At 50.9% G+C, this 72089-nt stretch overlaps 2 protein-coding genes across 8 annotated transcripts; one reads left to right on the top strand and one right to left on the bottom strand.

Moving 5' to 3' along the window:
- Positions 1-22283: 22283 nt before the first annotated feature.
- On the bottom strand, positions 22284-30662 carry LOC142925715 (uncharacterized). Of its 2 annotated transcripts, none has more exons than XM_076069112.1 (11): positions 30467-30662; positions 29987-30314; positions 29060-29177; positions 27641-27710; positions 27257-27345; positions 25845-25952; positions 24517-24626; positions 24179-24215; positions 23266-23343; positions 22669-22719; positions 22284-22425 (listed from the first exon to the last, which is right to left on the bottom strand). In XM_076069112.1, the coding sequence occupies exons 1-11, from the start codon at positions 30525-30527 to the stop codon at positions 22423-22425; spliced, it is 1053 nt and encodes a 350-aa protein (XP_075925227.1). In that variant the 5' UTR covers positions 30528-30662; the 3' UTR covers positions 22284-22422. The 2 variants fall into 2 exon arrangements, with proteins under 2 accessions (XP_075925227.1, XP_075925228.1); XM_076069113.1 differs by having other exon boundaries at positions 29987-30284.
- Positions 30663-30769: 107 nt separating this feature from the next.
- Positions 30770-42354, top strand: LOC142925716 (uncharacterized). Of its 6 annotated transcripts, none has more exons than XM_076069117.1 (5): positions 30770-30856; positions 32360-35651; positions 36454-38435; positions 38758-38885; positions 39139-41039. In XM_076069117.1, exons 3-5 carry the CDS (start codon positions 38261-38263, stop codon positions 39496-39498), a joined length of 663 nt encoding a protein of 220 aa, XP_075925232.1. In that variant the 5' UTR covers positions 30770-30856; positions 32360-35651; positions 36454-38260; the 3' UTR covers positions 39499-41039. The 6 variants fall into 6 exon arrangements, with proteins under 6 accessions (XP_075925232.1, XP_075925233.1, XP_075925230.1 ...); XM_076069118.1 differs by having other exon boundaries at positions 30791-35651; positions 39139-39297; positions 40950-42354; XM_076069115.1 differs by having other exon boundaries at positions 30791-32533; positions 35521-35651.
- The last annotated feature ends 29735 nt before the right edge of the window (positions 42355-72089 follow it).

Genomic DNA, 72089 nt, shown 5'->3' with positions numbered 1-72089 from the left:
AAAGCATTCAACCTCATAATACATGTTGTTTTATTGGTCGCTCGTCCATTTCATATCCCATAGCTTAACCACTCATATCTTTGGATTCCGCTCGATGAGTCGAGCAGTACGAGTACCACCTTGATGGGTCTCCGACGTTTCCTTCCAGAGTTATTACAAAAAAACCACAAACATCCCAGAATCCTCTCGGTTTGGGGTCAAAATGTTGTCGCTCATTAAATCCCATAAGAAACGTCGCATCGAATAAATGTGATTGAATTCTCCCCGTCTGGACGAGCGGGATTGAATGGTGCAACTGATTTTGCTGTGCTGTGTTAAATACGATATTTGCTTTACTGCTTTTGTTTTATTTTGTGAATAGCAAAAAGCATTCAACCCCATAATACATGTTGTTTAATTGGTCGAGCGTCCATTTTATATCCCATAGCTTAACCCCTCATATCTTTGCATTCCGCTCGATGAGGCGAGCAGTACGAGTACCACCTTGATGGGTCTGCGACGTTTCCTTCCAGAGTTATTACAAAAAAACCACAAACATCCCAGAATCCTCTCGATTTGGGGTCAAAATGTTTTCGCTCAATAAACCCCATAAGAAACGTCGCATTGAATAAATGTGATTGACTTCTCCCCGTCTGGACGAGCGGGATTGAATGGTGCAACTGATTTTGCTGTGCTGTGTTAAATAAGATATTTGCATGACTGCTTTTGTTTTATTTTGTGAATAGCAAAAAGCATTCAACCCCATAATACATGTTGTTTTATTGGTCGCTCGTCCATTTCATATCCCATAGTTTAACCACTCATATCTTTTGATTCCTCTCGATGAGGCGAGCAGTACGAGTACCACCTTGATGGGTCTGCGACGTTTCCTTCCAGAGTTATCACAAAAAAACCACAAACATCCCAGAATCCTCTCGATTTGGGGTCAAAATGTTTTCGCTCAATAAACCCCATAAGAAACGTCGCATTGAATAAATGTGATTGACTTCTCCCCGTCTGGACGAGCGGGATTGAATGGTGCAACTGATTTTGCTGTGCTGTGTTAAATAAGATATTTGCATGACTGCTTTTGTTTTATTTTGTGAATAGCAAAAAGCATTCAACCCCATAATACATGTTGTTTTATTGGTCGCTCGTCCATTTCATATCCCATAGCTTAACCACTCATATCTTTGGATTCCTCTCGATGAGGGGAGCAGTAGGAGTACCACCTTGATTGGTCTGCGACGTCACCTTCCAGAGTTATTACAAAAAAACCACAAACATCCCAGAATCCTCTCGGTTTGGGGTCAAAATGTTGTCGCTCATTAAATCCCATAAGAAACGTCGCATCGAATAAATGTGATTGAATTCTCCCCGTCTGGACGAGCGGGATTGAATGGTGCAACTGATTTTGCTGTGCTGTGTTAAATAAGATATTTGCATGACTGCTTTTGTTTTATTTTGTGAATAGCAAAAAGCATTCAACCCAATAATACATGTTGATTTATTGGTCGCTCATCCATTTCATATCCCATAGCTTAACCACTCATAATATTGGATTCCTCTCGATGAGGCGAGCAGTACGATTACTACCTTGATGGGTCTGCGACGTTTCCTTCCAGAGTTATTACAAAAAAACCACAAACATCCCAGAATCCTCTCGATTTGGGGTCAAAATGTTGTCGCTCAATAAATCCCATATGAAACGTCGCAAAGAATAAATGTGATTGAATTCTCCCCGTCTGGACGAGCGGGATTGAATGGTGCAACTGATTTTGCTGTGCTGTGTTAAATAAGATATTTGCATGACTGCTTTTGTTTTATTTTGTGAATAGCAAAAAGCATTCAACCCCATAATACATGTTGTTTTATTGGTCGCTCGTCCATTTCATATCCCATAGCTTAACCACTCATATCTTTGGATTCCTCTCGATGAGGGGAGCAGCAGGAGTACCACCTTGATTGGTCTGCGACGTTACCTTCCAGAGTTATTACAAAAAAACCACAAACATCCCAGAATCCTCTCGGTTTGGGGTCAAAATGTTGTCGCTCATTAAATCCCATAAGAAACGTCGCATCGAATAAATGTGATTGAATTCTCCCCGTCTGGACGAGCGGGATTGAATGGTGCAACTGATTTTGCTGTGCTGTGTTAAATACGATATTTGCTTTACTGCTTTTGTTTTATTTTGTGAATAGCAAAAAGCATTCAACCCCATAATACATGTTGTTTTATTGGTCGCTCGTCCATTTCATATCCCATAGCTTAACCACTCATATCTTTGGATTCCTCTCGATGAGGGGAGCAGCAGGAGTACCACCTTGATTGGTCTGCGACGTTACCTTCCAGAGTTATTACAAAAAAACCACAAACATCCCAGAATCCTCTCGGTTTGGGGTCAAAATGTTGTCGCTCATTAAATCCCATAAGAAACGTCGCATCGAATAAATGTGATTGAATTCTCCCCGTCTGGACGAGCGGGATTGAATGGTGCAACTGATTTTGCTGTGCTGTGTTAAATACGATATTTGCTTTACTGCTTTTGTTTTATTTTGTGAATAGCAAAAAGCATTCAACCCCATAATACATGTTGTTTTATTGGTCGAGCGTCCATTTTATATCCCATAGCTTAACCCCTCATATCTTTGGATTTCTCTCGATGAGGCGAGCAGTACGAGTACCACCTTGATGGGTCTGGGACGTTTCCTTCCAGAGTTATTACAAAAAAACCACAAACATCCCAGAATCCTCTCGGTTTGGGGTCAAAATGTTGTCGCTCATTAAATCCCATAAGAAACGCCTCATCTAATAAATGTGATTGAATTCTCCCCGTCTGGACGAGCGGGATTGAATGGTGCAACTGATTTTGCAGTGCTGTATTAAATAAGATATTTGCATGACTGCTTTTGTTTTATTTTGTGAATAGCAGAAAGCATTCAACCCAATAATACATGTTGTTTTATTGGTCGCTCGTCCATATCATATCCCATAGCTTAACCACTCATATCTTTTGATTCCTCTCGATGAGGCGAGCAGTACGAGTACCACCTTGATGGGTCTGCGACGTTTCCTTCCAGAGTTATCACAAAAAAACCACAAACATCCCAGAATCCTCTCGATTTGGGGTCAAAATGTTTTCGCTCAATAAACCCCATAAGAAACGTCGCATTGAATAAATGTGATTGACTTCTCCCCGTCTGGACGAGCGGGATTGAATGGTGCAACTGATTTTGCTGTGCTGTGTTAAATAAGATATTTGCATGACTGCTTTTGTTTTATTTTGTGAATAGCAAAAAGCATTCAACCTCATAATACATGTTGTTTTATTGGTCGCTCGTCCATTTCATATCCCATAGCTTAACCACTCATATCTTTGGATTCCGCTCGATGAGTCGAGCAGTACGAGTACCACCTTGATGGGTCTCCGACGTTTCCTTCCAGAGTTATTACAAAAAAACCACAAACATCCCAGAATCCTCTCGGTTTGGGGTCAAAATGTTGTCGCTCATTAAATCCCATAAGAAACGTCGCATCGAATAAATGTGATTGAATTCTCCCCGTCTGGACGAGCGGGATTGAATGGTGCAACTGATTTTGCTGTGCTGTGTTAAATACGATATTTGCTTTACTGCTTTTGTTTTATTTTGTGAATAGCAAAAAGCATTCAACCCCATAATACATGTTGTTTAATTGGTCGAGCGTCCATTTTATATCCCATAGCTTAACCCCTCATATCTTTGCATTCCGCTCGATGAGGCGAGCAGTACGAGTACCACCTTGATGGGTCTGCGACGTTTCCTTCCAGAGTTATTACAAAAAAACCACAAACATCCCAGAATCCTCTCGATTTGGGGTCAAAATGTTTTCGCTCAATAAACCCCATAAGAAACGTCGCATTGAATAAATGTGATTGACTTCTCCCCGTCTGGACGAGCGGGATTGAATGGTGCAACTGATTTTGCTGTGCTGTGTTAAATAAGATATTTGCATGACTGCTTTTGTTTTATTTTGTGAATAGCAAAAAGCATTCAACCCCATAATACATGTTGTTTTATTGGTCGCTCGTCCATTTCATATCCCATAGTTTAACCACTCATATCTTTTGATTCCTCTCGATGAGGCGAGCAGTACGAGTACCACCTTGATGGGTCTGCGACGTTTCCTTCCAGAGTTATCACAAAAAAACCACAAACATCCCAGAATCCTCTCGATTTGGGGTCAAAATGTTTTCGCTCAATAAACCCCATAAGAAACGTCGCATTGAATAAATGTGATTGACTTCTCCCCGTCTGGACGAGCGGGATTGAATGGTGCAACTGATTTTGCTGTGCTGTGTTAAATAAGATATTTGCATGACTGCTTTTGTTTTATTTTGTGAATAGCAAAAAGCATTCAACCCCATAATACATGTTGTTTTATTGGTCGCTCGTCCATTTCATATCCCATAGCTTAACCACTCATATCTTTGGATTCCTCTCGATGAGGGGAGCAGTAGGAGTACCACCTTGATTGGTCTGCGACGTCACCTTCCAGAGTTATTACAAAAAAACCACAAACATCCCAGAATCCTCTCGGTTTGGGGTCAAAATGTTGTCGCTCATTAAATCCCATAAGAAACGTCGCATCGAATAAATGTGATTGAATTCTCCCCGTCTGGACGAGCGGGATTGAATGGTGCAACTGATTTTGCTGTGCTGTGTTAAATAAGATATTTGCATGACTGCTTTTGTTTTATTTTGTGAATAGCAAAAAGCATTCAACCCAATAATACATGTTGATTTATTGGTCGCTCATCCATTTCATATCCCATAGCTTAACCACTCATAATATTGGATTCCTCTCGATGAGGCGAGCAGTACGATTACTACCTTGATGGGTCTGCGACGTTTCCTTCCAGAGTTATTACAAAAAAACCACAAACATCCCAGAATCCTCTCGATTTGGGGTCAAAATGTTGTCGCTCAATAAATCCCATATGAAACGTCGCAAAGAATAAATGTGATTGAATTCTCCCCGTCTGGACGAGCGGGATTGAATGGTGCAACTGATTTTGCTGTGCTGTGTTAAATAAGATATTTGCATGACTGCTTTTGTTTTATTTTGTGAATAGCAAAAAGCATTCAACCCCATAATACATGTTGTTTTATTGGTCGCTCGTCCATTTCATATCCCATAGCTTAACCACTCATATCTTTGGATTCCTCTCGATGAGGGGAGCAGCAGGAGTACCACCTTGATTGGTCTGCGACGTTACCTTCCAGAGTTATTACAAAAAAACCACAAACATCCCAGAATCCTCTCGGTTTGGGGTCAAAATGTTGTCGCTCATTAAATCCCATAAGAAACGTCGCATCGAATAAATGTGATTGAATTCTCCCCGTCTGGACGAGCGGGATTGAATGGTGCAACTGATTTTGCTGTGCTGTGTTAAATACGATATTTGCTTTACTGCTTTTGTTTTATTTTGTGAATAGCAAAAAGCATTCAACCCCATAATACATGTTTTTTTATTGGTCCAGCGTCCATTTTATATCCCATAGCTTAACCCCTCATATCTTTGCATTCCTCTCGATGAGGCGAGCAGTACGAGTACCACCTTGATGGGTCTGGGACGTTTCCTTCCAGAGTTATTACAAAAAAACCACAAACATCCCAGAATCCTCTCGATTTGGGGTCAAAATGTTTTCGCTCAATAAACCCCATAAGAAACGTCGCATTGAATAAATGTGATTGACTTCTCCCCGTCTGGACGAGCGGGATTGAATGGTGCAACTGATTTTGCTGTGCTGTGTTAAATAAGATATTTGCATGACTGCTTTTGTTTTATTTTGTGAATAGCAAAAAGCATTCAACCCCATAATACATGTTGTTTTATTGGTCGCTCGTCCATTTCATATCCCATAGTTTAACCACTCATATCTTTTGATTCCTCTCGATGAGGCGAGCAGTACGAGTACCACCTTGATGGGTCTGCGACGTTTCCTTCCAGAGTTATCACAAAAAAACCACAAACATCCCAGAATCCTCTCGATTTGGGGTCAAAATGTTTTCGCTCAATAAACCCCATAAGAAACGTCGCATTGAATAAATGTGATTGACTTCTCCCCGTCTGGACGAGCGGGATTGAATGGTGCAACTGATTTTGCTGTGCTGTGTTAAATAAGATATTTGCATGACTGCTTTTGTTTTATTTTGTGAATAGCAAAAAGCATTCAACCCCATAATACATGTTGTTTTATTGGTCGCTCGTCCATTTCATATCCCATAGCTTAACCACTCATATCTTTGGATTCCTCTCGATGAGGGGAGCAGTAGGAGTACCACCTTGATTGGTCTGCGACGTCACCTTCCAGAGTTATTACAAAAAAACCACAAACATCCCAGAATCCTCTCGGTTTGGGGTCAAAATGTTGTCGCTCATTAAATCCCATAAGAAACGTCGCATCGAATAAATGTGATTGAATTCTCCCCGTCTGGACGAGCGGGATTGAATGGTGCAACTGATTTTGCTGTGCTGTGTTAAATAAGATATTTGCATGACTGCTTTTGTTTTATTTTGTGAATAGCAAAAAGCATTCAACCCAATAATACATGTTGATTTATTGGTCGCTCATCCATTTCATATCCCATAGCTTAACCACTCATAATATTGGATTCCTCTCGATGAGGCGAGCAGTACGATTACTACCTTGATGGGTCTGCGACGTTTCCTTCCAGAGTTATTACAAAAAAACCACAAACATCCCAGAATCCTCTCGATTTGGGGTCAAAATGTTGTCGCTCAATAAATCCCATATGAAACGTCGCAAAGAATAAATGTGATTGAATTCTCCCCGTCTGGACGAGCGGGATTGAATGGTGCAACTGATTTTGCTGTGCTGTGTTAAATAAGATATTTGCATGACTGCTTTTGTTTTATTTTGTGAATAGCAAAAAGCATTCAACCCCATAATACATGTTGTTTTATTGGTCGCTCGTCCATTTCATATCCCATAGCTTAACCACTCATATCTTTGGATTCCTCTCGATGAGGGGAGCAGCAGGAGTACCACCTTGATTGGTCTGCGACGTTACCTTCCAGAGTTATTACAAAAAAACCACAAACATCCCAGAATCCTCTCGGTTTGGGGTCAAAATGTTGTCGCTCATTAAATCCCATAAGAAACGTCGCATCGAATAAATGTGATTGAATTCTCCCCGTCTGGACGAGCGGGATTGAATGGTGCAACTGATTTTGCTGTGCTGTGTTAAATACGATATTTGCTTTACTGCTTTTGTTTTATTTTGTGAATAGCAAAAAGCATTCAACCCCATAATACATGTTTTTTTATTGGTCCAGCGTCCATTTTATATCCCATAGCTTAACCCCTCATATCTTTGCATTCCTCTCGATGAGGCGAGCAGTACGAGTACCACCTTGATGGGTCTGGGACGTTTCCTTCCAGAGTTATTACAAAAAAACCACAAACATCCCAGAATCCTCTCGATTTGGGGTCAAAATGTTGTCGCTCAATAAATCCCATAAGAAACGTCGCATCGAATAAATGTGATTGAATTCTCCCCGTCTGGACGAGCGGGATTGAATGGTGCAACTGATTTTGCTGTGCTGTGTTAAATAAGATATTTGCATGACTGCTTTTGTTTTATTTTGTGAATAGCAAAAAGCATTCAACCCCATAATACATGTTGTTTTATTGGTCGCTCGTCCATTTCATATCCCATAGCTTAACCACTCATATCTTTCGATTCCTCTCGTTGAGGCGAGCAGTAGGAGTACCACCTTGATGGGTCTGCGAGGTTTCCTTCCAGAGTTATTACAAAAAAAACACAAACATCCCAGAATCCTCTCGGTTTGGGGTCAAAATGTTGTCGCTCATTAAATCCCATAAGAAACGCCTCATCTAATAAATGTGATTGAATTCTCCCCGTCTGGACGAGCGGGATTGAATATTGCAACTGATTTTGCTGTGCTGTGTTAAAACAGATATTTGCATGACTGCTTTTGTTTTATTTTGTGAATAGCAAAAAGCATTCAACCCAATAATACATGTTGTTTTATTGGTCGCTCGTCCATTTCATATCCCATAGCTTAACCACTCATATCTTTGGATTCCGCTCGATGAGTCGAGCAGTACGAGTACCACCTTGATGGGTCTCCGACGTTTCCTTCCAGAGTTATTACAAAAAAACCACAAACATCCCAGAATCTTCTCGGTTTGGGGTCAAAATGTTGTCGCTCATTAAATCCCATAAGAAACGTCGCATCGAATAAATGTGATTGAATTCTCCCCGTCTGGACGAGCGGGATTGAATGGTGCAACTGATTTTGCTGTGCTGTGTTAAATACGATATTTGCTTTCCTGCTTTTGTTTTATTTTGTGAATAGCAAAAAGCATTCAACCCCATAATACATGTTGTTTAATTGGTCGAGCGTCCATTTTATATCCCATAGCTTAACCACTCATATCTTTCGATTCCTCTCGATGAGGCGAGCAGTACGAGTACCACTTTGATGGGTCTGCGACGTTTCCTTCCAGAGTTATTACAAAAAAACCACAAACATCCCAGAATCCTCTCGATTTGGGGTCAAAATGTTGTCGCTCATTAAATCCCATAAGAAACGCCTCATCTAATAAATGTGATTGACTTCTCCCCGTCTGGACGAGCGGGATTGAATGGTGCAACTGATTTTGCTGTGCTGTGTTAAATAAGATATTTGCATGACTGCTTTTGTTTTATTTTGTGAATAGCAAAAAGCATTCAACCCAATAATACATGTTGTTTTATTGGTCGCTCGTCCATTTCATATTCCATAGCTTAACCACTCATATCATTGGATTCCTCTCGATGAGGGGAGCAGTAGGAGTACCACCTTGATGGGACTGCGACGTTTCCTTCCAGAGTTATTACAAAAAAACCACAAACATCCCAGAATCCTCTCGATTTGGGGTCAAAATGTTGTCGCTCAATAAATCCCATAAGAAACGTCGCATCGAATAAATGTGATTGAATTCTCCCCGTCTGGACGAGCGGGATTGAATGGTGCAACTGATTTTGCTGTGCTGTGTTAAATCAGATATTTGCATGACTGCTTTTGTTTTATTTTGTGAATAGCAAAAAGCATTCAACCTCATAATACATGTTGTTTTATTGGTCGCTCGTCCATTTCATATCCCATAGCTTAATCACTCATATCTTTGGATTCCTCTCGATGAGGCGAGCAGTACGAGTACCACCTTGATGGGTCTGCGACGTTTCCTTCCAGAGTTATTACAAAAAAACCACAAACATTCCAGAATCCTCTCGGTTTGGGGTCAAAATGTTGTCGCTCATTAAATCCCATAAGAAACGCCTCATCTAATAAATGTGATTGAATTCTCCCCATCTGGACGAGCGGGATTGAATGGTGCAACTGATTTTGCTGTGCTGTGTTAAATACGATATTTGCATGACTGCTTTTGTTTTATTTTGTGAATAGCAAAAAGCATTCAACCCAATAATACATGTTGTTTAATTGGTCGAGCGTCCATTTCATATCCCATAGCTTAACCACTCATATCTTTGCATTCCTCTCGTTGAGGCGAGCAGTAGGAGTACCAATTTGATGGGTCTGCGACGTTTCCTTCCAGAGTTATTACAAAAAAACCACAAACATCCCAGAATCCTCTCGATTTGGGGTCAAAATGTTGTCGCTCAATAAACCCCATAAGAAACGTCGCATTGAATAAATGTGATTGAATTCTCCCCGTATGGACGAGCGGGATTGAATGGTGCAACTGATTTTGCTGTGCTGTGTTAAATAAGATATTTGCATGACTGCTTTTGTTTTATTTTGTGAATAGCAAAAAGCATTCAACCCCATAATACATGTTGTTTTATTGGTCGCTCGTCCATTTCATATCCCATAGCTTAACCACTCATATCTTTGGATTCCTCTCGATGAGGGGAGCAGTATGAGTACCACCTTGATGGGTCTTCGACGTTACCTTCCAGAGTTATTACAAAAAAACCACAAACATCCCAGAATCCTCTCGGTTTGGGGTCAAAATGTTGTCGCTCATTAAATCCCATAAGAAACGCCTCATCTAATAAATGTGATTGAATTCTCCCCGTCTGGACGAGCGGGATTGAATGGTGCAACTGATTTTGCTGTGCTGTGTTAAATAAGATATTTGCATGACTGCTTTTGTTTTATTTTGTGAATAGCAAAAAGCATTCAACCCAATAATACATGTTGTTTTATTGGTCGCTCATCCATTTCATATCCCATAGCTTAACCACTCATATCTTTGGATTCCTCTCGATGAGGCGAGCAGTACGATTACTACCTTGATGGGTCTGCGACGTTTCCTTCCAGAGTTATTACAAAAAAAACCACAAACATCCCAGAATCCTCTCGATTTGGGGTCAAAATGTTGTCGCTCAATAAATCCCATATGAAACGTCGCAAAGAATAAATGTGATTGAATTCTCCCCGTCTGGACGAGCGGGATTGAATGGTGCAACTGATTTTGCTGTGCTGTGTTAAATAAGATATTTGCATGACTGCTTTTGTTTTATTTTGTGAATAGCAAAAAGCATTCAACCCCATAATACATGTTGTTTTATTGGTCGCTCGTCCATTTCATATCCCATAGCTTAATCACTCATATCTTTGGATTCCTCTCGATGAGGGGAGCAGCAGGAGTACCACCTTGATTGGTCTGCGACGTTACCTTCCAGAGTTATTACAAAAAAACCACAAACATCCCAGAATCCTCTCGGTTTGGGGTCAAAATGTTGTCGCTCATTAAATCCCATTAGAAACGTCGCATCGAATAAATGTGATTGAATTCTCCCCGTCTGGACGAGCGGGATTGAATGGTGCAACTGATTTTGCTGTGCTGTGTTAAATACGATATTTGCTTTACTGCTTTTGTTTTATTTTGTGAATAGCAAAAAGCATTCAACCCCATAATACATGTTTTTTTATTGGTCGAGCGTCCATTTTATATCCCATAGCTTAACCCCTCATATCTTTGCATTCCTCTCGATGAGGCGAGCAGTACGAGTACCACCTTGATGGGTCTGGGACGTTTCCTTCCAGAGTTATTACAAAAAAACCACAAACATCCCAGAATCCTCTCGATTTGGGGTCAAAATGTTGTCGCTCAATAAATCCCATAAGAAACGTCGCATCGAATAAATGTGATTGAATTCTCCCCGTCTGGACGAGCGGGATTGAATGGTGCAACTGATTTTGCTGTGCTGTGTTAAATAAGATATTTGCATGACTGCTTTTGTTTTATTTTGTGAATAGCAAAAAGCATTCAACCCCATAATACATGTTGTTTTATTGGTCGCTCGTCCATTTCATATCTCATAGCTTAACCACTCATATCTTTCGATTCCTCTCGTTGAGGCGAGCAGTAGGAGTACCACTTTGATGGGTCTGCGACGTTTCCTTCCAGAGTTATTACAAAAAAAACCACAAACATCCCAGAATCCTCTCGGTTTGGGGTCAAAATGTTGTCGCTCATTAAATCCCATATGAAACGTCGCAAAGAATAAATGTGATTGAATTCTCCCCGTCTGGACGAGCGGGATTGAATGGTGCAACTGATTTTGCTGTGCTTTGTTAAATAAGATATTTGCATGACTGCTTTTGTTTTATTTTGTGAATAGCAAAAAGCATTCAACCCCATAATACATGTTGTTTTATTGGTCGCTCGTCCATTTCATATCCCATAGCTTAACCACTCATATCTTTGGATTCCTCTCGATGAGGGGAGCAGCAGGAGTACCACCTTGATTGGTCTGCGACGTTACCTTCCAGAGTTATTACAAAAAAACCACAAACATCCCAGAATCCTCTCGGTTTGGGGTCAAAATGTTGTCGCTCATTAAATCCCATAAGAAACGTCGCATCGAATAAATGTGATTGAATTCTCCCCATCTGGACGAGCGGGATTGAATGGTGCAACTGATTTTGCTGTGCTGTGTTAAATACGATATTTGCTTTACTGCTTTTGTTTTATTTTGTGAATAGCAAAAAGCATTCAACCCCTTAATACATGTTTTTTATTGGTCGAGCGTCCATTTTATATCCCATAGCTTAACCCCTCATATCTTTGCATTCCTCTCGATGAGGCGAGCAGTACGAGTACCACCTTGATGGGTCTGGGACGTTTCCTTCCAGAGTTATTACAAAAAAACCACAAACATCCCAGAATCCTCTCGATTTGGGGTCAAAATGTTGTCGCTCAATAAATCTCATAAGAAACGTCGCATCGAATAAATGTGATTGAATTCTCCCCGTCTGGACGAGCGGGATTGAATGGTGCAACTGATTTTGCTGTGCTGTGTTAAATAAGATATTTGCATGACTGCTTTTGTTTTATTTTGTGAATAGCAAAAAGCATTCAACCCCATAATACATGTTGTTTTATTGGTCGCTCGTCCATTTCATATCCCATAGCTTAACCACTCATATCTTTCGATTCCTCTCGTTGAGGCGAGCAGTAGGAGTACCACTTTGATGGGTCTGCGACGTTTCCTTCCAGAGTTATTACAAAAAAAACCACAAACATCCCAGAATCCTCTCGGTTTGGGGTCAAAATGTTGTCGCTCATTAAATCCCATAAGAAACGCCTCATCTAATAAATGTGATTGAATTCTCCCCGTCTGGAAGAGCGGGATTGAATGGTGCAACTGATTTTGCTGTGCTGTGTTAAATAAGATATTTGCATGACTGCTTTTGTTTTATTTTGTGAATAGCAAAAAGCATTCAACCCAATAATACATGTTGTTTTATTGGTTGCTCGTCCATTTCATATCCCATAGCTTAACCACTCATATCTTTGGATTCCTCTCGATGAGGCGAGCAGTACGAGTACCACCTTGATGGGTCTGCGACGTTTCCTTCCAGAGTTATCACAAAAAAACCACAAACATCCCAGAATCCTCTCGATTTGGGGTCAAAATGTTGTCGCTCAATACATCCCATAAGAAACGTCGCATAGAATAAATGTGATTGAATTCTCCCCGTCTTGACGAGAGGAATTGAATGGTGCAACTGATTTTGCTGTGCTGTGTTAAATCAGATATTTGCATGACTGCTTTTGTTCTAGTTTGTGAATAGCAAAACGCATTCAACCTCATAATACATGTTGATTTATTGGTCGCTCGTCCATTTCATATCCCATAGCTTAACCACTCATATCTTTGGATTCCGCTCGATGAGTCGAGCAGTACGAGTACCACCTTGATGGGTCTCCAACGTTTCCTTCCAGAGTTATTACAAAAAAACCACAAACATCCCAGAATCCTCTCGGTTTGGGGTCAAAATGTTGTCGCTCATTAAATCCCATAAGAAACGTCGCATCGAATAAATGTGATTGAATTCTCCCCGTCTGGACGAGCGGGATTGAATGGTGCAACTGATTTTGCTGTGCTGTGTTAAATACGATATTTGCTTTCCTGCTTTTGTTTTATTTTGTGAATAGCAAAAAGCATTCAACCCCATAATACATGTTGTTTAATTGGTCGAGCGTCCATTTTATATCCCATAGCTTAACCCCTCATATCTTTGCATTCCTCTCGATGAGGCGAGCAGTACGAGTACCACCTTGATGGGTCTGCGACGTTTCCTTCCAGAGTTATTACAAAAAAAACCACAAACATCCCAGAATCCTCTCGATTTGGGGTCAAAATGTTTTCGCTCAATAAACCCCATAAGAAACGTCGCATTGAATAAATGTGATTGACTTCTCCCCGTCTGGACGAGCGGGATTGAATGGTGCAACTGATTTTGCTGTGCTGTGTTAAATAAGATATTTGCATGACTGCTTTTGTTTTATTTTGTGAATAGCAAAAAGCATTCAACCCCATAATACATGTTGTTTTATTGGTCGCTCGTCCATTTCATATCCCATAGCTTAACCACTCATATCTTTGGATTCCTCTCGATGAGGGGAGCAGTAGGAGTACCACCTTGATTGGTCTGCGACGTTACCTTCCAGAGTTATTACAAAAAAACCACAAACATCCCAGAATCCTCTCGGTTTGGGGTCAAAATGTTGTCGCTCATTAAATCCCATAAGAAACGTCGCATCGAATAAATGTGATTGAATTCTCCCCGTCTGGACGAGCGGGATTGAATGGTGCAACTGATTTTGCTGTGCTGTGTTAAATAAGATATTTGCATGACTGCTTTTGTTTTATTTTGTGAATAGCAAAAAGCATTCAACCCAATAATACATGTTGATTTATTGGTCGCTCATCCATTTCATATCCCATAGCTTAACCACTCATATCTTTGGATTCCTCTCGATGAGGCGAGCAGTACGATTACTACTTTGATTGGTCTGCGACGTTTCCTTCCAGAGTTATTACAAAAAAACCACAAACATCCCAGAATCCTCTCGATTTGGGGTCAAAATGTTGTCGCTCAATAAATCCCATATGAAACGTCGCAAAGAATAAATGTGATTGAATTCTCCCCGTCTGGACGAGCGGGATTGAATGGTGCAACTGATTTTGCTGTGCTGTGTTAAATAAGATATTTGCATGACTGCTTTTGTTTTATTTTGTGAATAGCAAAAAGCATTCAACCCCATAATACATGTTGTTTTATTGGTCGCTCGTCCATTTCATATCCCATAGCTGAACTACTCATATCTTTGGATTCCTCTCGATGAGGCGAGCAGTAGGAGTTCCACCTTGATGGGTCTGCGACGTCTCCTTCCAGAGTTATTACCAATAAACCACAAACATCCCAGAATCCTCTCGGATTGGGGTCAAAATGTTGTCGCTTATTAAATCCCATGTGAAACGTCGCATCGAATAAATGTGATTGAATTCTCCCCGTCTGGACGAGCGGAATTGAATGGTGCAACTGGTTTTGCTGTGCGGTGTTAAATCAGATATTTGCATGACTGCTTTTGTTCTAGTTTGTGAATAGCAAAAAGCATTCAACCCCATAATACATGTTGTTTTATTGGTCGATCGTCCATTTCATATCCCATAGCTTAACGACTCATATATTTGGATTCCTCTCGACGAGGCGAGCAGTAGGAGTACCACCTTGATGGGTCAGCGACGTTTCCTTCCAGAGTTATTACCAATAAACCACAAACATCCCAGAATCCTCTCGGTTTGGGGTCAAAATGTTGTCGCTTATTAAATCCCATAAGAAACGTCGCATCGAATAAATGTGATTGAATTCTCCCCGTCTGGACGAGCGGAATTGAATGGTGCAACTGCTAGGCACGCTCACCAGCACGGAGGCCGCGAGGCTCGCCAGCCCCGCGTCGTCCCCGGCGCGCAGCAGAGGCCCCGAGCAGCTGCCTCGGGGCCTCCGTCCGCCTCGCCACCTCCTCGCCCTCCTCCTCCTCGTAGTGACACGAGCGCGACGAGGTGGAGGCCATGCTTCCCTCGCCGGGCGCGCTCGACTCCTCAGGGGCGAGAGACGCCGACCAGACAGGGCCGGATTCAGGCTACGAGGGCCCTGAGTAAATTGCAAACAGTATTGCAATGTTTATTAAGTCATACAAAAGTGTTTTTACCGATGTAAAATGAACACATTTATTCGACTCGTGGTAAAATCATCAAACGTGAATGACTCGCTATACTCGTTTCTGTAAACACACGTCGAAAGATAAAAGGTCGACCCGAGGTCCTCGCTACCGTCGCTGAGCTGCGTAGATTCAATGTGGGGACGCAGTGCCTCGACCAGGGGGGCTGAGTCCCGATTGGCCTGGGGGGGGGGGGGGGTTGGCCCAACCCCGAGGCCAACTGTGGGGCGAGGGGAGGGGGCTCGTGAGAGCTGAACGCTGGACGCCACTAAACTATTTGTTTATTTTAGCAGGTGGGGCCCACTGAGCCATTGTAGCCTTTTTTTCAGAAGAGACCTGGCCACACATTATAGTCCAACGAAGTGGCTTATCATCGTGTGGAAATGTTAGCAGCCAAATACTCTTAAACGCGTGATCCTGATTGATACTAAATGTGGAGGAAGAAACCCAGAGGGCCTGGAGAAAAAAAAAAAACACGCGACCGAGGGGAGAGACGCAAACAAATTCCAAATATTACAGCAGGCGAGGTAGTGAACATCTCGCCACCGCGGCGCCCAAGCGCTGAGTCTGGGTCAACACTCATTTTTTACTTTTGGTGAATTGCGTCTTCGCGTTAACCGGGTCAGAGGGCCATTTGCCAGGCAACACGGCAGGGACATCCTAGCAGGCATTTGTGGTTGAAACTCGTTGCCCGCAGTTATAACGCCGTGAGTTGGGGGCTGAGTTATGCAATTAAAATGGTTATTTATAACATGTGCGATGTTGAAATGTCTCTTCAGCACCACGGTCTTTGCATAGAAGCACTCTTACAAAATGGAGCTGTATACCATTCACAAAAGCACCATGCCATAACCTTACAACAGTTCCATCTCCCAGCAGCTCACTTGTATACCCGTTTCCTTGCCAGAGGCTATGTTTGATCCTTAAATCTACACATTCATTGGGAACCTACCCCGATTTAGTAAAAAAAACTCACATTTTAGAATTTCCCACTGCATGTCACTGCCAACCGCACACTCACCTCTTACCCACTGATAGCTTCTGATTTGACAAGCCCATTGTTAGACCTACACCATACCTCTTTCTCAGGAAGTCCATGTAACAGTGGAATGTGTTTCAAATTCCGTGAGTTGGTAGCGCTTCCAATGCACGTGCGTTACAGTTTTAGGGACGAGGCTGTCTGCCTGTGCGTGAGTTTTAGGGATGAGGCTGTCTGCCTGTGCGTGACAGCTGTAGGGACGAGGCTGTCCGCCTGTGCGTGACAGCTGTAGGGACGAGGCTGTCCGCCTGTGCGTGACAGCTTTGGGGATGAGGCTGTCCACCTGTGCGTGACAACTGTAGGGACGAGGCTGTCCGCCTGTTCGTTACAGCTGTAGGCACGAGGCTGTCCGCCTGTGCGTTACAGCTGTAGGGACGAGGCTGTCCACCTGTGCGTGACAGCTGTAGGGACGAGGCTGTCCGCCTGTGCGTTACAGCTGTAGGGACGAGGCTTTCTGCCTGTGCGTGACAGCTGTAGCGATGAGCGTGCAGAGGCGCTGTGCGGGGCCGGACGTCGTTGCTGATCGCGAATCCCAGGCGCGCTACGACCACCTGGAGCACGTCAGCAGCTGTGGCCCCTCTGCCTGGAGATGTTCTCCAAGCCCGTGGTCATCGTGCCCTGCCAGCACAACCTGGGCCACAAGTGCGGCAACGACGCGTTGCAGTTGCTCGCCCGAACGCTCGCCTGTGACACTCACCTGCACGTTCACCTGTACACTGACATGAACGCTCACTCACCTGTACATTCTCTTGCACACTCACCTGTATACTCATTCGCCTGTGCACTTGCCTGTACAGTACTCACCTGTGCAGTGACTAGCCTGCACGCTCACCTGTTCATTGTCACCCCCCTCCCACCCTCCTTGGGGGTACGGGGGGGGGGGCCGTGGTGCCGCCAGGAGGTGGTGCTGCACCGCCACGGCGTGTACACCTCCAACACAGCCTCCTCCTCTACAACATCATCCACATCTACACGCAGCAGCAGCAGCAGCATGAGGGCAGGGGGCACGGAGCAGGGCAGTGACAAAGGGCAGGACACGACTGGGCCAGGGGGACAGGACGCAGGTGTAGGGGGCAGTGAAGGAGAGGAGGGAAGGGCAGGGTTTAGAGTAGGGTAGGAGGCAGGGAGGGCAAGGCTGTGTAGGGTAGAGTATTGGGGTAGAGGCGTATGGCTGGGTGGGGTAGTGTAGAGGAGGGCAAAACTGGGGATGGGCAGGGGTAGGGCAGTCTCAGGGCATGGTGGGCAAGGCAGCACAGCAGGAGAGGGCAAGGCTGGTCATAGTCACCTTGTTGCTCTGTCTGGTAGTTGCGTTGTTGGTGATGGTGGTGGTTGTTGTTGTGGGGTGTGGTTGTAGTACTATGGCAACCCGTGTTGTTGGTGGTGGTGCTAATGGCCACGTTGTTATTGTAGTGGTTGTGATCAGTGTTGTTGTGTTCATTGTTGTCTCTGTCATCGCTGTCACCGTCATCATCACTGTTGTGATTCTCCACGCAGCGTCGTCGTCGTTGTTGGAATCGCTGTTGTCCCAGTATTGTTGTTTATTGTTATCTCTGTGTTGTCATCCTCCAAGTGTTGTTGTTGTGCCAGTGTTATTGTTGTTGTCCTAGTTTCGTCGTCGTCGTCGTCGTTGTTGTGGTGGTGGCGGTGCCCCCAGGGGCCCCGGCGGCCGCAAGGACGCGGAGCCGCGCTGCTTGGAGCACGGTGAGGAGGAGGAGCAGGAGGAGGAGACACGTGGACTGATCCTCCTCCTCCTGGTGCCGCACGCCCAGCTGCTCGCTCTGCAACCAGCGGCACAGCCAGACGGCAACGCTCGACGTCATCAACGAGCAGCGTGACGTGGACTACTCCTCATACCTCCTCACACCACCACGCACCACCACACACCACCACGCACCACCACGCACCACCACACACCACCACACACCTCACACCACCACACACCACCACGCACCACCACGCACCACCACACACCACCACCACTACACACCACCACACACCTCACACCACCACCACCACTACACACCACCACACACCTCACACCACCACCACGCACCTCACCACCACACACCACGACACACAACCACACACCACGACACACAACCACACACAACCACACACAACCACACACCACCACACACCACCAAGCACCACGCACCACCACACACCACCACGCACCACCACGCACCACCACACACCACGCCCCACCACACACCACCACCACCACGCACCACCACACGCCACCACACACCACTACACACCACTACGCACCACCACGCACCACGACACACCACCACGCACCACCACGCACCACCACACACCACCACCACGCACCACACACCACCACGCACCACCACGCACCACCATACGCCACCACACACCACTACACACCACTACACACCACTACGCACCACCACGCACCACCACGCACCACACACCACCACGCACCACCACGCACCACCAACACCACACACCACCACGCAGCACAACGCACCACAACACACCACCACGCACCACCACACGCCACCACACACCACCACACACCACCACGCACCACGACACACCACCACGCACCACCACGCACCATCACACACCACCACGCACCACCACACACCACCACCACTACACAACACCACGCACCACCATCACCACGACGCACCACCACACACCACCACACACCACCACACACCACCACACACCACCACGCACCATCACCACCACGACAAACCACCACACACCACCGCCACCACACCGCTCTTCACACTTTCACGCCCCTCATCTCCAGACCTTCACGCCCCTCCATATACCCTGATTCCATCTTCGCTCACCCCCTCGCTCATCCACACACCTCACACATCCACACGCCTTGTCACACCTCATCACACCACCTCGCACCACCTCACACCTCCACATGATGTTGGAACCGGTACATCCCCCCCTGTATAGTGAGCTGAGTGATGGTGCTGGTGATGATGGTGATGCTATGTCTGTTACTGATGGTGATAAATACGTTGGTGATGTTAATGACGGTAATGGCAGTGATGATAGTTAATTATGTTGGTGATGGTGATGTTGATGATGGTAGTGATGTTAATGGTGATAATGGGCCGTCGCCTCCAACAGGGTGGGCCAAGTCTTGGTAGTGTTGGTTATATTTGTAGTGGTCGACTTGACGCGAACAACTTTCTTGTTTTCTCCGACACATCTTGTATTACAACTCTTCACAGTACGTCTGTGACTCCGTCATTCCGCTTAGCCGCAGCTCGCTCGCCGCGCTCTGCCCGTCTCGCTCACTCCGCTTCCTTCCCCTATCCCTCACTGTCCCTTTGTGTCGTCCCTGTCTCTCTTCATCGCTCGCTGTCTCTGTCTCTCTCCGTCGCTCGCTGTCTCCGTCTGTCTCCGTCGCTCGCTGTCTCCGTCTCTCTCCGTCGCTCGCTGTCTCCATCTCTGTCCGTCGCTCGCTGTCTCCGTCTCTCTCCGTCGCTCGCTGTCTCCGTCTCTCTCTGTCGCTCGCTGTCTCCGTCTCTCTCCGTCGCTCGCTGTCTCCGTCTCTCTCCGTCGCTCGCTGTCTCCGTCTCTCTCCGTCGCTCGCTGTCTCCGTCTCTCTCCGTCGCTCGCTGTCTCCGTCTCTCTCCGTCGCTCGCTGTCTTCGTCTCCGTCGCTCGCTGTCTCCGTCTCTCTCCGTCACTCGCTGTCTCCGTCTCTCTCCGTCGCTCGCTGTCTCCGTCTCTCTCCGCCGCTCGCTGTCTTCGTCTCTGTCGCTCGCTGTCTCCGTCTCTCTCCGTCGCTCGCTGTCTCCGTCTCTCTCCGTCGCTCGCTGTCTCCGTCTCTCTCCGTCGCTCGATGTCTCCGTCTCTCTCCGTCGCTCGATGTCTCCGTCTCTCTCCGTCGCTCGATGTCTCCATCGCTCGATGTCTCCGTCGCTCGCTGTCTCCGTCGCTCGCTGTCTCCGTCTCTCTCCGTCTCTCGATGTCGCCGTCTCTCGATGTCTCCGTCGCTCGATGTCTCCGTCTCTCGATGTCTCCGTCGCTCGCTGTCTCCGTCTCTGTCCGTCGCTCAATGTCTCTGTCTCTCTCCGTCGCTCGATGTCTCTGTCTCTCTCCGTCGCTCGCCGTCTCAGTCTCGTCTCCGTCGCTCGATGTCTCCGTCACATTGCTGGATTCAAACTCGGGTCTCCAAATTAATATTTCAGTGTGTAAACCACTGCTCCCATATTTAATTAACTACTGGTTAATTGGCCCATTAACTGTTGAATTAAATGTAATTTCTATCAACTCACCTATCCATATCAGTGATGATGATGATGATACGTATTTAGCGCGCAGCGCGACAGACCCGGTGACCTGAGTTTGATTCCTGCTCAAGGTCAACACCAGTCAGGATTATGTGAAACGGTCCTGGGCCTCCCCTAGGTCGACTCAGCCTCAAATGAGTACCTAGTGCGGTGTGTAAACAACACCATTTGGGAGACAAAGGCAGTTGGGCATGGTGCTGGCCATCTACCCCATCGCATACCATGCCAGCCTTAATAGGTGCTCGCTAACACCACCTGCCCCAACAGTCTGTTAAGGCTATAGGGGGGATGTTTGTCATCGTGTGAGTGATGGGGCAATAGTACAGAAAGTAGACAAGTTTCCGTACCTGGGCAGTGTGCTTCTAACCAACTCCAGTTTGGCTGCAGTTGTCTCACCCTGAATCCGCTGAGCAGCACTGCATTTGTTTTTCACCGTGTGAACGAAAATTAAGTTGAATATTTTGAGGTTCTTTAAAAATTATTACTAAACACTGCTTATAAACATAAACGCATAAATGCTGAGAATATAATGTCAGATGCATATCGTCTGTACTTTATACAGTGGCTTGTGCTAAGAAACTGCCAGTCAGACGCAAACTTGTCATGCTGGGGTGTTATTGCCAGAAACGCCTTTGTTTCCCCAGCGCTGATTTTTACCAACCACACCTGGTATTCAATTAAGATTGAGTCGACTTAGGGGAGGAGTAGGGCCGGTTCAAATATAATTTACCACTGCTATTGGCCACGACCGGGAATTATGTGAAATAGTATCGGAGCCAGATGACATCCCCGTCGCACCCCACGGTAAACAGGAGGAAATGGCTCTGACACTCGGGTCCGTATGTTTACACGGGCCTTCCCACCATAATGGTCCTTAATGATTGTGAACAGAGTCAGGGACCCCAAAAGCACAAAGAATAACCCAAGACCGTGGCCTCTTATTGGTATTGGAGGTCTTCACCAGGTCAAGAGAGCTTCCTGGTGTGTGCACGTGTTCCACTGTTGCGGTGCCCTGCAGTGGCATTTTGGTGACACTTTTTTTTTTCAATTTGTGGAGGAAATTTCTCCTGCCATGGCCAGGTTGGATCTGATGTATGGAGTCCCACTGCTTGCGGTGGTGAGGGGCCAGTGAGCTTCCTGATGGTTTGATCCACAATGAGGCGCTTCTTTGGGATGTTTGCGTTCTTCCAATTGTTTATCCACTCAAGCATATCGGTTGTGTGGACATAAGCCGGATGGATTTAAGAAACGTTTCCATTGATTACCACGATAACAGATCAAACTAGCGACTTCTGGATTGTGTACCAACCATTGCGTCATGCCAGCGTCTTGTGATGTCATGGTTATAGGTGGGGGGAAATAACAACCAGGGTACAAGGTGTTAGTGTGTCGTGAGTTTGAGGACACAGTTTCAAATATAGTTATTTTTTTATTTTTTTCCTCTCCCCCCAAATGGGGTAAAAACAAATAAATTGCAATGTATAAGGGTTGTGGAGGAAAGGGTTGGTAGGAGAATGTGTGCCGAGATCGCCAGCAATCTGCGGCGGACGCCTGCTCACTGTACGAACGCCTCCCGTGGAATCCGTCCGGTAGTCGGACGAAAAGGAACGATGAAGGTAGGCGACCGCGGTTTTCGGAGATCCGAGGCGGACGGCGACAGTGATGAGGGAAGGGGGGAGAGAGAGGGGTGGAATAGAAGGGGAGATGGGCGGTATCGTTAGTGATGCTCGTCAAACGCGAATGCGCCCGACCGTTTGCTATCAGTCGTGTCCATAAACGGTGCGGATGGGACGGCACTCACGTTCAGTTCCATGAGGGTGTTCGCACACTGCTGGAACTGCCAGCTGTTCTCCTGCAGCCACCCGAGAGTGGGCGCGCACGCACACAGGAGAGACGTCAACATGACTACCCAGTTTGCCAACCAGATAACTAGGCCTGGCCTGGATCCCATGGCAGCCTGAATGGGCGACGCCACTCCAAGTGGGTCATGTAAACCCCTTACATTGTGCCGCTTTGCTCGCTTTCCTATGGGAGCTGCACGCTTTGATGTTGGCCGACTTCGGAAACAGTCATAATGTCACAAAGTCAGTGCACAAGAGGTGCAACTGTTAAGCTGCTGCTGATTAAGTTTAAGTTTTTGCCAATGTTTTGTAAAATAAAATGGTGGATATGTAAACAAGTGATTGATTAGAGCTTGGTATATGCTTAAGCCATTTCAAGCATACGTTAAACCTCTAATAATAATTATTTTAAAATAAATATTGTTCCTTTCATCTGGCTGTGGACAAAATGGAGGATGGGAAGTGGTAGGAGTAATGCCAGGGTTGTGGCCAAAGAGCCGCATGGCCCTCGAAAAGTTGGGAGAATAAATATTTCTCATTGTTGCAGCGAAGCGTACCGCAATTCTGTGCACCACCGCAGGCGTGGAGGGCACCACAGGCGTAGAACTTCGCAGCTGCGAAAGCATCTGCCCATCCTGATGGTGACAATGGTGAAGGTAGTGGTTGTAAAAAGTGGTATAGATCATGGCGATAATGATTGTGATTGATTATAGTGGTGAGCATGATTATGGAAACAGTAGTCGTGGTGATGAAGATAATGGTAAAGATGGTAATGATTGTTGTGGAAGTAGTAGTTATGGTGAAAGGGATCATGGTGATGATGGAATTACATTATGATGTTGGCGGTCAGGATGAAGATGACGGCAATAGTGGTGGTGTTTGTGGCAATGATGATGATAGTGATGATTGTGGTAACGATGGTAGATGTGTGACGAAGATAGTCAAAGATGGTGTTAGAGATAGATGATTGAAGCAATAAGTGATGATGTTGATAACCGCCAGCAGGACAAAAACAAAAAACAGATGACATTCAACAGCTGCTCATGTTCCTCTGTGTCATCTGTAAACTGCACGTAACCTTTTCTTAAGTGAACTCTTATACAAACAATTAAGAAACTTAAGTGGGCTCGGGCAGGACACGTCTTCATAAGGGTTAATGGCTGATGATCAAGAATGCAGCAATGAGATGGAACCCATCTAACAGTTGTTCATGGGCAGGTGCTAGGTGGGTTATTACAATTTCGCAATCATGAGAAATTTCAATGGCTTAGGGGAGGTATTCATCCAGCAGTAGTTTGACCAAGGCAGGAAATGATGACCTTCTTCAGAAGTGTTTTACTTGGTGCATTTGGCAAAATCCTCTGATCACAAGCACTTTTGCATGTGTGGGGAAACTGGAATGCACGGAGACACAAATATCACAGAGAGTGGGGATAGCTTGAGGGCCGGCATCTGTGGAGGGTCACTCACCAGGATCACGAGCTGTGGAAAGTGGTTTCGCACGAAGCTGTTGACACACACACATGCAGTTAGAGATGGGACACAAGGCCAAGGGAGTGTGTGTGAGTGACCGGGTGGATGAACGCATGAGCGAGCGGGGTGTTGAGTGCATGGGTGAAGCTGGAGGGTGGGGGAGTAGGCGTGCGGGCGAGCCATTGGTTGAACAGGCAACCACAAAGATAAACCATGTAGATGAGTGGGTGGATAAGCATGAGGACGAGTGAGTGCCTGGGTGAGTGGGGAGCTGCGTGGACGGACAGGCGAATGGGTAAGCGGGCAATGTCGCGTTCATGACGAAGGAGCGGTACCTCATGTAGGCATTTGGGTCGTGGAAGGAGTCGCACAGCGGATTCCCGTTCAGCCATAGCTCTTTCAAATTGAAGGCCTTCAGTGGGTAAAGTTCCCTCACATCTTTGAGCTGCATGGCAGGGGAGATATTTCCATACAATTAGGGGCATAAGGGCCATGCTTCTGGGCAACTTACCACAAGTTATGCATTACAATCCATGCCCACGCATGGATTGTAACGCTTTGCAGAATGCATTTGCCTTAGCGTGCAAAAGCTGACGCGCAGCTGTCACGGCAAAATGTGTATGCATATTTGTAAACAGTCCCTTGTGCTATAGTTTGCATCTCTTTTGGTTAACCCTTTCATCATTGGTGTGCGGTATTCAGTTGGGTGTCCTTGATAGTAACAACACATTATACAAACATTTCGTTTATATTGGATCACATTTTATGAACGTTACATTGCCCTCCATTACGAATGGGCAGAGTCAATGCAGAAATTCCTTTAATATTCGTTGAAAAGGGTTAACAAAGGAGGCCAAATACTGCAATCACATATTCTAAGTGAATGTATCAGCTCTCAACTTAATTGATTAATTAGCCCATTTCAGCATAATGGTCAAATTCAAGAGTCCATGCTATGTTTCGTCTTTTGTTTGTATTAATTGTATTTTGTTTGTGTGGTCTGTCCTGTCCAGTATGTACTGTGTCCCATTTGTACTGACCGTCTCATCGTATGTCTCACTGTACTCTCTTGTCTGCACTGTCTTGTTGCCTATCTTGTTCATGCAGCCCAATATGTTTTGTCCATATAATTAGTTGTCTGCCTTGTCTGTCTCTTATGTGTCATTAGCCTAATTTAACGTGCATATAATTTGCATGAATAATAAAGAACTGGTTCCGACACACCATTTGGTGCATGCGTTGTGAGTGCAATGACTGAAGTTAATTGACGTATTGATGCGGAGTTGCGGGCCTACTGTACAAAGTACATCAACAGGTACCACCCATAGGTGATACATGTTGATGTACTAAACTGCAATAGTACGTTTCACATTTGTGTATTCATTGCATTTAAATAATTAATTACGTTTCCACTAATTAAAGGCATATCTGATACCCAATACATGCTTAAAATAATATCAAGCGAATCGGAAATGAACAAGCACCAAAACAAAAGGAGACGATATAAGATATAATAGTAGGTATATCGATACTTGGATTGAATCGCGTAACGAACGGTCGACTCGCTGTGGCGAGGAATCTGAACCAACGCGACGCTCGCACCAGAGGTGCACCAGGCATGCGAGCGTCACGTCGCGATTTATTGAACGGCGCTCACACCCACATTGTTTTTGGAGAGGTTCAGCTTCTTGAGAGATGGAGTGTGCTGGGCAAGTTTTGCCAGGTCATCCAACCGGTGCAGGTCATTGCACGTTAGATTCAGGGATGTGATCTGTGGGAGTGGAAAGCAAGGGAGGCACAGAAAAGAAAAAGGTCCCTCTTATAGCCTTAACAGTCTTTTGCAGAAAGTGCTGTGAGCGAGCACCTATGAAAGCCAGCACGGTACACAAGGGTGGTCAGCACCACGCCGACCGCCTCTGTCTCCCTAGTGGTGATGTTTACACACTGCACTAGGTACTCATTTGAGGCTAAGTCGACCGAGAGGAGGCCCAGGACCGGTTCAGATAATCGTCACTGGTGTTGGCCGTGAGCGGAAATCGAACTCTGGTCGCTCGATTCATAGCGCAGCGTGCGAACAACTGCACTACCGCTCCCCTCTAAGGGAGGCAAAAGACAAAGATCCCCAGTATAGCCTTAACAGACTAGGAGCAAGTGCTGTTAGCGAGAACCTATGAAGGCCAGGATGGCACACGAGGGGGTGGGTGGCCAGCACCACGCCGACCGCCTTTGTCTCCCCAGTGGCGATGTTTACTCACCGCACTAGGTACTCATTTGAGGCTGAGTCGACCTAGTGGAAGCCCAGGACCGGTTCAGAATAATTGTCACTGATTTTGGCCGTGAGCGGGAATAGACACTTGGGCCGCTAGGTTCGTAGCGCAGTGCAGTGCCACCACCTACGGTTTAGCAGCAATAGCAGCAATGTAAATGTCGTGCCGTGCCTCGTTTTGGTTTTATCTCAAGTCGATGGTCGGCGATGACCGCGAGGTAAAATGGGGGCTACGCAACCATGAAGCACGCACCAACATCCACGTGTGGCGACGCGCCTCTAATCCAGCACTAATTAATCTAGTCGCTAATACCAATGCCACATTATACTGCAGTTTGGTACGTATTTTGTACTGGTAGGAACCTCCTGGTTCCACCCAGCCCACAAGGGATTATTGTGTCCGTCTGTCGTCCATCCAAAAATGGGAGGGGTGGGGCTGGGTGGAGAGGGGAGGGTGGGGAGGGGCTGGGTGGGGAGGGAGGGGCGGGGTGGGGAAGGCGGCCACGGCACACACGAGGGGGTGGGTGGCCACCAACCACGTCCGGCCATCTTCACGACATTTTTCCCTCCACGTGGAGAATCAACAACATGCGTTTGGAGTATGCGGATGCTCACAATCTCTAAATTATAAGCCGCCAATTCGTTGAGCCATCATTCGAGGCAAGCAACGTTCCTACCAGCTCCCTCTGCAGGAATGTGTTTTAAGAGTAATAATGCCCTACAGACGAATGGACCAAGAGAGCTAACGCAGCAACACTATACCTTAGGTGCAAAGCATTAAAACACGTGGGGAGAGGAGAAGGCCGTACCATTGGAATATTCTCTCGGATGATCTTGTTCAGACCATCCATGTGGTCCTTCCGGTTCAAAACCAGGTCGACACCACGTGCCTCCAGCTCTGGGGAGTGGGGGAGGGTGATCGTGCATTCATTACGCGTTGCGTTCAACTCAACTCCTACCCTCGCGATGCATACAGTGAGTGATGCGTATAAGGATGAATTAATTAAATATTAGTTAAAATGACATGACAATGATATCTTTAGGCTAACAGGATGAATAAACTAGAACAAATGAGACTAAAGAAACAGTATGAACGATTCTCGGCTCAAATAATAAAGCTGAGTTGTGACAAGTTGTCAATGTGCAGGAGTGCAAAGTAAACTTAAAAAAACACAAATGTTTGTTTCAATTACCTTCATTAATTCTGACCGCCTTCAAGTCCAGAGCTTTGTTGGTAGGGTCATATTTTTGGCTCAAACATTTCTGTAAAAAGAACACGCACATGTCGCATCCCCCATTAGCATAAACTGGCTGCTATGACAGGGTCTGTTGGGGTGCACCAATTTTAAGCACAATGTGAGGACACAGCATCACCATGTCATCTACACGCATTGCGTGTCACTCAGTGACACGGCTTTTGCAGTAGAAAAACAACCTGTCGCTGCCTGAGCCGCGCTGAGTTGACTTGGCACAGCAGTGGGCATAGTAACACACAGACCTGGCTGTCTTTGTCACTGCTAACATTGTCTACGTAATGGCCCTGTACGTTTATTTTAGGTCAAATTGACCAAGCTCAGATACCCACTCTAACAGCAGGGTGATTACTGGAGCCGGGACCAGAGTGCAGTGGGTTTGCTCAACCAACCACAGAAAATACTCCCTGTTTAGGCTTACAGAGTATTGGGGGCAGCGAGTGCTCTTCGTGAACACTAATTAAGGCCGGAAAGGTACACCAGACGGTGATGTGGTGAGCACCACACCAAGCTGTGTTTGTCTCCCCATTGGTGATGTTAACAAACTGAACCAGGTATAAATATATGGTTGCGTCCATATAGGAAAAGTGTCATAGCATCACAAGTTTAAGAGGGCATGGCTCTAAAGAAAGCTGTCTATGGTGTGGACCAATCAGTTTAAAAGACAATGCATATACTACCAGAGCATGTTTTTTGTTTGCATGTTCACCACGAGCATATATGGTTAATGCAGACATGATTCCTTGCAAAAGGTTTCAAAATGGTGTTATAACATCTTAACACTATTTTTATTGCCAGAAAGGCTAACATATATTCTTATATATCAATGTTGCATGTCGATTTAAACTAGATACTTTACAACGTCAAAGTTTAGTTTGTTTAACCAGTTGAGAATTCAAGAGACCAGGATGTGTTCACTTTTTGTCAAGGAGCATAAACCATCACATGAGCTCCAGTCATCCTCGTAGTGGCTTTTGGCCACTCATCGAAAAAAGATAGTCACTGCATCGAGCGCATTCAAATGCACTTCTGCGGCCTTCTGGAACGCTCTTCCAATATCAGGAAGCTACTGGAGCTATGCACTCTTAAATATAAATTGACAACTCATTTCCCTATAACTACTTGTTGTGTTTAGTTGTCCTCCCGCACCTCCGGTCAGCATGGTTGGCTATGTATGGTGTGAAATAAGTTTAAATGCATACATTTCCGAGAGTGACCTGGGTCACCAAAATGACAAGTCTCTATATTCTATAATTATTTTGGTGCAACTGTTAACCTTTTATAATTGGCATTTCTTTCTCAAAACCTGATACCTAGGATACTCCATCTCCACGTTTGCACACCCCCCAGTACATTTACCGAGATCTCGAACCAGCACAATTGGCTTGGCACCGCAGAATCGGCTTTGAAGATGCGCCGCTTGGCCATCAGCAGCTGCTGCCGCTGCGCCTTGCAGATGGACATCGTATAGGGTCCGCTGGTGGTGGCAACGCAGGTGCACCACAAACAAAACACAACAGCACAGAACATCAGCGATGAGGGCAAGAATTAGGCACATGAGAAAAACCTGCGCTTTGCCCAGACAGAGGCAGTGTCCAGGCTCTACTCGAGGTTTGCATTATATTCTAGGTCGCTAGTCGACTATAATAGGAACGTGACTAATAGCCACAGGCAGAGCAAGATGTATACTGGATGTGGTGCGCCGGGTTGAGGTTATTAGTCAAAATGTTACTGACCCAGACAGACCCAGCTGAAATTATGCCCCGACTCTAAAAATAACGCAATAGCTAAACACTGATGGATGTATATAGCGTCTAACTCGAACACATCTCTAGATGCTGTATGAAAACCAGGGCGTGCGCACCATGGAGAATCAGATGTGGGCTCCGAGGATTGAGGTGAGAGCCTCATTCACCGCTATGGGAAAAGAGTATTGTGGTGGCCTTCCGGATCATATAGAGTAAATAACCCTCTTGTAGCCTACCTAGGTTGTAAGAGCAAGTGATGTCAGTGAGCGCCTATTAAGGCCTAAATGGCATGTAAAGGGGTGGGTGGTTTGGTCAGCCGCACCAGGCCGCCTTCACTGCCCCATTGCTGCTAAAGTTTTCACAATGCAGCAGGTACAAATCGACTTTGGGCAGGCCCGGGGACCGGTTCATATATCAATCTCCACTGATGTAGCCATGGCTGGAAATCAAACTAAGGTCCCCAGGTACATAGTGCAGTGGCCTAATCACCGCGTCCCCTCTGCACACACATGCACGGTGTGCGCTCAGTTAAACTTACCGGCGCTGGCAGGAACCCGACCTATCCCCCTTGTCCACATTTCCACGTCCACTCATACGATGGGAGCGGGGGATTCGGCCATCTCTAGCATCTCGTCCTCCGCTACTACAAGAGCCTCCGCCATCACCTCGTGTCCATCCTGCACCATTCCTTGTTTTCCAGGTGCCCATATGGTGTGCATATTCGCCTCTCTTTCCACCACGTGCGGGGAACCCAGACAACTCCTCAAACATGTGGGGTCTGGGGCCTCTATGAGGACTCCTGGCTGTAGCCTGGGTCTCCATGCACACTTCATGCTCTGTGGACACGGTGGTGGGGGGACTAAAATCTGAGTCAGTGGAGAATATTAATTTGTGAACTTACATTATAATACATGTGCGACAGTGCTGTATGTTGTACATTAATGCTGATGTGTGTTTTGTATGTTATAGGTTTGTGTTGTGTGTTATTGCTGCTGTGTTGTGCGATAGTGACGCGCACCTTGGAAAGTCATGTTCGCCATGGCCACGCAGAGCGAGAGGATGTCGGCTTCGTTCGCCATAGCTGTTGTCGCCGTCGTGGACTCCACGGCACTGCTGGGCTGTGATTCGCGTTGCTTGGCCGTCTTCGTGTTCCGCGCCACTGTCACAGCCAACTTCTCCGCCTCCCTCCGCCGTCTGATGCGTGCTTCCGCCCTGCCGTCTCTGAGACCCCGCCCCTTCCGGGTTACCGAGATCTCGCGAGAGCCGCGCCCGTCACGAGATCTCGCGAGAACCGCGCCCTTCACGAGAACCACAACAAAAACAACAACAACAACAATGGTGAACGCGTTACAATCCACGACAACATCGTTACGTAGCATGTCATATAAACGCCGTGCGATGGCGTTCTGTAAGTGTATCAAATGTGATCTGGTTCGTTTGCGCGGCTGTTGATTTTGATGGCCATTGACCAGAGCGGCTGTTGATGTCGGCGCCTCGAGGCGCACAGCCATTTGACTTATAAATTAAAAATAATCAGAACACACGATTGGACTTAGACTCGCGTGACGTGTTTTAATAAAGTAAAGTTAGTTGAAGTATTTAAGTAATTGGGATATTTTATAGGGGAGGGTGAGGGGTGTGTGGTTGTGTGTTGATGTGTTTGTGTGTTGATGTGTCTGTGTGTTGATGTGCCTTGTGTGTTGATGTGTGTGTTGATGTGTCTGTGTTGATGTGTCTGTGTGTTGATGTGTTTGTGTTGATGTGTTTGTGTGTTGATGTGTTTGTGTGTTGATGTGTCAGTGTGTTGATGTGTCTGTGTTTGTGTGTTGATGTGTCTGTGTGTTGATGTGTTTGTGTGTTGATGTGTCTGTGTGTTGGTGTGTTTGTGTTGATGTGTTTGTGTTGATGTGTCTGTGTGTTGATGTGTCTGTGTTGATGTGTCTGTGTTGATGTGTCTGTGTGTTGATGTGTCTGTGTGTTGATGTGTTTGTGTGTTGATGTGTCTGTGTGTTGATGTGTCTGTGTGTTGATGTCTGTGTGTTGATGTGTCTGCGCTATAAACCCGGCGAGCCGAGTTCGATTCCCACTCGGGGCCAACACCGGTCCGCTTCTACGCCCTCCTCTAAGTCGACTCAGCCTCAAATGAGTGCCGAGTGCCGTGCGTAAACATCGCCACAAGGGAGACAAAGGCGGCCGGGCGTGCTTCTGGCCACCCACCCCCTCGTGTATAACGCTCCAGACACGTGTACAGTACAAACATCTCTCTCGAGTACAGACTACCATCGCTACTCATCATTTATAGACACAACAAAGACAAATATCTCCCGTGTAGCCTTAACAGACTGTAGGGGCAAGTGCTGTTAGCGAGCACCTATGAAGGCCGGAACGGTACACGAGGGGGTGGGTGGCCAGCACCACGCCCGACCGTCTTTGTCTCCCCAGTGGCGATGTTTACACACCGCACCAGGTACTCATTTGAGGCTGAGTGGACCTAGGGGAGGCCCAGGACCGGTTCAGATAAAATCGTCACCGGTGTTGGCCGTGAGCGGGAATCGAACCCGGGTCGCCAGGTTCACAGCAACGCAACGCGCTAACCGCTACACGAACACGCACACGAGAGCATTACGTGTACTAAGTTTGGTCCTATAATAACAATGACATAATAATGTCAATTATTTACTGAGCAAATCTTCACCGAGTCTCAAGATTGGTGTTTATGAGGCTCATGTGTTGTGTGCCGCGTGGCCAATGCCTGCAGCTTTAATCTTCACGACTGTTTGAAGAATTATTCCGTGAGCGATCATTGATTTACTGGACGATCGTCACCCACACATACTTTGTACGCACGAGTTATTTATCTGCATGATACGTTATTGCAGAATTGTATTTTGAAGCTTTTGTTGTTGTTGAGTACGGTGCTGTACAGTGGGGATGGAGCGGTGGCACAGTGGTTGGCACACGGCGCTTCAAATCCAAGCCGAGTTCGGTTCCCGACCACGGCGAACATCAGAGGCGACTGATATCTGAACCGGTCCTGGTCAAGCCCCGCTACCTCCCGCTCTCCCAGCGTTACCGGCACGCACTGGTGAAGTATGGTCAGACAACACCCGCCTATGCCCGATACGGCCTTCTTTGAACCATATATTTTACAAAAAATATGTTAAGGCTAAAGCGGGGGTCTTTTGTCTTTGTGTGTGTCTATAAGACGAGCGTGTGATACATACACACAGGGTAACCTAATTTGTTTTATTTTAGTCATAAACGCACGAGGAGAATAATTTCTTGAAGAGATGATGGCATTTGGACAAGGCGGATGATGGAACAGCAGCCAAAGAACGTGCCTGAGAATGCAACCTTTTTTATTTTACCAGGTTAGGCCCACTGAGCTGTACAGCTCGTTTTCGTAAGCGACCTGGCTACAAATGTTAGCTCAACGAAGTGGCTTATCACGTGGACATTTATAGCAGCCAAATATTCTAAATGCATGTTTCTAAATGTGGAGGGGAAAACCAGAGGAAGCAAGTTATGTTATGAGTTACTGCACTGAACATTTACAACAATGACTAGTAATCGGTGTTATGTTCTTTCTCTGAATTTTTTTCATAAATAATATGGCGTCATTACATTTGGAAATCAATAATTAAGTGTTTCACTTCATTCGGAGGAAAAAAATGCTTAAAATTACAACCTCAGGCAGCTCTAACAAAGTATTTTACTTTCAATTCTTATTTGGTTTTTATAACCTACCAGTTTCTTGTATATCATCATACAGTAAAAGTGATATTCACTTTTTTTTCAAAATATGTGAATAGTTCATACTATTCCTTGGTTCTTTTGGTAAAGTCACGTAGATAGAAAAATAATAAAGTGAATAAAAAATTAAAAATAAATAATAATTAAAACACTAATGTAGATTGTAGCCTGGTTCTTCATCGGAGTGAGTGTACTGGCAATCTATAATGTAGACTGGAGCCTGGTTATTAAGCTGGGTGAGTGTACTGGCAGTCTATAATGTAGACTGGAGCCTGGTTCTTTAAGTGATACAATTAAAAACAGGCACACTGCGTGACGCTTCCGCATGCGCGGGTGACATCACAGATGTGAAGTCACAGCTCACTTGCCGTGCAAAATATATCCATTATTACGCCCCCCCCCCTCCCCCCCAAAAAAAACAAAAGTCTATTTTTCTAATTTTTGCATTGTGTACAGTCTGGAAAGTACCCACATGGCACATTTCAAGTTGCATGTCAGGAAGTATGCTAAACATTTTGAACAGACACATTTACAAATTTCCTTTTTATATATAGATAAACCCCAATGATCCGATCGAAATCCCTAATTTTACATGAAGTGCCACCCAACCCCCCCCCAAATGCTCCGCCATGACCAGAGTGCAATGATAAAGGGCTGTAATTTTTTGTCAGTATGTGTATTTTTTCACGAGCTTTAACACCATTTTGTACATGCAGTAGAAAGTACAGTACAGCTTTTCCATGTTCAGATACTGTGTACAGATTTCACAAAATTTATGAAAATTCTGAAGCAGTGGCTTTAACATTTTCCTCACAAATTTGCTCGTGAAGTTCAATTCAGCTCTCTATGAGAAGCCATCCAACACAGTCCAGCGACTGCAAGAACTGCTGCCTCCGCATTCCAGTGATCCAAGGTACTCCCCTTTTTACGTGCCACCTTCAGCTGCAAAAGCTGAGTCTGCATATCTGCCCAAAAGGAACCGTGGGCATTGCAGCACCCCTGATGGAAACAATTGCGTGCCTTTGAGACAATCGTGACTGAACCAGGGGTGGAGATGATCGTGCGTGGCGCTGGAGACGTCCAGCTTCAGCTGCTGTACCAGCTGCTCCATCTTCCTGATCTCCACCCGCAGCAGCTTATAGTCCAGCTCTGTGTAGCAGTCATGGCCCTGCTCCATTCGCTCCACGCGCACCGTTAGGTTCTGCAGCAGCGCCGTGTAGCGCACCAGCGTGGCGTGGTTCTCTGCCACCTGCAGGCGTAATTTCAATTACTGTCTACTTCTAACGCATGAACAACCCTTAATACAACATGTAATGGACTGTATTGCTATCAGTGCTGTACTGTAGTTTTACATGAAGTAGTATGATCTATACCAGATATGTTGGAAGGCTGTATCCTCAAACCATCCTTCAGGTCAGGAGCGCAGCCTGATTTAACAGGAGCACTAACATTATATAATTCTTAGTATTGGTTGAAATGCAATACTGTAGCACTGCCACCTGTAGGGGTAGTTTAAATATTATCTCCTTCCAATTCATTTCAATCGATCTTTTACACGTGTTGACTTAATATACAACCATTTTTATGAAATATACGGGACTGTGTTGTTGGCAGTCCTGTAGTCATAGATATAAACTTATCATGATTATAACAGCACGGTTGGCCAAGGTACGGTGCGAAAGAAGTTCAACATGCATACATACTTACATTAGAAGGTTACTTCCTCAAGGAATCTTTGAGGACAGTCAGGTTAATGCATTCGCCTGGTATACAGGAGGTCGTGGGTTCGATTTTGACCCCAACGCCTGCTGTATATTTGGAGACTGCATGTTCTTCCCGTGATCATGTGGATTTTTCTCCGGGTCCTCCGACTTTTCCCTCTACATTTAGAAATATGCGTTTAGAGTATTTGGTTGCGATACATTTCCACATGATAACCCACTTTGTTGGGCTAACATTTGTGGCCAGGTCGCTTCTAAAAAAGAGATCTATAGCTCAGTGGGGCTCACCTGGTAAAATAAAAAAAGTTTTTTTTCATATTTTACAGAGAGTTAGGGGGAAGGGGTGTGTGGCACTCGTAGTCTGTTACCAGCAATGGGTCTCTATCGTAGCGCACTCCCGGTGTCTGCCCAGTGGTTGGTGGTGAATCTGTCAGGTTGCATTGCATTCTTAGTGAAAGGGGTGCAGCAGCCATTGTTAGAGTTTAAATCACTGATAGTGCTACTGAGACTACATACAACTGTCCTGGAAGTGTGTCAGAATCGGTGATCGATGGCACAGATTTGACCCCCAAGGGGTTGGCGTCGTCGCGTCTCGCAGGAGCCGTACCCACGTGACGATGGAGACGGGGCTCAAGTGCTGCTTCCTGAGCCTCAAGGTGCAGGACACCAACCTGGACCTGCAGAAGGAACATGATCGGAGTGAGCGCCAGCTGATCAGACGACGTGCTGGTACGCGCACCGCACCTTGCCGTTCGTTCTCCGGGTCCTCCAGTTTATTTCCCTCCCACATTTACAATCAACGTGCGTTTAAAGTATTTGGCAGCTATAAATGTCCACTTTGTAAGCCACTTTTGTTGAGTTGTGGCTTGTGGCCAGGTGAAATAAAAATAGCTTAGTTAAAAAAAAGTTATTTCGTTTTTAGAAGGATCAAATGTTTGCGTAACTGAACCCGGGTGATTGTCACTGGAAGTCTCTCAACTTGTCGGTTTGTAGCCGCCCAATGAGATGTGAATCACGCTTTGAACCCGCTAAAATGTGCGTAGAGCTCACATGCTCGCAAAACCTCCGAGAAAGAAACGTCTCGTTAGAAGAGTAACGTCACACAATGTTTAGAAAGAAAGTGTTACGCAGTCTAACACGTAGAAGGCTTTCGTGACCAATATTAATCATAGTAAAGGATTTTTGGGATAGACCGTGTGAATATAAATGTTTCATTAACCCACCACCACCCGACATGGCCAATTAGTAAGGTTTGTCACGTGAACAAAACGTGCCAAATAGTGACTACTTCAGCAGACTTGGTTTTGTTGTTTGTGTGTAAATCCGCAACGTTTACAATTCGAGTACTGTGACGTTTTCACCAGGTCATCGGGCGATTTGCCAGATCTAACCCAAAAACCTTTACGATGCGTCTGTCACGCATCCCTCGCGTGCAGCCGAGACGCTCGACTTGCAACCGTGCTCCCCGAGGTCCCGCCGCTGGCCCCGCGGCCTCTCAAGCGCTCGCACCCCCTCTGACCTCGGCGTGCAGGTGTCGCGCAAGGCCTACCTGGCGGGCGACGGGTTCATGTCGCTGGCCGTCAAGGAGCCCTTCCCCGTGCTGAGACGAGGCTCACGTTCCGCACCATGCAGCCAAGCGGCCTGCTCTTCTACTACTCCCTGCAAGTACCGGCCCGGCCTGAAGCCGGCCACACCACCCACCCCAGTATCAACGGTCGGTGACTCCTGTCACGTGTGACGCGCGGTGGCGGTGGTTGTGGTGGTAGTGGTGCGGTGGGGAGAGACTCACGGGGCAGCCCTCCAACGTGCAGCTCCTGCTGTGTGTGTGTGTGTGTGAGCAGCCCGGGCACCGGGCCCTTGACGCGGCTCACATCCCCCATCCATGTCTAAGTGAAGCACGTTGCCCTTCTTGATCACTGCAAACAATAATAAAAACAAAGACAAAAGGTCCCCCATACAGCCTTTAACACTCTTACCCAGGCTAATCGAGAGGTGACTGCGGGGAGTGGTACATCGTGGGGAGTGGTGGTGCAACGGTTAGCGCAATGCGCTACGAATCCGGCAACCTGAGTTCGATTGCCACTCACGGCCAACAGCAGTGACGATTATCTGATTTGGTCCTGGGCCTCTCCTAGGTTGACTTGGCCAAAAATGAGTATTTTTTGCAGTGTGTAAACATCGCCACTAGGAAGACAAAGGTGGTCGGGCATGGTGTTGGTAACTCACCCTCTTGTGTGCCGTGCTGACCTTCACAGGTGCTCGCGAACAGCACTCATCCCAACAGTCTGTGTGTGTGGGCAGGGTGAGATTCTGTCCGTCGCCCTCAAGAGGGGGCGGTGGTCCTGAAGACAAAGAGGACACCCTGCGGACCATGAGCGACGGATACAACGAAGGCTCCAACCATTTACCTCTTCGCTCTGTGCAACTCCTCCAGATGCCGCCTCGGTCTCCCCTGTCTTGGCCATAGGAACGTGGAATTTCCGTATTGCCACCGCAGGCTCTGGTTTGTTAGAAGAGACGAGCTCGATGCGTGTGCACCCCCCCTAGCGCGTGCGTGCATGTGTTCGTGTCACTTTGTCGTTCTTTCTTGCGCGTGTGCGTCTTTGCCTGCGTGTGTGTGCATCTGTGTCTCTCTGTGTGTGTCTGTACCTACGCGTATGCACATGTGCTTCTGTGTCTCTGCGTGTGTCTGTGTCTTTGCGTATGCGCATGTGCGTCTGTGTCTCTGCGTGTGTCTGCCTGCACGTATGCTCATATGCGTCTGTGTCTCTGCGTCTGTCTGCCTGCACGTATGTGCATGTGCGTCTGTCTCTGCGTGTGTCTGTGTCTACGCGTATGTGCATGTGCATCTGTGTCTCTGCGTGTGTCTGTGCCTACACGTATGCGCATGTGCGTCTGTGTCTCTGCGTGTGTCTGTGTCTACGCGTATGTGCATGTGCATCTGTGTCTCTGCAGCGCCGCGGGGACACGTGGCTATCACACTCGCGCGTCGTACAAAGTCATCGTCACCATCATCCTCAACATCATCGTCGATAGCATTGTCATTGTCGTCGTCAATATTGTCATCTTCAACACTTAGTCATCAGACATGGGTCCTGGCTATAAAAGTCTGGAATATCCACGACTGTCTTGGATCCATCCACAGAAATGATCCACCTCCTCCATTGTTCACACTTGGGCCAGACTTATGCTGGTAATTTAGTACGGTAATACAATAAACAGAGACAGGTGACTGTGTGACCGGTGGTGACCATGGCTGGTTGTGGTGGTGACTGGTGGTGACCGATGGTGACCGTGTGGCCAGGGTTCATCAGCGCGGCACCTGAGGCCCGTGCAGGATGGTGTGCCGGCGTGGCCCGGCGAGGGTGGCTGTGCGGGGCCGTGGGGGGGACACGCAGGGGGCGTGCGGGGGCAGGGGGGCAACAGTGCCGGTGCCGGAGCCACGCACGACCGCCTCTTGTGGGGGAAACGCATGCGCAGCGCGATCCACCGCAGCTGACGAAGTGTGGAAATGTACGTACGTGTGTTGAACTTCTTTGGCACCGTATGTAGCCAACCGTGCTTGTCCGAGGTGCAGGGAAAAAGACCAACAAACTGTACACAAAAAGCAGTTCTAAAGGAATGAGTTTTAGATCTACGTGGGTGAATGTTTATGTGGGAGTTTGTGTACGTGGGAGAGTGTGTGTGTGTGTGTGTGGGCGTATTTGTGAGTGTTTAAGCGGGTCACTTCTGAAAAAGAGCTATATAGCTCAGGACACCTTACCTGGTCAAATAAAAATAGTGTAGTTTTAATGTGTGAGCAACGTTGGCGGTGCCCTCTCTGTGCCTCTCACAGGCACCTCGCTGGAGCTGAAGACCGACGCCAACGGGTTGCTCGCGTACGCGTCCACCGGCGGGGACGACGACAGGCGGCACCTGGACATGCACCTGGAGGCGCAGCCCTTGTCCCAGCAGCTGCTGATGGTGAATGCAGTCCGTTATTTGCAGATGTTACACATTGGAGCTCATTACTTACAACAGTCGAAACATCTCCCTTCTAGCCGTATAGACAGAGAAAGCAGCGTAGTGGGGGAGCCCTGTGGGCCTCGATGCTCATAGTGATCTGTACATCACTTTAGATGTGACATCGTGATGCGCCCCGGTTGTGTTTGCACCCCAGAGGTGGCAACCCCCCAGCGTGACGTTGCCCGCCGGTCCGCCGCTTCGTGTCGCGCAGGTGGAGGTGGTGGTGGGCCCTGAGGCTCACGGGGAGCTGAACGTGGACGGCTCGGCGGCGAAGGCCGCCCCGACACGCCGCAGGGGCCCGGAGTTCGGCCTGCGCTCCCCGCTCTACCTGGGTGGCGTCGCGAGCGGCACGGGCCGGCGACACCTGCAGGTAGAAAGCCGCCCACGTTCGTCGTGCTGTGTCGGGGCGTTTTGCCCGATTCGAGGGTTTTATTCTGAGTTTTGTTGCGATTTGTGCCGTCAGCGTCACTCCGTGAAACGGTGGACTGTCGCGATGGCGCCTCCGGCTGTGCCAGCACCGGACATCCACCTTCCCCCCCCGGGGCTGTGTCAAATGGCGCGGCTCGCCTGAGAGTTCCAAAGCGGAAATCTTATCCGATAACGTTCCCAATACGAGATGGGTTACATTGGTGACCCATCAAACCATAGGATTATTTACAAACCATGCCTGCTCTTCTTGTTGGCCCACCCATACTGGACATCTATGAAAAAGAGCCTCATAACTCATCACATTCCTCCTGCAGTCTAAATAAAGATTCTGCGTCTGATCTACAAGGGTCTGTACCAATCTGCCCCATCCTATCTTGCTGAGCAGTGCACAGCGCCGGCCTCAACAGGACCCCAAATCGACGCCGTCAATGATCCGCATCCCACGGTTACCCTGCTGCTCTGCTGCTACTGCTCCTGCTGCTCTTGCTGCTGCTGCTACTCCTGCTGCTGCTACTCCTGCTGCTCCTGCTGCTGCTCTTGCTGCTGCTGCTACTCCTGCTGCTGCTCCTGCTGCTGCTGCTCTTGCTGCTGCTGCTGCTATTCCTGCTGCTGCTGCTCCTGCTGCTGCTCCTGCTGCTACTCCTGCTGCTACTCCTGCTGCTGCTCTTGCTGCTCCTGCTGCTACTCCTGCTGCTCCTGCTGCTGCTGCAGCTACTCCTGCTGCTCCAGCTACTCCAGCTACTCCAGCTGCTGCTGCTACTCCTGCTGCTCCTGCTCCTGCTGCTGCTACTCCTGCTGCTGCTACTCCTGCTGTTGCTCCTGTTCCCGTTCCCGCCCGCAAGCCTTGTGCGGCGATGCGGCCAGCGCAGTTTCGCCGGGAGTCTCCAAACCTGAGGAACTGGAGGCGGTCACCTGTGGGAGACGTTCCTCATCCATGCTTGAGTCTCAGACCAGTTTTGTTCGACACTTAAAGTGGCGCTGCTACTCCGTGTGAGCGGCGCGCATTTCCGATGGCACGGACTCGTAAGAGCACACGATCGCGAGCGCTCACGCTCGTTGACAGACTTATTGGTGTCTCTCGCAAAGCAGTGTGCCGCCCCCTGCTAGAGAATAGCCCGCGGAAGCGGATAATGCTGAACTAGTTCTGAGATACTTTTGTCCAAAGAATAAGGGGCAGCACTTTTCCACCCGCCCTTCCACGTGAGAATTATATTCACTTCCATAAGGCCACGATGCGGCTGATGAGATCTGTACAAATCCATACATTTATTTTTTACGTTAATCAAATACGTTAAGGAGAACGAATTGTCTGCTTATTTATCTTTGTTATGTTCTCCACAATGGCGCGCAAAGTTATTTTGTGTTATTAACAGTGGAGAGAGAGAGATCACATGTTCAAGGCCGAGTCTATGCCGGTGTTTGGTGTTGTTTGTATGTAGCTCTGTTTTGCGCTCGTAATGCATTTGTTTCCTGTCTTGCATTAGCGCGCTACGTGGCGCTGACGGTAGCCATGCGGGCCGAGAAGGAGGAGCGCCGTTATATCGGGAGGCGTCGCGCGCCCCGGGTGTGCCGTCACCGCCCCCCCCACCCCAGGGCCGCTGGAGGGCCGGGCTGCGTGCGCGGGGCCCGGCTCAACGGAGCGTCCCTGGGGGAGCCAGCACGCCGCTTCGCCGTGACGCCCTGCACCTCCGCGCCCACGACGCCCGGCGTGTGCTTCTCGCACGAAGGAGGCCACGTGCTGCTGGGTGAGAGAGCCATGCCGGCATTGTCGTCCCCCCCGCTCCCTCGCCCCCAACCGAACATCAAATAATCTGTTTAAACGCACGTTTCTAAATGTGGAGGGAACAACTGTCCTTGCCCCGCAGTCCGATTATCGCGGTTGGCTACGTACGGAGCAAAAGAAGTTCAACCACGCGATGCAGCACAGCGAACCCCACGCAGGTGTCGTCATGCTGTCGCCTCGCCGCGTCACGACATGCAGCAGTGTCGTTATTTTGCTGTTATTGTTGCGGATATATTGTTTTTTTATGTTTCACTTGTCAAAGTAAATTATGAATCGCTGCTTTGAACCTGGCGTTCCCGAGTCAAATTCATGGCCGTGGCCACCGCTCTATGAACCCGGCATTGTAAGTTGAATTCCTGGCTATGTCAAACGTTAGAGGAGAGCGATATCGGATATCGGAACCGGTCTGGGGCCTCCCCTAGGTTGGCTCGGCCTTAAACGAGCATCCGGTGCGGTGTGTAAAATATCAGCGCTGGGAATGTGTGGCTCTGGCCACACCGCCTCCTTGTGTGCTGTGACAACGTTTATAGACGCTCAATAACAGTGCTCGCCCCAACAGTTGTTGGTATCACTGCACTTTTTTGCCACCCATCGAACGGAGACGGTCAACACATCGCGTGCGTTCAAATGCACTTCTGCGGCCGTCTGGAACGCTCTTCCTTCCGATATTAGGAAGCCAATGGAGCTATGCACTTATAAATTATCTAGATTGACGAATTCATAATAAAGGTTTTTTGGGTTAGATCGCGTTTATTTATAAATGTGTCGTAACCCTCCACCACCCGACACGGCCAATCAGCAAAAAAAGGTGTCACGTTGACAAAAAGACAAATAATTCACTACTTTAGCCCACCGGTGTGTTGAAGAGCGAATCCACATTTACAGTTTGAGTACGACGTTTCGCTGGTAAATACAACCAGCATCATCGGGCAATTCGCCAGAATGGTAAAGCCCTCCCTTGCTCCCGGTTTTATATAGAGCAGCAGGGTGACGTCATCACTTAACTCATATCAGGTGCAGTGATTAGAGGCGGAGGGGGGGGGTATTGTAATTATATGATCGATTAGTAATCAGTCATTGGTTATGATTAGTAATGAGTTGTAGATTAGTAATTCTTTAAATCAAAATGTAATGTGTATTATTTAATTATACGCTTCCAGGCCGCACTAAGCCTGTAGCTGTCAGAGCGATTAAAGTTATTCTTGTTCCTCTCAATTTCAATGGATTCTCTAATTAGTCTTTGCCAGTAATAATTAGTTTTACACAACACTGCAACATTGTCAAAATCAATTGAGTGTCCTTGTTGACAAGCATGTTCTGCCACTGCCGACAGTTGTGTTTGAGATAATTTAATATTTCTCTTATGTTCTTTAAGTCTTACGCTGATGTTACGTCCCGTCTGTCCAATGTAGCAGCTGCCACATAAACAATTAATCCGATATACACCTTCTGTTGACTCTCACCCCTACAACATTCACGCTCACTCGTGCAACATCCACGCTCACCCCTGCAACATCCACACTCACCTCGCCAACATCCACACTCACCCCAACACCATCCACGCCCACCCCAACCCCATTCACTCTCACCCCTACAACATCCACGCTCACTCCTACACCATCCATGCTCACCTTCACAACCTCCACGCTCACCCCCTACACCATCTACGCTCACTCCTACATCATCCATGCTCACCTTTACAACGTCCATGCTCACCCCTACACCATCCACGCTCACCCCTACAATAGCCACGCTCACCCTTACACCATCCACGCTCGCCTCTACAACATCCACGCTCACCCCTACACCATCCACGCTCACCACTACACCATCCACGCTTTCCCCTATACCATCCACACTCACATCTACACCGTCCATGCTCACTCATACAACATCCACTCTCACCCCTACACCATCCACGCTCACCCCTACAACATCCACGCTCACTCCTGCAACATCCACGCTCACCCCTACACCATCCACGCTCACCCCTACACCATCCACGCTCACCTCTCCAACATCCACGCCCACCCCAACCCCATCCACTCTCACCCCTACAATATCCACTCTCACTTCTACACCATCCACGCTCACCTTTGCAACCTCCACGCTCACCTTTACAACCTCCACGCTCACCCTCTACACCATCTACGCTCACTCCTGCAACATCCACTCTCACCCCTACAACATCCACGCTCACCCCTACACCATCCACGCTCACCCCTACACCATCCACGCTCACTCTTACACCAGCCACGCTCACTCCTACACCAGCCACGCTCACACCTTCACCATCCAAGCTCAACCCTATACCATCCACGCTCACCCCTACAATAGCCACGCTCACCCGTACACCATCCACGCTCACCTCTACAACATCCACACTCACCCCTACCCCATCCACGCTCACCCCTACAACATTCACGCTCACTCCTGCAACATCCACGCTCACCCCTGCAACATCCATGCTCACCTCGCCAACATCCACACTCACCCCAACACCATCCATGCCCACCCCAACCCCATTCACTCTCACCCCTACAACATCCATGCTCACTCCTACACCATCCATGCTCACCTTTACAACCTCCATGCTCACCTTTACAACCTCCACGCTCACCCCCTACACCATCTACGCTCACTCCTACATCATCCATGCTCACCTTTACAACGTCCACGCTCACCCCTACACCATCCACCCTCACCCCTACACCATCTCCGTTTACTCCTACAACACCCACGCTCACTCCTGCCACATCCACGCTCACCCCTACACCATCCACGCTCACCCCTACACCATCCACACTCACCCCTTAAACATCCACACTCTCTCATACAAAATCCACGCTCACTCCTGCAACATCCACACTCACCCCTACACCATCCACGCTCACCCCTACAATAGCTACGCTCACTCCTACACCATCCACGCTCACCCCTACACCATCGACGCTCACCCCTACAATAGCCACGCTCACCCCTACACCATTCACGCTCACCTCTACAACATCCACGCTCACACCTACACCATCCACGCTTACCACTACACCATCCATACTCACCCCGACACCATCCACTCTCACCCCGACACCATCCACTCTCACCCCAACACCATCCACTCTCACCCCAACACCATCCACCCCACACCCAACCCCATCCACTCTCACCCCTACAACATCCACGCTCACTCCTACACCATCCACGCTCACCTTTACAACCTCCACGCTCACCTTTACAACCTCCACGCTCACCCCCTACACCATCTACGCTCACTCCTGCAACATCCACTCTCACCCCTACAACATCCACGCTCACCCCTACACCATCCACGCTCACCCCTACACCATCCACGCTCACTCCTACACCATCCACGCTCACACCTTCACCATCCAAGCTCACCCCTACACCATCCACGCTCACCCCTACAATAGCCAGGCTCACCCCTACACCATCCACGCTCACCTCTACAACATCCACACTCACCCCTACACCATACACCCTCACCCTGACAACATCCACGCTCACCCCTACAACATCCACCATCACCCCAACACCATCCACGCTCACCGCTACAACATGCACCCTCACTCCTACACCATTTACGCTCACTTCTACAACATCCACGCTCACCCCTACAACATCCACGTTCACCCCTACAACGTCCACGCTCACCGCTACACCGTCCACGCTCACCTTTAGAATGTCCACGCTCACTCCTCCACCATCCACGCTCACCCCTACACCATCCACGCTCACCCCTACACCATCCACGCTCACCACTACACCATCCACGCTTTCCCATATACCATCCACACATCTACACCATCCATGCTCACTCATACAACATCCACTCTCACCCCAACACCATCCACGCTCACCTTTACAACATCCACTCTCACCCCTACACCATCCACGCTCACTCGTGCAACATCCACGCTCACCCCTACACCATCCACACTCACCTCTCCAACATCCATACTCACCCCGACACCATCCACTCTCACCCCGACACCATCCACTCTCACCCCGACACCATCCACGCCACACCCAACCCCATCCACTCTCACCCCTACAACATCCACGCTCACTCCTACACCATCCACGCTCACACCTTCACCATCCAAGCTCACCCCTACACCATCCACGCTCACCCCTACAATAGCCGCGCTCACCCCTACACCATCCACGCTCACCTCTACAACATCCACACTCACCCCTACACCATACACCCTCACCCTGACAACATCCACGCTCACCCCTACAACATCCACCATCACCCCAACACCATCCACGCTCACCGCTACAACATGCACCCTCACTCCTACACCATCTACGCTCACTTCTACAACATCCACGCTCACCCGTACACCATCCACCCTCACCCCGACAACATCCACGCTCACCCCTACAACATCCACGTTCACCCCTACAACGTCCACGCTCACCGCTACACCGTCCACGCTCACCTTTATAATGTCCACGCTCACTCCTACACCATCCACGCTCACCCCTACACCATCCACGCTCACCCCTACACCATCCACGCTCACCACTACACCATCCACGCTTTCCCCTATACCATCCACACATCTACACCATCCATGCTCACTCATACAACATCCACTCTCACCCCTACACCATCCACGCTCACCTTTACAACATCCACTCTCACCCCTACACCATCCACGCTCACTCCTGCAATATCCACGCTCACCCCTACACCATCCACGCTCACCTCTCCAACATCCATACTCACCTCGACACCATCCACTCTCACCCCGACACTATCCACTCTCACCCCGACACCATCCACTCTCACCCCAACACCATCCACGCCACACCCAACCCCATCCACTCTCACCCCTGCAACATCCACGCTCACTCCTACACCATCCACGCTCACCTTTACAACCTCCACGCTCACCTTTACAACCTCCACGCTCACCCCCTACACCATCTACCGCTCACTCCTGCAACATCCACGCTCACCCCTACAACATCCACGCTCACCCCTACACCATCCACGCTCACCCCTACACCATCCACGCTCACCCCTACACCATCCACGCTCACCCCTACACCATCCACGCTCACCCCTACAATAGCCACGCTCACCCCTACACCATGCACGCTCACCTCTACAACATCCACACTCACCCCTACACCATCCACCCTCACCCCGACAACATCCACGCTCACCCCTACAACATCCACCCTCACCCCAACACCATCCACGCTCACCGCTACAACATCCACCCTCACTCCTACACCATCTACGCTCACTTCTACAACATCCACGCTCACCCCTACACCATCCACCCTCACGCCTACAACATCCACGCTCACCCCTACAACATCCACGTTCACCCCTACAACGTCCACGCTCACCGCTACACTGTCCACGCTCACCTTTACAATGTCCACGCTCACTCCTACACCATCCACGCTCACACCTACACCATCCACGCTCACCCCTACACCATCCACGCTCACTCCTACACCATCCACGCTCACCCCTACACTGTCCACGCTCACCCCTACCACATCCACGCTCACCCCCACCACATCCACTCTCACCCCTACACCATCCACGCTCACCACTACACCATCCATGCTTTCACCTATACCATCCACACTCACCTCTACACCGTCCATGCTCACTCATACAACATCCACTCTCACCCCAACACCATCCACGCTCACCTTTACAACATCCACTCTCACCCCTACACCATCCACGCTCACCCCTACAACATTCACGCTCACTCCTGCAACATCCACGCGCACCCCTGCAACATCAACGCTCACCTCGCCAACATCTACACTCACCCCAACACCATCCACGCCCACCCCAACCCCATTCACTCTCACTCCTACAACATCCACGCTCACTCCTACACCATCCATGCTCACCTTTAGAACCTCCACGCTCACCCCCTACACCATCTACGCTCACTCCTACACCATCCATGCTCACCTTTACAACCTCCACGCTCACCCCCTACACCATCTACGCTCACTCCTACATCATCCACGCTCACCCCTACAACATCCACGTTCACCCCTACAACGTCCACGCTCACCGCTACACTGTCCACGCTCACCTTTACAATGTCCACGCTCACTCCTACACCATCCACGCTCACACCTACACCATCCACGCTCACCCCTACACCATCCACGCTCACTCCTACACCATCCACGCTCACCCCTACACTGTCCACGCTCACCCCTACCACATCCACGCTCACCCCCACCACATCCACTCTCACCCCTACACCATCCACGCTCACCACTACACCATCCATGCTTTCACCTATACCATCCACACTCACCTCTACACCGTCCATGCTCACTCATACAACATCCACTCTCACCCCAACACCATCCACGCTCACCTTTACAACATCCACTCTCACCCCTACACCATCCACGCTCACCCCTACAACATTCACGCTCACTCCTGCAACATCCACGCGCACCCCTGCAACATCAACGCTCACCTCGCCAACATCTACACTCACCCCAACACCATCCACGCCCACCCCAACCCCATTCACTCTCACTCCTACAACATCCACGCTCACTCCTACACCATCCATGCTCACCTTTAGAACCTCCACGCTCACCCCCTACACCATCTACGCTCACTCCTACACCATCCATGCTCACCTTTACAACCTCCACGCTCACCCCCTACACCATCTACGCTCACTCCTACATCATCCACGCTCACTCCTCCAACATCCACGCTCACCCTTACACCATCCACACTCACCCCTTCAACATCCACGCTCTCATACAAAATCCACGCTCACTCCTGCAACATCCACGCTCACCCCTACCACATCCACGCTCACCCCCACCACATCCACTCTCACCCCTACACCATCCACGCTCACCACTACACCATCCATGCTTTCCCCTACACCATCCACGCTCACCTTTGCAACCTCCACGCTCACCTTTACAACCTCCACGCTCACCCTCTACACCATCTACGCTCACTCCTGCAACATCCACTCTCACCCCTACAACAACCACGCTCACCCCTACACCATCCACGCTCACCCCTACACCATCCACGCTCACTCTTACACCAGCCACGCTCACTCCTACACCAGCCACGCTCACACCTTCACCATCCAAGCTCAACCCTACACCATCCACGCTCACCCCTACAATAGCCACGCTCACCCGTACACCATCCACGCTCACCTCTACAACATCCACACTCACCCCTACCCCATCCACGCTCACCCCTACAACATTCACGCTCACTCCTGCAACATCCACGCTCACCCCTGCAACATCCATGCTCACCTCGCCAACATCCACACTCACCCCAACACCATCCATGCCCACCCCAACCCCATTCACTCTCACCCCTACAACATCCACGCTCACTCCTACACCATCCACGCTCACCTTTACAACCTCCATGCTCACCTTTACAACCTCCAGGCTCACCCCCTACACCATCTACGCTCACTCCTACATCATCCATGCTCACCTTTACAACGTCCACGCTCACCCCTACACCATCCACCTTCACCCCTACACCATCTCCGTTTACTCCTACAACACCCACGCTCACTCCTGCCACATCCACGCTCACCCCTACACCATCCACGCTCACCCCTACACCATCCACACTCACCCCTTAAACATCCACGCTCTCTCATACAAAATCCACGCTCACTCCTGCAACATCCACACTCACCCCTACACCATCCACGCTCACCCCTACAATAGCTACGCTCACTCCTACACCATCCACGCTCACCCCTACACCATCGACGCTCACCCCTACAATAGCCACGCTCACCCCTACACCATTCACGCTCACCTCTACAACATCCACGCTCACCCCTACACCATCCACGCTCACCACTACACCATCCATACTCACCCCGACACCATCCACTCTCACCCCGACACCATCCACTCTCACCCCAACACCATCCACTCTCACCCCAACACCATCCACCCCACACCTAACCCCATCCACTCTCACCCCTACAACATCCACGCTCACTCCTACACCATCCACGCTCACCTTTACAACCTCCACGCTCACCTTTACAACCTCCACGCTCACCCCCTACACCATCTACGCTCACTCCTGCAACATCCACTCTCACCCCTACAACATCCACGCTCACCCCTACACCATCCACGCTCACCCCTACACCATCCACGCTCACTCCTACACCATCCACGCTCACACCTTCACCATCCAAGCTCACCCCTACACCATCCACGCTCACCCCTACAATAGCCACGCTCACCCCTACACCATCCACGCTCACCTCTATAACATCCACACTCACCCCTACACCATACACCCTCACCCTGACAACATCCACGCTCACCCCTACAACATCCACCATCACCCCAACACCATCCACGCTCACCGCTACAACATGCACCCTCACTCCTACACCATTTACGCTCACTTCTACAACATCCACGCTCACCCCTACAACATCCACGTTCACCCCTACAACGTCCACGCTCACCGCTACACCGTCCACGCTCACCTTTACAATGTCCACGCTCACTCCTCCACCATCCACGCTCACCCCTACACCATCCACGCTCACCCCTACACCATCCAGGCTCACCACTACACCATCCACGCTTTCCCATATACCATCCACACATCTACACCATCCATGCTCACTCATACAACATCCACTCTCACCCCTACACCATCCACGCTCACCTTTACAACATCCACTCTCACCCCTACACCATCCACGCTCACTCCTGCAACATCCACGCTCACCCCTACACCATCCACACTCACATCTCCAACATCCATACTCACCCCGACACCATCCACTCTCACCCCGACACCATCCACTCTCACCCCGACACCATCCACTCTCACCCCAACACCATCCACGCCACACCCAACCCCATCCACTCTCACCCCTACACCATCCATGCTTTCCCCTACACCATCCACGCTCACCTTTGCAACCTCCACGCTCACCTTTACAACCTCCACGCTCACCCCCTACACCATCTACGCTCACTCCTGCAACATCCACTCTCACCCCTACAACATCCACGCTCACCCCTACACCATCCACGCTCACCCCTACACCATCCACGCTCACTCCTACACCATCCACGCTCACACCTTCACCATCCAAGCTCACCCCTACACCATCCACGCTCACCCCTACAATAGCCGCGCTCACCCCTACACCATCCACGCTCACCTCTACAACATCCACACTCACCCCTACACCATACACCCTCACCCTGACAACATCCACGCTCACCCCTACAACATCCACCATCACCCCAACACCATCCACGCTCACCGCTACAACATGCACCCTCACTCCTACACCATCTACGCTCACTTCTACAACATCCACGCTCACCCCTACACCATCCACCCTCACCCCGACAACATCCACACTCACCCCTACAACATCCACGTTCACCCCTACAACGTCCACGCTCACCGCTACACCGTCCACGCTCACCTTTATAATGTCCACGCTCACTCCTACACCATCCACGCTCACCCCTACACCATCCACGCTCACCCCTACACCATCCACGCTCACCACTACACCATCCACGCTTTCCCCTATACCATCCACACATCTACACCATCCATGCTCACTCATACAACATCCACTCTCACCCCTACACCATCCACGCTCACCTTTACAACATCCACTCTCACCCCTACACCATCCACGCTCACTCCTGCAATATCCACGCTTACCCCTACACCATCCACGCTCACCTCTCCAACATCCATACTCACCTCGACACCATCCACTCTCACCCCGACACCATCCACTCTCACCCCAACACCATCCACGCCACACCCAACCCCATCCACTCTCACCCCTGCAACATCCACGCTCACTCCTACACCATCCACGCTCACCTTTACAACCTCCACGCTCACCTTTACAACCTCCACGCTCACCCCCTACACCATCTACGCTCACTCCTGCAACATCCACGCTCACCCCTACAACATCCACGCTCACCCCTACACCATCCACGCTCACCCCTACACCATCCACGCTCACCCCTACACCATCCACGCTCACCCCTACACCATCCACGCTCACCCCTACAATAGCCACGCTCACCCCTACACCATGCACGCTCACCTCTACAACATCCACACTCACCCCTACACCATCCACCCTCACGCCTACAACATCCACGCTCACCCCTACAACATCCACGTTCACCCCTACAACGTCCATGCTCACCGCTACACTGTCCACGCTCACCTTTACAATGTCCACGCTCACTCCTACACCATCCACGCTCACACCTACACCATCCACGCTCACCCCTACACCATCCACGCTCACTCCTACACCATCCACGCTCACCCCTACACTGTCCACGCTCACCCCTACCACATCCACGCTCACCCCCACCACATCCACTCTCACCCCTACACCATCCACGCTCACCACTACACCATCCATGCTTTCACCTATACCATCCACGCTCACCTCTACACCGTCCATGCTCACTCATACAACATCCACTCTCACCCCAACACCATCCACGCTCACCTTTACAACATCCACTCTCACCCCTACACCATCCACGCTCACCCCTACAACATTCACGCTCACTCCTGCAACATCCACGCGCACCCCTGCAACATCAACGCTCACCTCGCCAACATCTACACTCACCCCAACACCATCCACGCCCACCCCAACCCCATTCACTCTCACTCCTACAACATCCACGCTCACTCCTACACCATCCATGCTCACCTTTAGAACCTCCACGCTCACCCCCTACACCATCTACGCTCACTCCTACACCATCCATGCTCACCTTTACAACCTCCATGCTCACCCCCTACACCATCTACGCTCACTCCTACATCATCCACGCTCACTCCTCCAACATCCACGCTCACCCTTACACCATCCACACTCACCCCTTCAACATCCACGCTCTCATACAAAATCCACGCTCACTCCTGCAACATCCACGCTCACCCCTACCACATCCACGCTCACCCCCACCACATCCACTCTCACCCCTACACCATCCACGCTCACCACTACACCATCCATGCTTTCCCCTATACCATCCACACTCACCTCTACACCGTGCATGCTCACTCATACAACATCCACTCTCACCGCTACACCATCCACGCTCACCTTTACAAGATCAACTCTCACCCCTACACCATCCACGCTCACCCCTACAACATCCACGCTCACTCCTGCAACATCCACGCTCACCCCTGCAACATCAACGCTCACCTCGCCAACATCCACACTCACCCCAACACCATCCACGCCCACCCCAACACCATCCACGCCCACCCCAACCCCATTCACTCTCACCCCTACAACATCCACGCTCACTCCTACACAATCCATGCTCACCTTTACAACCTCCACGCTCACCCCCTACACCATCTACGCTCACTCCTACATCATCCATGCTCACCTTTACACCATCCACGCTCACCCCTACATCATCCACGCTCACCCCTACCACATCCACGCTGACCCCCACCACATCCACTCTCACCCCTACACCATCCACGCTCACCACTACACCATCCATGCTTTCCCCTATACCATCCACACTCACCTCTACACCGTGCATGCTCACTCATACAAAATCCACTCTCACCGCTACACCATCCACGCTCGCCTTTACAACATCCACTCTCACACCTGCACCATCCACGCTCACCCCTACAACATTCACGCTCACTCCTGCAACATCCACGCTCACCCCTGCAACATCAACGCTCACCCCGCCAACATCCACACTCACCCCAACACCATCCACGCCCACCCCAACCCCATTCACTCTCACCCCTACAACATCCACGCTCACTCCTACACCATCCATGCTCACCTTTACAACCTCCACGCTCACCCCTACACCATCCACGCTCACCCCTACAATAGCCACGCTCACCCCTACACCATCCACGCTCACCTCTACAACATCCACACTCACCCCTACACCATACACCCTCACCCTGACAACATCCACGCTCACCCCTACAACATCCACCATCACCCCAACACCATCCACGCTCACCGCTACAACATGCACCCTCACTCCTACACCATCTACGCTCACTTCTACAACATCCACGCTCACCCCTACACCATCCACCCTCACCCCGACAACATCCACGCTCACCCCTACAACATCCACGTTCACCCCTACAACGTCCACGCTCACCGCTACACCGTCCACGCTCACCTTTATAATGTCCACGCTCACTCCTACACCATCCACGCTCACCCCTACACCATCCACGCTCACCCCTACACCATCCACGCTCACCACTACACCATCCACGCTTTCCCCTATACCATCCACACATCTACACCATCCATGCTCACTCATACAACATCCACTCTCACCCCTACACCATCCACGCTCACCTTTACAACATCCACTCTCACCCCTACACCAGCCACGCTCACTCCTGCAATATCCACGCTCACCCCTACACCATCCACGCTCACCTCTCCAACATCCATACTCACCCCGACACCATCCACTCTCACCCCGACACTATCCACTCTCACCCCGACACCATCCACTCTCACCCCAACACCATCCACGCCACACCCAACCCCATCCACTCTCAACCCTGCAACATCCACGCTCACTCCTACACCATCCACGCTCACCTTTACAACCTCCACGCTCACCTTTACAACCTCCACGCTCACCCCCTACACCATCTACGCTCACTCCTCCAACATCCACGCTCACCCCTATAACATCCACGCTCACCCCTACACCATCCACGCTCACCCCTACACCATCCACGCTCACCCCTACACCATCCACGCTCACCCCTACACCATCCACGCTCACCCTTACAATAGCCACGCTCACCCCTACACCATGCACTCTCACCTCTACAACATCCACACTCACCCCTACACCATCCACCCTCACCCCGACAACATCCACGCTCACCCCTACAACATCCACCCTCACCCCAACACCATCCACGCTCACCGCTACAACATCCACCCTCACTCCTACACCATCTACGCTCACTTCTACAACATCCACGCTCACCCCTACACCATCCACCCTCACGCCTACAACATCCACGCTCACCCCTACAACATCCACGTTCACCCCTACAACGTCCACGCTCACCGCTACACTGTCCACGCTCACCTTTACAATGTCCACGCTCACTCCTACACCATCCACGCTCACACCTACACCATTCACGCTCACCCCTACACCATCCACGCTCACTCCTACACCATCCACACTCACCCCTACCCTGTCCACGCTCACCCCTACCACATCCACGCTCACCCCCACCACATCCACTCTCACCCCTACACCATCCACGCTCACCACTACACCATCCATTCTTTCACCTATTCCATCCACACTCACCTCTACACCGTCCATGCTCACTCATACAACATCCACTCTCACCCCAACACCATCCACGCTCACCTTTACAACATCCACTCTCACCCCTACACCATCCACGCTCACCCCTACAACATTCACGCTCACTCCTGCAACATCCACGCGCACCCCTGCAACATCAACGCTCACCTCGCCAACATCTACACTCACCCCAACACCATCCACGCCCACCCCAACCCCATTCACTCTCACTCCTACAACATCCACGCTCACTCCTACACCATCCATGCTCACCTTTAGAACCTCCACGCTCACCCCCTACACCATCTACGCTCACTCCTACACCATCCATGCTCACCTTTACAACCTCCACGCTCACCCCCTACACCATCTACGCTCACTCCTACATCATCCACGCTCACTCCTCCAACATCCACGCTCACCCTTACACCATCCACACTCACCCCTTCAACATCCACGCTCTCATACAAAATCCACGCTCACTCCTGCAACATCCACGCTCACCCCTACCACATCCACGCTCACCCCCACCACATCCACTCTCACCCCTACACCATCCACGCTCACCCCTACAACATTCACGCTCAGTCCTGCAACATCCACGCTCACCCCTGCAACATCAACGCTCACCCCGCCAACATCCACACTCACCCCAACACCATCCACGCCCACCCCAACCCCATTCACTCTCACCCCTACAACATCCACGCTCACTCCTACACCATCCATGCTCACCTTTACAACCTCCACGCTCACCCCTACACCATCCACGCTCACCCCTACAATAGCCACGCTCACCCCTACACCATCCACGCTCACCTCTACAACATCCACACTCACCCCTACACTATACACCCTCACCCTGACAACATCCACGCTCACCCCTACAACATCCACCATCACCCCAACACCATCCACGCTCACCGCTACAACATGCACCCTCACTCCTACACCATCTTCGCTCACTTCTACAACATCCACGCTCACCCCTACACCATCCACCCTCACCCCGACAACATCCACGCTCACCCCTACAACATCCACGTTCACCCCTACAACGTCCACGCTCACCGCTACACCATCCACGCTCCCCTTTATAATGTCCACGCTCACTCCTACACCATCCACGCTCACCCCTACACCATCCACGCTCATCCCTACACCATCCACGCTCACCACTACACCATCCACGCTTTCCCCTATACCATCCACACATCTACACCATCCATGCTCACTCATTCAACATCCACTCTCACCCCTACACCATCCACGCTCACCTTTACAACATCCACTCTCACCCCTACACCATCCACGCTCACTCCTGCAATATCCACGCTCACCCCTACACCATCCACGCTCATCTCTCCAACATCCATACTCACCCCGACACCATCCACTCTCACCCCGACACTATCCACTCTCACCCCGACACCATCCACTCTCACCCCAACACCATCCACGCCACACCCAACCCCATCCACTCTCACCCCTGCAACATCCACGCTCACTCCTACACCATCCACGCTCACCTTTACAACCTCCACCCTCACCTTTACAACCTCCACGCTCACCCCCTACACCATCTACGCTCACTCCTGCAACATCCACGCTCACCCCTACAACATCCACGCTCACCCCTACACCATCCACGCTCACCCCTACACCATCCACGCTCACCCCTACACCATCCACGCTCACCCCTACACCATCCACGCTCACCCCTACAATAGCCACGCTCACCCCTACACCATGCACGCTCACCTCTACAACATCCACACTCACCCCTACACCATCCACCCTCACCCCGACAACATCCACGCTCACCCCTACAACATCCACCCTCACCCCAACACCATCCACGCTCACCGCTACAACATCCACCCTCACTCCTACACCATCTACGCTCACTTCTACAACATCCACGCTCACCCCTACACCATCCACCCTCACGCCTACAACATCCACGCTCACCCCTACAACATCCACGTTCACCCCTACAACGTCTACGCTCACGGCTACACTGTCCACGCTCACCTTTACAATGTCCACGCTCACTCCTACACCATCCACGCTCACACCTACACCATCCACGCTCACCCCTACAACATCCACGCTCACCCCTACACCATCCACCCTCACCCCGACAACATCCACGCTCACCCCTACAACATCCACGTTCACCCCTACAACGTCCACGCTCACCGCTACACCGTCCACGCTCACCTTTATAATGTCCACGCTCACTCCTACACCATCCACGCTCACCCCTACACCATCCACGCTCACCCCTACACCATCCACGCTCACCACTACACCATCCACGCTTTCCCCTATACCATCCACACATCTACACCATCCATGCTCACTCATACAACATCCACTCTCACCCCTACACCATCCACGCTCACCTTTACAACATCCACTCTCACCCCTACACCATCCACGCTCACTCCTGCAATATCCACGCTCACCCCTACACCATCCACGCTCACCTCTCCAACATCCATACTCACCCCGACACCATCCACTCTCACCCCGACACTATCCACTCTCACCCCGACACCATCCACTCTCACCCCAACACCATCCACGCCACACCCAACCCCATCCACTCTCACCCCTGCAACATCCACGCTCACTCCTACACCATCCACGCTCACCTTTACAACCTCCACCCTCACCTTTACAACCTCCACGCTCACCCCCTACACCATCTACGCTCACTCCTGCAACATCCACGCTCACCCCTACAACATCCACGCTCACCCCTACACCATCCACGCTCACCCCTACACCATCCACGCTCACCCCTACACCATCCACGCTCACCCCTACACCATCCACGCTCACCCCTACAATAGCCACGCTCACCCCTACACCATGCACGCTCACCTCTACAACATCCACACTCACCCCTACACCATCCACCCTCACCCCGACAACATCCACGCTCACCCCTACAACATCCACCCTCACCCCAACACCATCCACGCTCACCGATACAACATCCACCCTCACTCCTACACCATCTACGCTCACTTTTACAACATCCACGCTCACCCCTACACCATCCACCCTCACGCCTACAACATCCACGCTCACCCCTACAACATCCACGTTCACCCTTACAACGTCTACGCTCACGGCTACACTGTCCACGCTCACCTTTACAATGTCCACGCTCACTCCTACACCATCCACGCTCACACCTACACCATCCACGCTCACCCCTACACCATCCACGCTCACTCCTACACCATCCACGCTCACCCCTACACTGTCCACGCTCACCCCTACCACATCCACGCTCACCCCCACCACATCCACTCTCACCCCTACACCATCCACGCTCACCACTACACCATCCATGCTTTCACCTATACCATCCACACTCACCTCTACACCGTCCATGCTCACTCATACAACATCCACTCTCACCCCTACACCATCCACGCTCACCCCTCCAACATTCACGCTCACTCCTGCAACATCCACGCTCACCCCTGCAACATCAACGCTCACCCCGCCAACATCCACACTCACCCCAACACCATCCACGCCCACCCCAACCCCATTCACTCTCACCCCTACAACATCCACGCTCACTCTTACACCATCCATGCTCACCTTTACAACCTCCACGCTCACCCCTACACCATCCACGCTCACCCCTACAATAGCCACGCTCACCCCTACACCATCCACGCTCACCTCTACAACATCCACACTCACCCCTACACCATACACCCTCACCCTGACAACATCCACGCTCACCCCTACAGCATCCACCATCACCCCAACACCATCCACGCTCACCGCTACAACATGCACCCTCACTCCTACACCATCTACGCTCACTTCTACAACATCCACGCTCACCCCTACACCATCCACCCTCACCCCGACAACATCCACGCTCACCCCTACAACATCCACGTTCACCCCTACAACGTCCACGCTCACCGCTACACCGTCCACGCTCACCTTTATAATGTCCACGCTCACTCCTACACCATCCACGCTCACCCCTACACCATCCACGCTCACCCCTACACCATCCACGCTCACCACTACACCATCCACGCTTTCCCCTATACCATCCACACATCTACACCATCCATGCTCACTCATTCAACATCCACTCTCACCCCTACACCATCCACGCTCACCTTTACAACATCCACTCTCACCCCTACACCATCCACGCTCACTCCTGCAATATCCACGCTCACCCCTACACCATCCACGCTCATCTCTCCAACATCCATACTCACCCCGACACCATCCACTCTCACCCCGACACTATCCACTCTCACCCCGACACCATCCACTCTCACCCCAACACCATCCACGCCACACCCAACTCTATCCACTCTCACCCCTGCAACATCCACGCTCACTCCTACACCATCCACGCTCACCTTTACAACCTCCACCCTCACCTTTACAACCTCCACGCTCACCCCCTACACCATCTACGCTCACTCCTACACCATCTACGCTCACTTCTACAACATCCACGCTCACCCCTACACCATCCACCCTCACCCCGACAACATCCACGCTCACCCCTACAACATCCACGTTCACCCCTACAACGTCCACGCTCACCGCTACACCGTCCACGCTCACCTTTATAATGTCCACGCTCACTCCTACACCATCCACGCTCACCCCTACACCATCCACGCTCACCCCTACACCATCCACGCTCACCACTACACCATCCACGCTTTCCCCTATACCATCCACACATCTACACCATCCATGCTCACTCATTCAACATCCACTCTCACCCCTACACCATCCACGCTCACCTTTACAACATCCACTCTCACCCCTACACCATCCACGCTCACTCCTGCAATATCCACGCTCACCCCTACACCATCCACGCTCATCTCTCCAACATCCATACTCACCCCGACACCATCCACTCTCACCCCGACACTATCCACTCTCACCCCGACACCATCCACTCTCACCCCAACACCATCCACGCCACACCCAACTCTATCCACTCTCACCCCTGCAACATCCACGCTCACTCCTACACCATCCACGCTCACCTTTACAACCTCCACCCTCACCTTTACAACCTCCACGCTCACCCCCTACACCATCTACGCTCACTCCTGCAACATCCACGCTCACCCCTACAACATCCACGCTCACCCCTACACCATCCACGCTCACCCCTACACCATCCACGCTCACCCCTACACCATCCACGCTCACCCCTACACCATCCACGCTCACCCCTACAATAGCCACGCTCACCCCTACACCATGCACGCTCACCTCTACAACATCCACACTCACCCCTACACCATCCACCCTCACCCCGACAACATCCACGCTCACCCCTACAACATCCACCCTCACCCCAACACCATCCACGCTCACCGCTACAACATCCACCCTCACTCCTACACCATCTACGCTCACTTCTACAACATCCACGCTCACCCCTACACCATCCACCCTCACGCCTACAACATCCACGCTCACCCCTACAACATCCACGTTCACCCCTACAACGTCTACGCTCACGGCTACACTGTCCACGCTCACCTTTACAATGTCCACGCTCACTCCTACACCATCCACGCTCACACCTACACCATCCACGCTCACCCCTACAACATCCACGCTCACCCCTACACCATCCACCCTCACCCCGACAACATCCACGCTCACCCCTACAACATCCACGTTCACCCGTACAACGTCCACGCTCACCGCTACACCGTCCACGCTCACCTTTATAATGTCCACGCTCACTCCTACACCATCCACGCTCACCCCTACACCATCCACGCTCACCCCTACACCATCCACGCTCACCACTACACCATCCACGCTTTCCCCTATACCATCCACACATCTACACCATCCATGCTCACTCATACAACATCCACTCTCACCCCTACACCATCCACGCTCACCTTTACAACATCCACTCTCACCCCTACACCATCCACGCTCACTCCTGCAATATCCACGCTCACCCCTACACCATCCACGCTCACCTCTCCAACATCCATACTCACCCCGACACCATCCACTCTCACCCCGACACTATCCACTCTCACCCCGACACCATCCACTCTCACCCCAACACCATCCACGCCACACCCAACCCCATCCACTCTCACCCCTGCAACATCCACGCTCACTCCTACACCATCCACGCTCACCTTTACAACCTCCACCCTCACCTTTACAACCTCCACGCTCACCCCCTACACCATCTACGCTCACTCCTGCAACATCCACGCTCACCCCTACAACATCCACGCTCACCCCTACACCATCCACGCTCACCCCTACACCATCCACGCTCACCCCTACACCATCCACGCTCACCCCTACACCATCCACGCTCACCCCTACAATAGCCACGCTCACCCCTACACCATGCACGCTCACCTCTACAACATCCACACTCACCCCTACACCATCCACCCTCACCCCGACAACATCCACGCTCACCCCTACAACATCCACCCTCACCCCAACACCATCCACGCTCACCGCTACAACATCCACCCTCACTCCTACACCATCTACGCTCACTTCTACAACATCCACGCTCACCCCTACACCATCCACCCTCACGCCTACAACATCCACGCTCACCCCTACAACATCCACGTTCACCCCTACAACGTCTACGCTCACGGCTACACTGTCCACGCTCACCTTTACAATGTCCACGCTCACTCCTACACCATCCACGCTCACACCTACACCATCCACGCTCACCCCTACAACATCCACGCTCACCCCTACACCATCCACCCTCACCCCGACAACATCCACGCTCACCCCTACAACATCCACGTTCACCCCTACAACGTCCACGCTCACCGCTACACCGTCCACGCTCACCTTTATAATGTCCACGCTCACTCCTACACCATCCACGCTCACCCCTACACCATCCACGCTCACCCCTACACCATCCACGCTCACCACTACACCATCCACGCTTTCCCCTATACCATCCACACATCTACACCATCCATGCTCACTCATACAACATCCACTCTCACCCCTACACCATCCACGCTCACCTTTACAACATCCACTCTCACCCCTACACCATCCACGCTCACTCCTGCAATATCCACGCTCACCCCTACACCATCCACGCTCACCTCTCCAACATCCATACTCACCCCGACACCATCCACTCTCACCCCGACACTATCCACTCTCACCCCGACACCATCCACTCTCACCCCAACACCATCCACGCCACACCCAACCCCATCCACTCTCACCCCTGCAACATCCACGCTCACTCCTACACCATCCACGCTCACCTTTACAACCTCCACCCTCACCTTTACAACCTCCACGCTCACCCCCTACACCATCTACGCTCACTCCTGCAACATCCACGCTCACCCCTACAACATCCACGCTCACCCCTACACCATCCACGCTCACCCCTACACCATCCACGCTCACCCCTACACCATCCACGCTCACCCCTACACCATCCACGCTCACCCCTACAATAGCCACGCTCACCCCTACACCATGCACGCTCACCTCTACAACATCCACACTCACCCCTACACCATCCACCCTCACCCCGACAACATCCACGCTCACCCCTACAACATCCACCCTCACCCCAACACCATCCACGCTCACCGATACAACATCCACCCTCACTCCTACACCATCTACGCTCACTTCTACAACATCCACGCTCACCCCTACACCATCCACCCTCACCCCGACAACATCCACACTCACCCCTACAACATCCACGTTCACCCCTACAACGTCCACGCTCACCGCTACACCGTCCACGCTCACCTTTATAATGTCCACGCTCACTCCTACACCATCCACGCTCACCCCTACACCATCCACGCTCACCCCTACACCATCCACGCTCACCACTACACCATCCACGCTTTCCCCTACAATAGCCACGCTCACCCCTACACCATGCACGCTCACCTCTACAACATCCACACTCACCCCTACACCATCCACCCTCACCCCGACAACATCCACGCTCACCCCTACAACATCCACCCTCACCCCAACACCATCCACGCTCACCGCTACAACATCCACCCTCACTCCTACACCATCTACGCTCACTTCTACAACATCCACGCTCACCCCTACACCATCCACCCTCACGCCTACAACATCCACGCTCACCCCTACAACATCCACGTTCACCCCTACAACGTCTACGCTCACGGCTACACTGTCCACGCTCACCTTTACAATGTCCACGCTCACTCCTACACCATCCACGCTCACACCTACACCATCCACGCTCACCCCTACAACATCCACGCTCACCCCTACACCATCCACCCTCACCCCGACAACATCCACGCTCACCCCTACAACATCCACGTTCACCCCTACAACGTCCACGCTCACCGCTACACCGTCCACGCTCACCTTTATAATGTCCACGCTCACTCCTACACCATCCACGCTCACCCCTACACCATCCACGCTCACCCCTACACCATCCACGCTCACCACTACACCATCCACGCTTTCCCCTATACCATCCACACATCTACACCATCCATGCTCACTCATACAACATCCACTCTCACCCCTACACCATCCACGCTCACCTTTACAACATCCACTCTCACCCCTACACCATCCACGCTCACTCCTGCAATATCCACGCTCACCCCTACACCATCCACGCTCACCTCTCCAACATCCATACTCACCCCGACACCATCCACTCTCACCCCGACACTATCCACTCTCACCCCGACACCATCCACTCTCACCCCAACACCATCCACGCCACACCCAACCCCATCCACTCTCACCCCTGCAACATCCACGCTCACTCCTACACCATCCACGCTCACCTTTACAACCTCCACCCTCACCTTTACAACCTCCACGCTCACCCCCTACACCATCTACGCTCACTCCTGCAACATCCACGCTCACCCCTACAACATCCACGCTCACCCCTACACCATCCACGCTCACCCCTACACCATCCACGCTCACCCCTACACCATCCACGCTCACCCGTACACCATCCACGCTCACCCCTACAATAGCCACGCTCACCCCTACACCATGCACGCTCACCTCTACAACATCCACACTCACCCCTACACCATCCACCCTCACCCCGACAACATCCACGCTCACCCCTACAACATCCACCCTCACCCCAACACCATCCACGCTCACCGATACAACATCCACCCTCACTCCTACACCATCTACGCTCACTTCTACAACATCCACGCTCACCCCTACACCATCCACCCTCACCCCGACAACATCCACACTCACCCCTACAACATCCACGTTCACCCCTACAACGTCCACGCTCACCGCTACACCGTCCACGCTCACCTTTATAATGTCCACGCTCACTCCTACACCATCCACGCTCACCCCTACACCATCCACGCTCACCCCTACACCATCCACGCTCACCACTACACCATCCACGCTTTCCCCTATACCATCCACACATCTACACCATCCATGCTCACTCATACAACATCCACTCTCACCCCTACACCATCCACGCTCACCTTTACAACATCCACTCTCACCCCTACACCATCCACGCTCACTCCTGCAATATCCACGCTCACCCCTACACCATCCACGCTCACCTCTCCAACATCCATACTCACCTCGACACCATCCACTCTCACCCCGACACCATCCACTCTCACCCCAACACCATCCACGCCACACCCAACCCCATCCACTCTCACCCCTGCAACATCCACGCTCACTCCTACACCATCCACGCTCACCTTTACAACCTCCACGCTCACCTTTACAACCTCCACGCTCACCCCCTACACCATCTACGCTCACTCGTGCAACATCCACGCTCACCCCTACAACATCCACGCTCACCCCTACACCATCCACGCTCACCCCTACACCATCCACGCTCACCCCTACACCATCCACGCTCACCCCTACACCATCCACGCTCACCCCTACAATAGCCACGCTCACCCCTACACCATGCACGCTCACCTCTACAACATCCACACTCACCCCTACACCATCCACCCTCACCCCGACAACATCCACGCTCACCCCTACAACATCCACCCTCACCCCAACACCATCCACGCTCACCGCTACAACATCCACCCTCACTCCTACACCATCTACGCTCACTTCTACAACATCCACGCTCACCCCTACACCATCCACCCTCACGCCTACAACATCCACGCTCACCCCTACAACATCCACGTTCACCCCTACAACGTCCATGCTCACCGCTACACTGTCCACGCTCACCTTTACAATGTCCACGCTCACTCCTACACCATCCACGCTCACACCTACACCATCCACGCTCACCCCTACACCATCCACGCTCACTCCTACACCATCCACGCTCACCCCTACACTGTCCACGCTCACCCCTACCACATCCACGCTCACCCCCACCACATCCACTCTCACCCCTACACCATCCACGCTCACCACTACACCATCCATGCTTTCACCTATACCATCCACGCTCACCTCTACACCGTCCATGCTCACTCATACAACATCCACTCTCACCCCAACACCATCCACGCTCACCTTTACAACATCCACTCTCACCCCTACACCATCCACGCTCACCCCTACAACATTCACGCTCACTCCTGCAACATCCACGCGCACCCCTGCAACATCAACGCTCACCTCGCCAACATCTACACTCACCCCAACACCATCCACGCCCACCCCAACCCCATTCACTCTCACTCCTACAACATCCACGCTCACTCCTACACCATCCATGCTCACCTTTAGAACCTCCACGCTCACCCCCTACACCATCTACGCTCACTCCTACACCATCCATGCTCACCTTTACAACCTCCATGCTCACCCCCTACACCATCTACGCTCACTCCTACATCATCTACGCTCACTCCTCCAACATCCACGCTCACCCTTACACCATCCACACTCACCCCTTCAACATCCACGCTCTCATACAAAATCCACGCTCACTCCTGCAACATCCACGCTCACCCCTACCACATCCACGCTCACCCCCACCACATCCACTCTCACCCCTACACCATCCACGCTCACCACTACACCATCCATGCTTTCCCCTATACCATCCACACTCACCTCTACACCGTGCATGCTCACTCATACAACATCCACTCTCACCGCTACACCATCCACGCTCACCTTTACAACATCCACTCTCACCCCTACACCATCCACGCTCACCCCTACAACATCCACGCTCACTCCTGCAACATCCACGCTCACCCCTGCAACATCAACGCTCACCTCGCCAACATCCACACTCACACCAACACCATCCACGCCCACCCCAACACCATCCACGCCCACCCCAACCCCATTCACTCTCACCCCTACAACATCCACGCTCACTCCTACACAATCCATGCTCACCTTTACAACCTCCACGCTCACCCCCTACACCATCTACGCTCACTCCTACATCATCCATGCTCACCTTTACACCATCCACGCTCACCCCTACATCATCCAAGCTCACCCCTACCACATCCACGCTGACCCCCACCACATCCACTCTCACCCCTACACCATCCACGCTCACCACTACACCATCCATGCTTTCCCCTATACCATCCACACTCACCTCTACACCGTGCATGCTCACTCATACAAAATCCACTCTCACCGCTACACCATCCACGCTCGCCTTTACAACATCCACTCTCACACCTGCACCATCCACGCTCACCCCTACAACATTCACGCTCACTCCTGCAACATCCACGCTCACCCCTGCAACATCAACGCTCACCCCGCCAACATCCACACTCACCCCAACACCATCCACGCCCACCCCAACCCCATTCACTCTCACCCCTACAACATCCACGCTCACTCCTACACCATCCATGCTCACCTTTACAACCTCCACGCTCACCCCTACACCATCCACGCTCACCCCTACAATAGCCACGCTCACCCCTACACCATCCACGCTCACCTCTACAACATCCACACTCACCCCTACACCATACACCCTCACCCTGACAACATCCACGCTCACCCCTACAACATCCACCATCACCCCAACACCATCCACGCTCACCGCTACAACATGCACCCTCACTCCTACACCATCTACGCTCACTTCTACAACATCCACGCTCACCCCTACACCATCCACCCTCACCCCGACAACATCCACGCTCACCCCTACAACATCCACGTTCACCCCTACAACGTCCACGCTCACCGCTACACCGTCCACGCTCACCTTTATAATGTCCACGCTCACTCCTACACCATCCACGCTCACCCCTACACCATCCACGCTCACCCCTACACCATCCACGCTCACCACTACACCATCCACGCTTTCCCCTATACCATCCACACATCTACACCATCCATGCTCACTCATACAACATCCACTCTCACCCCTACACCATCCACGCTCACCTTTACAACATCCACTCTCACCCCTACACCATCCACGCTCACTCCTGCAATATCCACGCTCACCCCTACACCATCCACGCTCACCTCTCCAACATCCATACTCACCCCGACACCATCCACTCTCACCCCGACACTATCCACTCTCACCCCGACACCATCCACTCTCACCCCAACACCATCCACGCCACACCCAACCCCATCCACTCTCAACCCTGCAACATCCACGCTCACTCCTACACCATCCACGCTCACCTTTACAACCTTCACGCTCACCTTTACAACCTCCACGCTCACCCCCTACACCATCTACGCTCACTCCTCCAACATCCACGCTCACCCCTACAACATCCACGCTCACCCCTACACCATCCACGCTCACCCCTACACCATCCACGCTCACCCCTACACCATCCACGCTCACCCCTACACCATCCACGCTCACCCTTACAATAGCCACGCTCACCCCTACACCATGCACTCTCACCTCTACAACATCCACACTCACCCCTACACCATCCACCCTCACCCCGACAACATCCACGCTCACCCCTACAACATCCACCCTCACCCCAACACCATCCACGCTCACCGCTACAACATCCACCCTCACTCCTACACCATCTACGCTCACTTCTACAACATCCACGCTCACCCCTACACCATCCACCCTCACGCCTACAACATCCACGCTCACCCCTACAACATCCACGTTCACCCCTACAACCTCCATGCTCACCGCTACACTGTCCACGCTCACCTTTACAATGTCCACGCTCACTCCTACACCATCCACGCTCACACCTACACCATTCACGCTCACCCCTACACCATCCACGCTCACTCCTACACCATCCACGCTCACCCCTACACTGTCCACGCTCACCCCTACCACATCCACGCTCACCCCCACCACATCCACTCTCACCCCTACACCATCCACGCTCACCACTACACCATCCATTCTTTCACCTATACCATCCACACTCACCTCTACACCGTCCATGCTCACTCATACAACATCCACTCTCACCCCAACACCATCCACGCTCACCTTTACAACATCCACTCTCACCCCTACACCATCCACGCTCACCCCTACAACATTCACGCTCAGTCCTGCAACATCCACGCTCACCCCTGCAACATCAACGCTCACCTCGCCAACATCTACACTCACCCCAACACCATCCACGCCCACCCCAACCCCATTCACTCTCACTCCTACAACATCCACGCTCACTCCTACACCATCCATGCTCACCTTTAGAACCTCCACGCTCACCCCCTACACCATCTACGCTCACTCCTACACCATCCATGCTCACCTTTACAACCTCCACGCTCACCCCTACACCATCTACGCTCACTCCTACATCATCCACGCTCACTCCTCCAACATCCACGCTCACCCTTACACCATCCACACTCACCCCTTCAACATCCACGCTCTCATACAAAATCCACGCTCACTCCTGCAACATCCACGCTCACCCCTACCACATCCACGCTCACCCCCACCACATCCACTCTCACCCCTACACCATCCACGCTCACCCCTACAACATTCACGCTCAGCCCTGCAACATCCACGCTCACCCCTGCAACATCAACGCTCACCCCGCCAACATCCACACTCAACCCAACACCATCCACGCCCACCCCAACCCCATTCACTCTCACCCCTACAACATCCACGCTCACTCCTACACCATCCATGCTCACCTTTACAACCTCCACGCTCACCCCTACACCATCCACGCTCACCCCTACAATAGCCACGCTCACCCCTACACCATCCACGCTCACCTCTACAACATCCACACTCACCCCTACACCATACACCCTCACCCTGACAACATCCACGCTCACCCCTACAACATCCACGCTCACCCCTACAACATCCACCATCACCCCAACACCATCCACGCTCACCGCTACAACATGCACCCTCACTCCTACACCATCTTCGCTCACTTCTACAACATCCACGCTCACCCCTACACCATCCACCCTCACCCCGACAACATCCACGCTCACCCCTACAACATCCACGTTCACCCCTACAACGTCCACGCTCACCGCTACACCATCCACGCTCCCCTTTATAATGTCCACGCTCACTCCTACACCATCCACGCTCACCCCTACACCATCCACGCTCACCCCTACACCATCCACGCTCACCACTACACCATCCACGCTTTCCCCTATACCATCCACACATCTACACCATCCATGCTCACTCATTCAACATCCACTCTCACCCCTACACCATCCACGCTCACCTTTACAACATCCACTCTCACCCCTACACCATCCACGCTCACTCCTGCAATATCCACGCTCACCCCTACACCATCCACGCTCATCTCTCCAACATCCATACTCACCCCGACACCATCCACTCTCACCCCGACACTATCCACTCTCACCCCGACACCATCCACTCTCACCCCAACACCATCCACGCCACACCCAACCCCATCCACTCTCACCCCTGCAACATCCACGCTCACTCCTACACCATCCACGCTCACCTTTACAACCTCCACCCTCACCTTTACAACCTCCACGCTCACCCCCTACACCATCTACGCTCACTCCTGCAACATCCACGCTCACCCCTACAACATCCACGCTCACCCCTACACCATCCACGCTCACCCCTACACCATCCACGCTCACCCCTACACCATCCACGCTCACCCCTACACCATCCACGCTCACCCCTACAATAGCCACGCTCACCCCTACACCATGCACGCTCACCTCTACAACATCCACACTCACCCCTACACCATCCACCCTCACCCCGACAACATCCACGCTCACCCCTACAACATCCACCCTCACCCCAACACCATCCACGCTCACCGCTACAACATCCACCCTCACTCCTACACCATCTACGCTCACTTCTACAACATCCACGCTCACCCCTACACCATCCACCCTCACGCCTACAACATCCACGCTCACCCCTACAACATCCACGTTCACCCCTACAACGTCTACGCTCACGGCTACACTGTCCACGCTCACCTTTACAATGTCCACGCTCACTCCTACACCATCCACGCTCACACCTACACCATCCACGCTCACCCCTACAACATCCACGCTCACCCCTACACCATCCACCCTCACCCCGACAACATCCACGCTCACCCCTACAACATCCACGTTCACCCCTACAACGTCCACGCTCACCGCTACACCGTCCACGCTCACCTTTATAATGTCCACGCTCACTCCTACACCATCCACGCTCACCCCTACACCATCCACGCTCACCCCTACACCATCCACGCTCACCACTACACCATCCACGCTTTCCCCTATACCATCCACACATCTACACCATCCATGCTCACTCATACAACATCCACTCTCACCCCTACACCATCCACGCTCACCTTTACAACATCCACTCTCACCCCTACACCATCCACGCTCACTCCTGCAATATCCACGCTCACCCCTACACCATCCACGCTCACCTCTCCAACATCCATACTCACCCCGACACCATCCACTCTCACCCCGACACTATCCACTCTCACCCCGACACCATCCACTCTCACCCCAACACCATCCACGCCACACCCAACCCCATCCACTCTCACCCCTGCAACATCCACGCTCACTCCTACACCATCCACGCTCACCTTTACAACCTCCACCCTCACCTTTACAACCTCCACGCTCACCCCCTACACCATCTACGCTCACTCCTGCAACATCCACGCTCACCCCTACAACATCCACGCTCACCCCTACACCATCCACGCTCACCCCTACACCATCCACGCTCACCCCTACACCATCCACGCTCACCCCTACACCATCCACGCTCACCCCTACAATAGCCACGCTCACCCCTACACCATGCACGCTCACCTCTACAACATCCACACTCACCCCTACACCATCCACCCTCACCCCGACAACATCCACGCTCACCCCTACAACATCCACCCTCACCCCAACACCATCCACTCTCACCGATACAACATCCACCCTCACTCCTACACCATCTACGCTCACTTTTACAACATCCACGCTCACCCCTACACCATCCACCCTCACGCCTACAACATCCACGCTCACCCCTACAACATCCACGTTCACCCCTACAACGTCTACGCTCACGGCTACACTGTCCACGCTCACCTTTACAATGTCCACGCTCACTCCTACACCATCCACGCTCACACCTACACCATCCACGCTCACCCCTACACCATCCACGCTCACTCCTACACCATCCACGCTCACCCCTACACTGTCCACGCTCACCCCTACCACATCCACGCTCACCCCCACCACATCCACTCTCACCCCTACACCATCCACGCTCACCCCTACACCATCCACGCTCACCCCTACACCATCCACGCTCACCCCTACAATAGCCACGCTCACCCCTACACCATGCACGCTCACCTCTACAACATCCACACTCACCCCTACACCATCCACCCTCACCCCGACAACATCCACGCTCACCCCTACAACATCCACCCTCACCCCAACACCATCCACGCTCACCGATACAACATCCACCCTCACTCCTACACCATCTACGCTCACTTTTACAACATCCACGCTCACCCCTACACCATCCACCCTCACGCCTACAACATCCACGCTCACCCCTACAACATCCACGTTCACCCCTACAACGTCTACGCTCACGGCTACACTGTCCACGCTCACCTTTACAATGTCCACGCTCACTCCTACACCATCCACGCTCACACCTACACCATCCACGCTCACCCCTACACCATCCACGCTCACTCCTACACCATCCACGCTCACCCCTACACTGTCCACGCTCACCCCTACCACATCCACGCTCACCCCCACCACATCCACTCTCACCCCTACACCATCCACGCTCACCACTACACCATCCATGCTTTCACCTATACCATCCACACTCACCTCTACACCGTCCATGCTCACTCATACAACATCCACTCTCACCCCTACACCATCCACGCTCACCCCTACAACATTCACGCTCACTCCTGCAACATCCACGCTCA

Source organism: Petromyzon marinus, chromosome 23 (genome assembly GCF_048934315.1).
Source record: "Petromyzon marinus isolate PM22_M1 ecotype Great Lakes invasive population chromosome 23, UKy_Petmar_22M1.pri1.0, whole genome shotgun sequence".
Taxonomy (NCBI): domain Eukaryota; kingdom Metazoa; phylum Chordata; class Hyperoartia; order Petromyzontiformes; family Petromyzontidae; genus Petromyzon; species Petromyzon marinus.
This window is presented reverse-complemented; position numbering and strand designations above follow the sequence as displayed.

What these genes read in the sequence shown, in the direction of transcription:
- LOC142925715 (XM_076069112.1), bottom strand. Translation starts at nt 30,527, where the DNA reads ATGGCGAACGAAGCCGACATCCTCTCGCTCTGCGTGGCCATGGCGAAC. An exon ending in GGCGAACATGACTTTCCAAG is followed by an intron (nt 30,315 to 30,466) that starts GTGCGCGTCACT and finishes CCACTGACTCAG; the next exon opens with ATTTTAGTCCCCCCACCACC. An exon ending in CGGTGGTGCACAGAATTGCG is followed by an intron (nt 22,720 to 23,265) that starts GTACGCTTCGCT and finishes GGGTGGCTGCAG; the next exon opens with GAGAACAGCTGGCAGTTCCA.
- LOC142925716 (XM_076069117.1), top strand. Translation starts at nt 38,261, where the DNA reads ATGGTGTGCCGGCGTGGCCCGGCGAGGGTGGCTGTGCGGGGCCGTGGG. An exon ending in AGCTGACGAAGTGTGGAAAT is followed by an intron (nt 38,436 to 38,757) that starts GTACGTACGTGT and finishes TGCCTCTCACAG; the next exon opens with GCACCTCGCTGGAGCTGAAG. An exon ending in TGTCCCAGCAGCTGCTGATG is followed by an intron (nt 38,886 to 39,138) that starts GTGAATGCAGTC and finishes CGTGTCGCGCAG; the next exon opens with GTGGAGGTGGTGGTGGGCCC.